We start from the raw sequence: 72,089 nt of genomic DNA, 5'->3' as shown, positions 1-72,089 counted from the left end.
ACTACCTACGGCTGGTGAAATAGTCATGGACCCCAGAGGAGAACCTACTCCTGCTTCCCTAAGCAATTATGATTCAAAACTGAATTCTAATACCCACCCTTATACCCCTAGGTAAGTGTATCTCTCACACTTCGTAAGCTTCTTTTGCAGCACATATATCATCACAGAAATCCACAACTTTCTGTAGGTTGCCCACCCATAACTGATACATCTATAACATCATCCTTACTCTGAAGGAACAGGAAACATCTCAATAGAGAAGGCAGAAAGATCGCAAGAACCAAAAAGCAGGACATAGGCTGAGTGACAGTGTCCTCTGTGTATTACAAGGAATATGTATTCATGAACTCCTAAAAATGTGGTCACCAAACAAGACCTGGACAATGCTAATGCTAATGTGGATTGGGGGATCTCACAATCTTCATCCCTAGATGAAGAGCTGTAGGCAATTAATGACTTATGAGACAGGGAGGATCAACCATTTCCAGGGATGAGGTCCCTGGGAGGGTATCCAATCTCAAGTGGTCATTCCTAAACACATATACGCATCAGCAACACTAAGTGGACTCCGCAGATTACATATATTTGTGCATCTTCATATATAAATATATTTATACATCTCATGGTAATAATTTTAAAAGAAGAGGTCATGAATTAGAGGAGGAATGGACACAAGAGGAATTGCAGAGGAAAGAAGAAAGGGTTTGGATTGCTGTAAATTCATTATTCATGTGTGATAGTCTCAAAAAATACCAAAACAACAACAAAAGCCCATTTATTTTCTTTGGGGATTATGATGATATTACCGACTGATCTATTGAGCATGTAGAAGCTCAGCCTAAGGATTGAGTAATAGATGTGACTTCTGGTTGCATGCTCCCTCTGTTCTTAAGTCATGGTTTTATAGTGAAAAATTCAGACTAATTGGGGGAGCATTGCACAGATCTTGGAATCAAATGTTTCTTCTTGTTCAAAGTCAAGTCATGAATATTAACATTGTCATTTACTTTCTATTACTGTAACAAAGGACCTGAGATGATTGACATAGAAAGGGAGAACTATCCTGGCCCACAGTTCTATATGTTCTAGTCCAAGATTGGGGGATCCCAATGTCCTGGCCCTCTAATGGGACAGCATGGCACGATAAGGATTTACAAGAGAGGAAACCATCAATAGGATAATCAAAAAGCGAAGAAAGAGAAAGAGAGTAAAGTCCTACCGTCCTTCTGGGGAATACCCTCAGCATAAGAACCTGCCTCTCAAGGGTTCTGTTATCTCTCAGGAATGCTAACACAGATACCCAGCCTTTAACACATGTATTTAGGGAGACATTACACCAAACCATAGCAAAGACTTCCTTTTACTGAAGTTACTGTATGGCAGGCACTTTCCTAAGAATTTACAATGTACACCTTACTAAATTATCATAGTTTAATAAAAAGCACCCTATGACACACAGAGAGAGGTGAAGAGGAGACAGAGAAAGAAGACAGACAGAGGGAATCAGAGGCAGAGAGACAGGAACAGAGAGAAACCAAACCTGGTGAAAGGCAAGTGAGAAGTTGTCACGTCTGTACAGGGTATTGACCAAACAAAATATAGAGGAAGTGATGGCAAGGATGTCTTGACCCGAAGAGACACCCTGCCTGGGAAGGTAGGCTAGAGCTGGGCTGTCAGTTACAGACCTGCTGAGTGTGACTCTCAGGATGTGTGGAGGAAGCCATCCACTTGACTTGCAGATGTGCAGTTATGAAGTTCTATTAAGAGATTTGTGAAGCTATGGAGGTTTAGGGGGTCAGCATTCTAACTCCTGGTGGGCGGAAGTGTGAGCCTCACCCCATTTCCATCAAGAGGTCCTGTGTATTGATGACTTTCATTGAACTCTCCTTTTGATAATGGTGGAAGCTCCACAGCTAACTCTTCCTCTTCTGGATTTTTGTCTCTAGGGAGCTGGTCTGTTCCTCTGACTAAGCCCCAGCAGGGTGAGGATTATGAAGGGATCCAAGGAGAGCTTATGAACTTCAGCATGAAAGGCCCAGGCAGAGCACAGTGAACCCAAAAGGACATGAACCAAGGAAGTCAAAGGAATCTTGAGACCTAGAAATGAAGGCAGAGAACCACTAGAAAAGGAGATGCAAACCTATGGGCACCATGACCAAGTGTTGGAGCCAAGTAAGATTATCCACATGAATACATATGAACTCCAGTAGACAGACATGGATAGATGTGAATTTCTCATCTAGAAAAAAATATGATATCAGACATAGGAAAGCTATGTACCAAGTAATAATATAGAAAGTAACAAGAATAGCTGACATTAATAGTATAATCTTAAAAATAAACTATTGATAATAGATCATGGCAGTCAAAGTGTTTGTGGTATTGAAATATTGTTAATTTGCTCTGTCTCTGTCAGAGTAGTAACTTGAATTTGTTCATTTTCAAAATTTTAATCAACTGTGCTGACACATTTGGGTATTTGCCTATTTGTATATGTACATTTGAAAGAAAGGCACTTTCTAGGCTGCTTCCAGACAATAAGGAAATTTGAAAGTATAATAGCAGCCAGAACTGTCCTTTTATAAAATCTAGTTAGAAAGTTTATTCTGCATCATTAACTCAATGTGGAGCAATGAGCAAACTCTGTCCACACAAAGATAGCATCAAAGGACCAAGCAGTGAACCTAGAAAATGTTCCAGAAGTTTCCTCATTACAGTCATAAAATTAATACCCTGGAGAAAAGGTTTGGTGCCAATATGGCATGGCAGCCCACAACTATCTGTAACTCCAGTTCCAGGGGATCCATCTCTCTCTTCTGGTCTCCATGAACACTACATGTTCAAAGTTAATATTCATACATGCAGGCAAAACACTCACATGCATGAAATAAATGTCCTAATTGATGTGGTATTCCCCTCTGTGTGCTGTGAATACCATTGGTTAATAAACTGTCTTAGGACCACACAGGGCAGAATAGAGGTAGGCAGGGAAAACTAAACTGAAAGCTGGGAGAAAGAAGGCAGAGTCAATGAGCAGCCATGGAGCTGCTGCCAGAGACAGACATGCTGAAACTTTGCCGATAAGCCTCAGTCATGTGGTGATATACAGATTAATAGAAATTGGTTAAATTAACATGCAAGGGCTAGCCGATAAGAAGCTAGAGCTAATAGACCAATCAGTGTTTTAATTAATATAGTTTCTGTGTGTCTGGGTGGCTGGGAAAAGAACAAGTGGGCTCCTACAATACCTAGTTAGTATTTCTATTGCTGTATTGAAACACCACGATAAAGCATCTTGAGGAGGAAAGGGTCTATTTGTCTTATGCTTCCAAATCACTGTTTGTCACTGAAGTAAGCCAGATGCAGGAACTCAAGCAGCGCAGGAGCCTGGAGGCAAGAACTGATACAAATGCCATGGAGGAGAGCTGCCAACTGGCTTGCTCTCCATGGCTTGCTCAGCCTGCTTTCTTATAGAACCCAGGAACACAAGCCTAGGGGTGGCTCCACTCACAGTGGTTTGAGACCTTTCAAGTCAATCTCTAGTTAAGAAATGCCTTACAGCCAGATTTTATGGATGGATTTTTCTCAATTGAGGTTCTCTCCTTTCAAATAACTCTAGCTTTTATGGAGTAGACATAAAAAATATCTGGCACAATAAAAATAAATAATGCTTTTTTAAAAAACATAAAAATAAAAACAAACCCATCATGGCATAAGAAGCATGAAGCAATATGTGATGGAATGTGTTTGTAATACACTTGTCCAACTAGGACTTACAACCAGAGCATTTTAAAATTCCCAAAACTCCAGAGAAAAGCAGAAAATAGGCCAAAGAAACTTCATCAAGGGCTACATTCAAATGACCCATAAGCTTATGGAAAGTATCTCAGTGTCATTATCTGATAAAAAGATGCAAATTGGAAACACAAATGAGATCCCATCTCATATCTATCAGGAAAGCTAAAATGAAAATAGCAAGTGCTGGCAGGGCTGTGGAGCAGTTGGAGTTCTCGCATGCTGCTGTTTCCACTGCTTAGGAGAACTCTTGGGTAATATATATTTAAAGTAAAAAGTGCATATGATACACTGTACTAAATATATATACTCAACAAAAAGCTTAACAATGTACACCAAAGGGTGCACAAGTGTATCCAAAATAGCACTAATCCCAGAAGACAGAAATGAGGATGAAAGCAAATGTGTGGCTCTTCTCAGGAGTAGAATGGATAAACACATCAGATGTATTCGTACAATGGATGGTATCCAGAAGGGAGAATGAAACAGCTCCTATCATACTCAGCATCGGGATGAGTTTCACAAACACAATATTGTATAAAACAAGCCAGACACAGAAGAATACACCATGTGCTTCTGTGTGTGTACAAAGTTCAAAACAGACAAAATTTAAAACTTTTAAGATTGAAGGCTTGGTTTAGGATAAGGGTAGTGACTGAGACAAGCTTAAGGATTCTTGGGGATGCCTAGTCCTGTTCTCCAACCTGAGTTGAGTACTGGGTTCGTGAGTGTTTGTTAGCTTGCACAAAATCAGGATCCTGCCCATTAGAGAACTGTGCCCTCGGCCTGGACAGTTAAGATCTTACTCTTACAGAGGACACAACTGTCTGTAACTCCAGCTTCTGGGGCTTCAACACCAGTGGCCTCCACAGACACACCCTCTCATGTTGCACATGCAGACATACTCACACACATAGTTAAAAATAATAAACATAAATCCTTTTAGAAATATCTACATCTTTTTCTGAGTACATATTTTGCCTTCTTAAAAAGAATTAAAACCAATGCCATGTGCTGACTCCAGAAAGGTGGAATCATGAGATCCCTGAATTGAGCTGGCTAATAAGACTGGTTGAGTTGGCAAGTTCTGGTTTTGATTCAGAGAAAAATGGAGGTTGGAAGGTAATTGAGAAAGTTTCTTGGCATGTATTTTATCTAAATGGATGCACACATGCATGTGATTGTACACATGAACACATATATACACATGATTGCATACCATATGCACAAACACATGAACAGGAGAAAAAATAAACAAAATAATTCGAGTGTGATGAGTGTTCTCAGAGGACAAGGGGTAAAAATCATAACAACAGGCAGCATGTACTTACTGAACAGAAAGGAAGATGCTCCAGGAAGTGTGAGGAGGGACCAGGACCTCAGGCTACCTTTACATTGTTTTCAGTCAGAGGGAACAGACCAGATCCACACATGCATACATAAATTCATTTATCAGTCTATCTATGCATGCATGCATTAATACATCTACATATCCATCCATATATCCATCTATCCATTCATCCTTGCATCCATTTATCCATCCACCATCCATCTATCCATCCATCCATCCATCCATCATCCATCCATTCCTGCACATCTACCCATCCATCCATCCATCAATCATTCATCCATTCTTGCATATCCATCCATCCATCCATCTATCCACCCATCCAGTCTTTTCACCCATTCACTCCATTTATTTGTCCAGGTAGTCATCCACCTACCTATTCATTATTTCAGTCATCTATCCATCCAGTGTTCATCCATCTATTAAACTGCAGATCACCAACTTAACCTGGAATTCATGGCAATCCTTTTGCCACAGTCAATGTTTGAAATTATAGGTGTGTGCCACCACCACCATATCCAGCTTGAGCTCTGCTTTTAAAAACATTTTTTCCATATTGTGCCATAAATTACTGCAAGTGCCTAATCAGTCTAAAAGAAGGCTGGTTTATTCACTGGGAGGCTGGTAAGCCTGCTGAGTTGATAGAAGTCCTTTTCATTCCTGTCTATGCACAACCTTAAACTTTTTGAAACCAGAAGTAAATGTCTAATCCTCTGTTTTAGACGTGGACTTTAAGATTCCCAAGTCCCTTATGGAACTCCAGTGCTTTTGTTCATCTGATATTCCAAGCTGTCTCATTTTGCTCTTTGCAGCATCCTCAAAATATGAAACATTAAGATTGCTGTCTGGAAGAAAATGTGCAGACCTCACAAAGCAAACTACACAGTGCAGAGCAACCCACTGTAGCCCTCTCTTTCCCCATATAAATCTCAATTTTGAGATGAAAGAGCATGCAGTTCTGCTTCATGAATACAAATATGGGATGATTACAACAGAAGCCCGTCCATCTATCCTCTTACCCAGTTATACTTATGCCTATTCATTTCAAAGGAAACACACGCTCCTGTGTTTTCCTAGCTCACTGATTATGTGATAGCTCCTTCCTAAGGTTTCGTTCCAGGGTGTTCTATAGCGTTAGCATTTGTGTGCGCAAATTAATGCTGAGCAGACACCTCCTGAGATCATAGGAAAATCCGAGGGCTCAATCCCATGGCCACCACTGTGCTGTTGAATCGCCATAAGTTATCCTATCTGCCTTGTTACGTTTCTGACATTATTTGTTCTGTTATATGACATGACAGGCCAGGTAATTTTGCCTCTGATTCTGCAGTTATACGCACACAAATATATGCATGCAAGCATAACAGCTTGCGAATGAGAGAGGAGGGATGAGCCCCGAAAGTCACAGAGATAAGTGACACAGAGAACACTCGATCTATCTTTGAGTTCAGTTGTTTTTGTTTTTCTGTATCTTAGAAATCTCTTGAGGTTATGGGTGATGCCCTCTGCCTTTTACAGATTTGCTTTTGTTTCCAGGAAGGAAGTTCAAGTACTGTCAAGTCATGTAAATTAATTGTGTACTGGTTGATTTAGAGGAAGGCCAAAGTCTTCCGTGTCCAGGTCACACTCCCTGCCAAGGTGAGGTCACCAGTGAAAGCCTGGACTCACTATAGACTTGGAACTTCAAATGATGTGAAGCCACTCAAAGACTTGCTTAAGGTTTCAGTCTTCTGGGTGCAGTTTCAAATTGACCAATACCTCAAACACAATGCCATATTCATATCTCTAGCTCCTATACTAGTCAAAGTCTGTCTTAGTTATTTTTCTATTGCTGTGATAAAACGTCGTGACCAAGGCAACCTATAAAAGAAAGCACTTAATTGGACTTATAGTTTCAGAGGGTTAGAGTGCCTTATGGCACAGCAAAAGCATGGCTATAGAAATGTTTGAGCTCTTGCATCTGGATATGCAAACAGGAGGCCGAGAGAAAGCTACACCAGAACTTGCTGAATATTTTGAAACCTCAAACCCTACACACAGTGACACATCCACTCCAACAAGACCATACCTCCTAATCCTTCTCAAATAATTCCACTAAATGGTGAGTAGATATTCAAACATATGAGCTTATGGGAACCATTCTCATCCAAACCACCACAGGGCCTTAGATGCTCTGGCAGCTTTAGTTTCTTTGATCTCTTTCTTTTCTTTTTTTCTTTCATTGTTTCATACTTCTACTATTATTGGTGGGCATCGTAATTTCACACAGAGTACTGCTAAGAGTTAAAGCCACATATAAACAGCTAAGAAATACTAGACGAGTAAATGAGTCAGAGCTAATACACTGGACACGGATTGCCAAAGGGATGAATCTTAACACCATTCTTTTAATTAGGCCATTGATCAGCGGCTGGCTCTCTGAAGCTGCTCCTCTCGCCATCAAACAGAGAAGTTAGAAAGAGGACTATCATGAGAATGAAACAGGAGCACGTAAGGTGAATGCTCACAAGCAGTGTGCTAGAAATTCTTCCTGCTCTGTAACCACTGGGACTCACTAGCAGAAATTACAGTGAATTGAATATCACTAGTTATTGTTATGATCCTATTAAAGAGCACATAATCATTTAAATATCATCCTATGCAAAATTCATTGCACTGTGAGACCTCTCCAGTAGAGAGACGTCATTCTGTCTACTTGCCCTCACTTTCAGTTCTCTTAGAGAAAAATCTGAGTAGATCATTGGCATTAAATCATTGGCATGACTTCATCACACAGTTCAAAGGCAGGGGTGCACACTCTGAGAGACGAGGGCCCCACACTGTGAGTTGATTTGGTAAAGTCATCCTCAGAATTCTTTCTTTGACTCAAACGATTCTAATCCTACTGTAGACGTTTTTGTTCATCTTTGTGTATTGTTACTCTAGATAGATCTCCTTCTACAGGTGAATTGGGTAAAAAAAAAAGAGAATGAGAAGAAAAAGAACAAGAAGAAGAAGAGGAGGAGGAGCTGGGCATGGAGTCAGAAGCCTTGAATGCCAGTACTCAGGAGGTAGAGGCAGGTGGAGCCCTGTGAGTTGAGGGCAGCCTTATATAGAACAAATTACACGTCAGCCAGGGCTACATAGAAAAACCCTGTCTCCACAATACAAACAAGAGATGTGGTACATGTCCACAGTGGGAATTAGTTCTACCATAAAGAAGAATAAAGTGAGGACATTTTCAGAGAAATGGGTGGAGCTGGAAGTCACTATGTAAGGTGAAGTCAACCTGTGTCAGAAAGACAACTCCTGAACTTCCTTACATACTGAGCCTCGGTTTTAATTTGTATATATGTGTGTTTGTGGGGGATGGAGAAAGGGGTATGAGACCATGAGAAGGATAAAGGGGGAGTTTAAAGACTGGAAAGGAGAGTAATAAAATGCATGTGCTGTGAAAGGGATAGGAGTAAAGGCGGAGGAAGTAGACCAGGAGGAAAAGGCGGTGTAGGCGGGGAGGTGAAAGGCTTAGCCAAAACAAAGTGTGAAAAGACCATCATGAAGCCCACTGCATTGTATGCTGATTTTTAAAAATGAGTATAGCCCTTCACAGAGCATTATCAATTTTAATATAGTTTTATGAATGGGCAGGCATTGACCACAGTGGTAAGTTTCCCAACATTCTCACTCAAGTGTGCCATGCACCTTGACAACACTCTCTCCTGGGCTCCCCGTGGTCTCCTCCCCAGTCCCACTCACACCCCCGTCAGTCCCACTTCTGCTTTCATATTAGACCAAGTCTTAGGGTTTTACTGCTGTGGAGAGATGCCACAATCATGACCATGGCAAGTCTTATAAACATTTATTAGGGCTGGCTTACAATTTCAGAGGTTTAGTCCATTACTGTCATGGCAAGAAGCATGGTAGCATGCAGGCAGACATGGTGCTGAAGAAGGAGCTGAGAGTTCTCTATCTGGATGCACAGGCAGTGGGAAAGGAACTGTGAAGCGCTGAGCCTATGCTTGGGCCTCTGGGACCTCAAAGCCTGCCCCACAGTGACACACTTCCTCCAACAAGGCCACACCTCCTAATAGTGCCACTCCCTAGGGGCCAAACACTCAAACACATGAGTCTTTAGGGACCACTGCTACTGGAAATACCACAGATCACACACACAAACTATGAAGGACAGAGCAGCAACTACAAGGCCCAGATTTCTGGTATTCGGAGAGTAGAGAGTAACTTCTATATTTAAAAAAATTGCCTAATGATAGCTGTAATATTTACCCCAAATATCATTAATCACAAAAAAACCATTCTTCCCCTTACAGAGAATAGTAGGTGCTGGAGAGGTGAGCCTGCTCCTGTTACTGCCCGATTATTATATTAGGCCACTTTAAGCATTTTATCATTCATTTAAAATCTTAAGGCAACATCATACGCCCAGCCAGGAGGCAGAGTGAAAACGGATACTCAGGACGTGATAGATTCAATTACTGGTTTATTGTGTGTGGTTTGGTCTATTATAAATCAATTCACATAACACGAACTTCTCAATAGTCTTAAAGTTGTTTTTTGTTGTTGCTATTTTTTTTTCAATTTGGTGGGGGAAGCAGTAACAATCCACGGACAAATCACAATGCCAGCCTTTATTAGAAAAACCCTCTGAAAATATTCTGCTCGGCACTCTCTCTGGGAACTTAGATGTTAACATAATATTTTAACCTATATTGAGCACGGCTTAATAACTTGTTAGGAAATTAGTCATTGAATGGTAGAGATCCTAAGGCAGGGGTTCTTTTCATACAGAATGGACCCAGTTCTCTCCTAGGCTGCAGCTCCTGGGAGGCTGCATGGAGGGGCCAGAAGCTTTCCGGTGGCATTCCAGAAGGCCCACATCCCTGGTGTGGCTGTGAGGAGCAGCAGGGGAGCTGGACAGCTGTGCTTCTCCCCTACAGCTATTGTCTGCATCTCCTCTTGGCTTAGTTAGCCAGTTGCAGAACAGCCAGATCACTCGGGACCTTTAAGAAGTTTGGACTCCACTGCATCATTGCTCTCCTCCTTCCAAGTCATTTCCTCCCTTCTGTCGCCCCCACCCAATTGGGCAAGTTTCTAAGCACAGGCATCAGTGGACTGCATCCTTTCTAAGAACTCAAGTTGAGAATCCTTTTTCTCCCAGGCAACGTATTTTTTTCACAATTTCAACTTCTGTATGAGACAAAACCAAGTTTGTATTGTGTGTGTGTGTATGCACGCGTGCACACACACGCATGCACACACACACACACACACACACACACACACACACACACACTTCTTTGGTTTAGTTTAGTTTTGTTTTAAACAGCCCAGGCTGTCTTTGAATTCATAATGCCAATGCCAATGCCATCTTGAGCTCTGACTTCCACTCCCTTTCTCTGGCTGTGACTTTGGTTCAGTCACCATGCTTTGCAAAGCCTGACTTAGATGTGTTCTGCCCTTCTAGAAGCTTCCCTCCATCTCTTACTTTTTGAGGCTCCCCCTTCAAGAATCTTAGTGTCATGTTTGCCACGTGCAGAGGGATTAGCCTGAATTGGCCTACTCGGCCCAAAGATGGAGATCCAGGGGATTCTTTCAAAACAACATTGGTGTTTCCAAGTGGAACCGGAGATCATACAGCCTAGTTCCAAAGACTGAACAATTGTTCTTGGTAGCAAAGGAAGGGATTTGGCCTGTATTAGGAATTAAGAACTCCTCCCACTCCCGACGCACACTCCATAACAATAACACTGAACACTCAGAGTAGCAAGAGCTAAGCAGTATATCTTGAGATCTTTCAAAGTTGGCTGCAGCCAACAGATAAAAATGGCAAGGTGTGCTGCCACAATACAAAAATATATGCTGCAGACCTGAGCACAGGTCCTCCTATTCCTTCCTTTGTGGCTGAGTAATCAGGGAATAAAATACCACCTGCCACCTGCCATTTTTGTTTGTCTGTTTTTAACAAAGACCCTGCATGGGGTCATCTCTGTATCCTTCGTTCGTGTGACACTATTTCTGGGAATATTGTGAGCAAATGCCTACCCACCCCAGATAAAGAATAAAAGCCCAAACTCCAATTTGGTGAACCAATGATTTATTGGAGTTACTCATAAGCATATAAATGAAGGCTTACTTACAGGAACAGAAATGGCTCAGAGACTGCTGCATCACTGAAGCCCCCCCAACACACACACACACACACACACACACACACACACACACACACACGTATCAGCTCATGATAACTGGAAATCTGGAGCACACTGCACAGCCTGCAGGCATCTGACAGGTTAGAAAGTGTCCTTTCCAGGCAATTCATGCAGTCCGAACCTCCTCCAGGCAGCTCAGCTGATAACTGACTCAGTAGGTGGCTCAGTTTGTCTGCAAGTGTCTCTTTGATGTCCTTATTGCTCATATACACTTGAGGGGTAATGGTCAGTTTCAGGGACTTCCTAAAGCTATCAAGCTATTTACTTCCTGAGTTTAAGGAACTACCCTGGAGGATGGAATCTTTTACCTTCTTTAGAATACTGTTGTCATAAGAGCAGCAGTGGGCTGTGTCCTGGCCACCCAGCTCCTGGCTAGCTTACGCCCGAAATAATCACATGGAGATCTGTATTAATTAAATTACTGCCTAGCTCATTAGCTCTAGCCTCTTTTTGGCTAACTCTCACATCTTGATTAACCCATTTCTAATAATCTGTATGTCACCACATGACTGTGGCTTACCGGGAGAGATTCAGCATGTCTGACCTGGCATCTGGCTCCATGGCAGCTCTCTCTTTCTCTGCCTTCTTTCTCCCAGCATTCTGTTCTGTCTACTCCACCTATCTAAGCTGCTGTCCTATCAAAAGGCCAAGGCAGTCTCTTTATTTAACCAATGAAAGCAACACATAGAAAGAAGATCCTCCTACACCAGAATACACTGTGAATTATTAAATCATCATAATTAACTATTATGACTTACAGATGTGAGTGGAGTGCTCAGGATAAGAAACCTCCTACAGGCTGTGATATTAATGATCTATGAAGAGAAGGGATGTAACCATTAGTGGCTGCACAGAACCCAGTGCCCAGATTTCTAGCTGCAGTCTCTTTCCATTGCCACACTGCCACACTGTCTTCCCTGAGAGCCTGCAAAGGTCAAAATCCTTCTACCTGAAGTACAGCCCAATCCTACGACATGAGCACTGCCATGTGTTCATTTCCGGAAAGAGTTTTAGAGCTGTTTGTACACGCCAAAGATGGTCAAAATGTACAGAATTCAGTAAGCCCTGCAGGCCTCCAAGGAAATGTCCAAAAAAGAAGACAATGACAGATCCTGGAAAAGTCAGAGACTTGTTTCTGACTCATTTCCCCCAGCACTGACTGAGACCTGCCCAAAGGAAGGTGTGGGTGGAATGGTTTGCAGAAATAATTGCTCTGGGCTTCAGTGCCTGGGCTCAGTGCTTCTGCAACTTGAGCTTCATTGGAAAAGTGTCCTTTCTGTCTCTTCCTGCTTAGTAGGGTTGAATTCTGCAGCCCTGGATTCATCCTAGCACAGCTAGAAAGGAGCACACAGAAGATCCAGGTCTTTGGGAGTAGAAGTTAACTTGATTCGGGAAATAACCAGGCTGGCTAAAAGATAAAATAATTATATTTTTATTTATTATAATGAGAAAACTCACATAACAGGAACGAGAAATCCAAGCTCAGCTGTGCCCCGAGGGAACCACAGAGAGAGGGGACCTGGGTCGAGAGCCAGTTTTCTCCGGGTCCCAGAAGACCACACCCTAACTTGGTCCCACCTCTTAAAGATAATTGGCTAATGAGGCTTTCCCATCACTTGGATGCTGTGGAGGAGCAGGGAGGTGCCAGCTCAGGGAAAAGGGCAAATCCATCTGTCCTCCCATCAGAACAGCAGTGTTCTTTATAGTTGCTTTATTGCTTATATTAAAAAAATATAAGCCATCTTGTTAAGACTCCTTGAAAATATCTTGCCTGAGGCAAAGGAGTGCTGTAGAAAAGCTGTGAGATTTTTATTGTTGTTGTTATTTGTTTTGGTACTAAATAAACAAGCAAAATTCTGTTTTAACCTTCATGGTCCCCAAACACGTCACTTCTATGTATATAGGTAATCAATTATTCCATCTACATATGTAATTTCTCTCTTGATTAAATTATGCATTATAGGGAATTCTGAAGAATAAAGCAAAGGATACGATGCCGGCAAAATTTGTACTGTGGAATGTATCAAGTCGTTAATGTTGAAACATGCACACAGAGACAAATATCACACACACACACACACACACACACACACACACATTCAGCGTAAAATCTTCTTCCTCTTATCATGTTCTTCCTTTCAAGACTTTACCTGGAAACAATGGAAGAAATAACTAGAAATGTTTAGCCAGTGGTGGAATTGCAGACACACTCTGACTGCCTCAGCAGCTATTGAGGAAAACGCAACAATCCCGGATGAGAACGCACTACAGGTATGCTCTTCAGATGATACAGAAGAAATAAAGAAGTATAGATAATATCCTTTTGCCTGAGGCCAACTTTAGTGTGGTGGCCTCATGACAAACAGAAGGTCCACAGTGGTGAAATTCCAATATCTACTTAGCGAGCCTCGGTTTTTATATCTGCCAAATTGGTTTAACCATCTCTCTTCACAAATTAGTAATCAAGTGTTGCCACCTGTCAAGCCTGACGTACCAAATGCCAAGGACTGGGAACCTGACAGTGCAGAATATGGAGGAATATTCTGAAAAAATATACAGGGTGAAAGTCAGAATCAATTAAGATAAACGACATTGCCAAAGAAGTTCTGAGGAGGCTGGGGAAATGCTTCAGTGGATAAAGACTTTGCTACTCAACCTCTTGACCTGTGTGCAGACCCCAAAACCCACATAAAGGCAGATGCATTGGAACAGCCTGTGTTCCCAGAGTACCTCTACTGGACAATGGGGAGAAGACAGGAGAAGCCCCTGGAGCAAGGCAACAATGAACAACAAATAAGAGGCCTTGCCCCAAAGAAGGTTGAAAGAGAAAATGGACACTCAAGCTTGTCCTCTGACTTCCACATGAGCCATGGCGCATGTGTGCCCACACTCACGCATGCCAATACACACAGAATCATCCATGCACCCAAAAATTAATAAATGGAAAAGGTCTGAAAAGACTTCTCAAGACTAGATGTGTGTTTACTATGCTAACAAGACTGTTCTTCTACGTGAGAAATGGACTATCATGGACACGAAACTACATATCACCAGAACTCAGCTGTGCATGTTTTTCTTCTTGACTAACTCTGCAATTCAAAGGAGATCGTCTGGGATGACAAGCTGAATGCCAGCAGTATTGTTAGCACAACTTCATGGGAACATTTTCTTTTCACTCCAAGATAAGCCAGATGCCACAGCTATTTGGTGCATTCAAAATAAAAAGCTAAGATACAAAGCAAACTGACAATATCAGTCAGAGAATCTGGGAGTAGGGAGTGAGCTCTGTGTTTACAGGTAAGAGTCCACTCTGCTGACTGACTGTACTGCCAAACAGCCAGGACACCCAGGCCAGAAGTGCTTCCTCACTCATTTTCTATCTTGTTTTAAGATGGGAGATAATTAGCTCTCCCCTTAGTAACTTTATCTAGTATAGGGAGCAAAGAGAAAGGACCTTATAGATGGGAATGGGCTGCACAGATATGCTAGGATGTGAACGGAGCACTTCTTAAAGTCCCAACTTTATAAATACCCAGCAACGACTGCCCTGGCCTTGCCTTCCTTGGATAAAGTTCACTGAGTTTAGCTACCCACATACACAAATGCATATACAAAAAGGCATGTACACATGCATACACAAGCACACACAGAAGCATGTACACATATATGCACACACAGGGGCATGCACACACAAAAAAGCATGCAAACATACACACATAGATGCATAGACATGCACAATCACACACAGGAACATTTACCTATAGGTACATATACAGAAAGACAAAATGAAGTACACACACACAAACACACACACACACTAAGGCATGCACACACAGAAGCATGCAAACATGCACACATAGATTCACAGACATGCACATTCACACACACATACACACACACACACACATGCATATATGCACATGCATTTTAGTTTGGCTATAAAATCATACCAGTCCTCAAACAAAACCAGAGAATAAAGTAAACAGGGGATGGAGTGAATTGGTCCACAGTTATTCAAAGTCCATGGAAATTCTGTCATTCTTTCAGTTAATGCTCCCTTGTAAGAGGAGTTGGCATGGGGTGCTGGTCCCCTGAATGACATCAGCCTGGCTAGATGACTGCAAGCCTTGAAGCCCCTGCAGGGAAAGAACCTGAAGTAGCATGGAGGCACTTCAGAGGCACCACTTCTCCCTCTGTTGCCTCTTTCTTCCCATTATTAATAACAGGCTCTCCTCAGCTGACATCTTTCAGTAGGAGGAAAGCAAGTGACATCCAAAGGCTCCCAGCCAAGTGTCTGATGAGAACAGTGGTACCAAGTATGTTTCCTCTGAGCTGCCAGGCCTAGATCACCCACTCCCCACCCTGTTGGCGTATGGGCATGACAGCAGAAACCAACTTGCCATGCTGGCTCCTTCTTCATTATCCATCTCATGCCAATATTCAAGACTATATTCATCCCAAGTATATCAATAATACAAAATGTCAGTAAAATATCCCCAAGTTTAATAAGATTTTACTTATTTTGATTACTCTGACTGGTATGAGACAATGAAGAATAATCCAGAATATAGAATATAAGGACATGCAATACACACACACACACACACACACACACACACACACACACACACACACACACTTAGGGCCTAATTTCCTAATGTAACTTTAAATTGCAGTATTAAAATAAAGGAGAGGCGGGGAAGGTGTTTTAGCAGTTAAGGTCATATACTGCCCTTGCAAAGGGACTGAGTTCAGTTCCCAGCACCCACATCTATGGCTCACAAATGACTGTAACTCCAGCTCCAGAAGATCCAATGCCCTCTTTTGGCCTTGATGGGGACTACACTTAGAAACACAAAAATAAATCTTTTTAAAATGTAGGAGGAAAAGAAGCTTTCCATATTTCACTACTATTTAACATGCAATAAATACCACTTTTTTCAAAAAGTAAGTAAGAATATTATCTATAAAATGAATATCAGAATCTGATGCAAAACAGATATAATTGGATAATTGAAATTAGAATCAGATAGCAGAAGAATCATCAGGTCAGTTTTTGTAATAGTATGCCCTGTGACCAATTAGTGTAAAAAGAGATTCCAACTTCATTACTAATTAGCATTTTATAAATAATTAGTAATAAGATAAGGTTGAAAACAGCAAAAAGCAAAGCAGAATAGTTAAAGAGAGGTCTTACCCTCTTCTCAGACACATACAGAAAATGCCCATGTAAAATAAATTATGATCTATTAAACTAGCCTGGTCTAGCTTTCCTTGAATCTTCATTAAAGCTTGTTTCACGCAAGTACTTATCTATAGACAGCTTCTCTGTGGTTTAACTATCAAAACTGTGTTCCTTTTTATTGCTTTGTGTTCCATGACAAACAGAAAGCATTTAGTTTCCTAGTTTGTTTGGCTTATGGATGACTGGGAAGTGAATATCAGCTGTCATCTAAAACCTAGTCTCAGAGCAGAAGCCTACGGTGACAAGTGTTTTCTGTTCTCTTCATGAAAAGACCAGTGTTTTGTGAACCAATGGATGGCCTTCCGCAGGACTGGGTAGATAATATGTTTATTTGATTTAGATACCCATCTATGTGACCCTTTTTCTTATCTCATCTCATGTCTGAATGAATGTATGATTGTTAGTTACTATGGGTTAAGAACTTCTTCCTTCTACCTGAAGCCAATTAGTTTCATCATCAAGGCAGGGAGTCAGCACCGTGGACAGCACCCACTTGGGCAACAGTGACAACCAAGAAGGTCAAGATAAGTTCTCAAAGAGCTTACAAAATTATTTCAGAAGCCATATGGTGAACAAAAAGTGCATTGACTATGTGACTAATCTATAATTATGACTACAGAATAAAAAGAAAGGCTGGGAGATGGCTGAGCATGTAAAGGCACTTGCCAACAGGACTGATGACCTGACTTTAATATCCAAGAACTTCATGTCCACCATGAAGTGAAAAGGACCCTGGAAGTTGTCCTTTGACTTCTACACATGTGTTGTAGCATGTGCTCCACCCAAATAAATATATTACCAGACCTCCTCCCAAGACTCAGTAATTACTAGGGAAGATGAGGAAGAAAGATTTTAAGCAACAGAGGCTGGGTGACGACGTGGGAAGAGTGTCTTCCAGAAACAATAGGGCAACTGCATATGTGAGCTCACAACAGCTGTGATATCACACACAAGACCTGTGCAAGCTCAAATCAGGCAAAACCTATCACGGATAAAGAAGGTGATCATGAAGTCCCACCCCTAGTTGAGGAGCTACTAGCAATTGAAAGCTTCTAGGAGAGGGAGAGTTGGTTCTTGTTAAGAATTGAAACCACTGGTGGGTCCAGCATGCTCCAGTGCATTGCCAACATCCAAGAATATGTGGGAATCCAGACTGGAGTTGGTAGATTAAGAAAGGAAGACATTGGGTTGGTGGGCAGGGAAAGGGGTGGATATGAAAGGAGTTGAGTGAGGGATGGGTATGATCAAGATGCATTACAAAAATTATCAATGAGCTGATAAATTAAGTGATGGTGCTGGGAATTGTGGTGCACACCTTTAATTCCAGCACTCAGGAGGAAGAGGCAGGTGGATCTCTCTGAGCTCGGGGCCAGTCTGGTCTACAAGGTGAGTTCCAAGACAGCTAGGGCTGTGGCACAGAGAAAACCAAAAATACATAAAAATAAATAAAATAAAATAAGTTGCCATGGAAAAAGTAATGGTTAGTGTTCATGGGAATAATTTTTAAAAGCTAGTATTCAGGCAGGAAGGGATAAAGGAAGATGAGATTTAAAAAAACAAGTGAGTTTTGTTGGGGGCCAGCTTCAACAAATATACCACTTACCAAGGTATGGGCATGAGAATTAGAAAAAATGTTAAGTAGGAGTAAAAGATAATAAAGAATCACTAAGACACAGGATAGCAACAGGAGGGCAACTTAGCAAATACTGAATGCTGAATTTACCCACATTTATTTTCCATACACTTTTATACCCCAATACACAAAGGGGAAGAAGACGACAGACTGCTTTAACATGATCCAAAGGACAACTAGAACAGTTACTTGCTTCAGTACTTTGAGACATCAAGTCATTAGCATTCTGTTATTTAGGCAGTGAATCCACCTAGACCAAGTATCCTGAAGGCAGCCACTCCCAAGGTCAAACCTCCTATCTGAAAAGAAAAAGCTGAGGTAAGTTTGAATTTCCTGACCACCAGTCGGGGAGAGTGCATATACCTGTATGGGCCACCTTAATGTCAAAAGGACCAAGTAACCACACCCTAGGTCAGGAAGTATAACTCTAACTGTTGTCAACAATTTTGAGCAACCTCAAAGTCTCTGATATTCAGACAAAATGGAAATAGGCTCATTTTGGGGCCTCCATTAGTTTTTAGAAAACCATAAATCTGACATGAATTCTTTTATAGGTATTGACCAAAATATTCAAGAAATCACAGGCTATCAATATCATGGTAACTATGGTATCTTATTTAGTAACCGAGAATAGGAACAGTCTCATAATACACAGAATACTGTAAAAGGAACGACACAATGTTTGCAGTGGGCTATGGCACTGCAATCACATCCATAGTTTCTTTGATTTCAAAAAATGTGACAGTAAAGCTCACTGGACCTGTTTGTTCAGGTTTGGTCCAGGTACATGCAAGACTACTGTCTTAGTTAGGGTTTCTATTGCTGTGATAAATCACCATGACCAAAACTAACTTTGAGAAAGAAAGGGTTTATTTCAGCTTATAGTTCTTATATCACACAGTCCATCACTGAGAGAAATAAGGGCAGGAATTCAAATATGTGAGTCAAAAATTGATGTGGAGTCTGTGGAGAAATGCTGCTGGCTGGTTTGCTTCCCCTTGTTTGCTCAGCCTGGTTTCTTATACCATCTAGTACAACCCGCTCACGGTTGGCAGCCTACTTCTGGGGATGAACCCACCCACATCAATCATTAATCAAGAAAGTTCCCCCACAGGCTTGTTCATGGTCCAATTGCAAAGAACTCTAGCCTGTGTCGAGTTGACATAAAAATTAGCCAACATAACTACTGTATGCCCTTTTGTAGCCAGGGTCTCACTCAAGTTGATATTTGATTGGCAGTGTGAGAGAAGTCACTCCTTGATAATTATTTACAGTGAAAATGAATGATTAACATCAAGATTTCCACAGCACTTCTGTCTTAACAGTAAGATAGAAAAGACAGATCTACTGATCTTTACCTTAGTTTTAGGGCAGGATCTGACCTGGTGTCCAAGAGGAATAATGGCCATAGAATAGTAGAATAAGAAAGCGGGAGTGGGACTCAAACAGCCATCGCTGAGGTGAGAGAAGGAACGGCTAGAAGAGACTCTTCTGTAATCAAAAAGAATAAAGAAGATATAATAAAGATGTTTAAGTAAAATAACATAGGGGGCTGGAAAGAGGCCTCAGTAGTTAAGAGCCTAGACTGATCTTGCAGAGGACCCAAGTTGGGAACAGTTCCCATGTTGGGGAGCTCACAGCTGCCTGTGGCCCTACCCCCAGGATAGATCATGCCTCCTTTTGGCCTCTGAAGTCAACTGCACTCTCATGCTCATGAACACACATTCCAGCCCGGGTTCCATTATGACCTCTGAACAACATTAGGAGAATCACTTGCCTTCTTTCAGTTTCCTTTGTTTCCTTGCTGCACGTGGCAGGTTGGTTATACAACTCAGCTCCACAGCTTGGCACTTTGTGCATACAGTTTTCAAGACTTGGGTTTTGACAAGAAAGATACCATAGTCACACAGGTCAACTCTCAATTCATTACTCAAATATCATCACATAAATCAGCCATGCTTTTTCACCTCCCTTGTTGAGTCCTTCTATTAATGAAATACCACTTTAAAAAGAAAAAACAATGTTATATGACTCTTGCGAGCATGAAGTAAAATGCACACCCACAGTGTTTGACTCAACACCAGACCCTCAATGCTATCATGGTTACTAGTGGTTGCTACAGACTGAACTCTAGGCTGTTTCCCCAGTGTGCAGTCAAGATGAAGTCTTTAGAGGCCTCTTGACTTCTTCTCTGACTACACACAAAAAACAAACTCAACAGCCTGTTGGAACGTGGTGAACGCTCCGAGTAACGGTAAGATGTGGAGACTAGCAGCCAGCACATTCCGTTTATGCTTGTTGCCTGAATCCAAACAATGAGAACAGATTTAAAGTCACAGAACCTCCAAGTGAGGAATCACAAAGAATCTGCCACCTAATCTCTGCTCTTGTACATTCCCTGACTTTGGTGAGCAATGCGGCTGGAATAGAAGAGATGCTAAATGCCACAGAGCTAAGGGAGATGGATAAGAGCAAATTCTCTTTCTCCTCCGCAGAGATCCCTTCTGGCAGGAATGTGAGATGACTTCAGTGTTTGTCCTCTGGAAATACAGACCCATTTTAACTATGCTGAATATTTCATAAATTTGTCCCAGAGTAAAACAAATTGAATTTTTAATCTATTTATTATGTACCTAACACAATTCAGGCTTAGTGTTTGGGGTATTGGGAGGAGATTAAAAGATAAAGAAGATGTTTTTTTATTCTCCCTCCCTTTGCCATCTCCTAATTACACACACACACACACACACACACACACACACACACACACGCAGGAGAAAGGGGGATGATTGAAAGGCAACAGAAGTGTGGTGTTTCTCTTAGTTTGTTTCCCTGGTCATCAGTTTCTCTTAAGACTATGACAGAGATGCAATTCTGTAAGTTCTCAGGCTCCACTGAGACCTCCAGAGAGTCACAATGAAACAATATAAAACAAATTTTAAAGGCTAGTCTGGAAGTTTCGATACAGGATAAACTTTGAGAATTCTTCTCTTTCCAAACTGAAAGATAGCTCACACCTTGGCGAGTATGGAACCCATTTCTGGTTTCTGCGACATGGTGAAAAGATCCCTTTGTGTTTCTCTAGCAGGATCTGGAACATATGTGGACTTGGGACAGTCATGAAAATACTCTGTGCTGACAGCCTGAAGTCAGAAGCCTCACAACTCCCATCAGCATGTCCTAGCTTATGCACCTCGGGACTCAGCTGCACATTTGTGTAGAGACTTTGGCCTTTCTGACGGTTAGCCAATGGTCACATCACACCAGAAGCTAAGACACAGCTGTCCTGGGGGATACAGACTGCTGAGACACTTCTGAGATTATTTGGTGATTTTGCTGAACTGTCTACAGACAAGTAGTTTTAAATGGCCCATTGGAACCTTTCCAAGTCTCTTTCTGTAGGACTCATTGCCATATATCTACAGTCCAACTCCCTCCTTACTTCTTTTTTCATGGACATTTTTTTCCAAATAAAATTTTTCTTGTGCAATCTGTGCTCCATCTTGGTGTTGACTACCCTAAGGATTCAGATTAAGATACCTGTCTTAGCCAGTAACCTATTTAAGATAATAATTTTCAAAAGACACTCCATATAACTTATAAAATTTAACTGAAAATAGCATTTTCTACTTATTAATTGCAGGACATAATCTGATCTTATTATATTTACTAGAAAAGGACATATTTACAGGAAGAATACTGTATAATTGTTGATTTGTTTATCTTATAACTGTATTATTTTTAACATTTTAATAAGCATTCATTAATTGGACAGGATAACAGGTTTCATCTTAATGTTCTCATACACATATGTCATATGTTTTGATCATGTCCACCCCTGTGACCCTCTCATCACAGCCCCTTCTCCTCCCAATCAGTTATCACCTCCCTTACAGTTCCCTCTCAGCTCCCACATCATTTTCGTCTTGACTCTACATCTCAGAGTATAAAAATACAGCCCTTGTCTTCCCAGGTTTCTTATATTGCCTAACTCAGTGATTTCCAATCCCTCCCTTGTCTGCCAATGCTGTTCTTCTTCATTGATCCCCTGAGCATGGGCATGTTTACATTGTCATTCACAGGTGGTTCAGTAACATGGCTATTCTAAAGAGCACCCTGATCAGCATGGGCGTGTAGCTGCCTCTGCTGTGTGCTGAGCTTCATCCCTCTGGATCTGTATCCAGGTGTGGCCTAGCTTGGAAGTGGAGCTACATGATATTCGAAAGCTTCTACACAGCAAGCAAACAAGCAGAATAAATGGGCGATGAATAAGAATATGCAAACAAATAAGAAGGGAATGGGCAGCCTAGAGCATGGGAGAGGGTTTCTGCTATTCTGTCAGAGGATTGATACCCAGATACATAAAAACTAAAAAACATAAAGGTAATTCAGTCAGTTTCTAAACTGTTTTTTTATTTCTATGACGAAACACTACAACCTAGACAACTAATAAAAGAAAGCACGTAATTTAGCATCTGGTTTCAGAGGGTTAGAGTACGTGATGGCAGAACAAGGCCATGAAGGCAGGAAGAGTCGAGAGCTCACATCTTGATCCACAAGCAGGAGGCAGAGTGAGAACACAGGGGATGGCACCTACAGCTTCAGAAAGTTTGAACCTTTCCCCCACTGATATACTTCCTCCAGCAAGGCCACACTTCCCCAAACAACCATCAGGCGCTTACCCAGTATTCAACTACGAGTCTAGGAAGGCCATTTTCATTCTAACTACCACAGTCACTTTATGGGAAAACAGACTAAATAGTTATTTTTGAAAAGAAGAAGTACCAATAGCCAACAAGCACAATTTTAGCCACCAGAGAAATGCAAGTCAAAGCTACACTGAGATTTCATCTCAGTGCAGGCAGAACAGCCAATATCTTAGCTACTTTTCCACTACTGTGCTAGAATGCTCTGAACACAGTTACTCAAATAGTGGAGTGTTATTCTCCTTTATGGTCCTTTGTGTGGGGGAAGTCAGGGTGGCAGGCGGTCACATGGCATCTGAAATCAGGAAGAGAGTGCAGAGGATGCTGGTTTTCAGCATGAAGACTCCATTCATCCAATCCAGAGCCAGTGAGTGGACAGTAATACAGGTTCAGAGTGGGGTTTGCCATCCTCATGAACTCAGTCAAGGTGGTCTTCCACAGCTTTGTCCAGAGGCCCACCTCCAGGTGAGTCTAGATTTTGCCACATTGACCATTAACATTAAGAATTGTAGCTGGCGTCAAGTAAACAAGCAATAACAAACACTGGCAGAGATGCTGGGGAATGGGTACACCATTAGTGGGAAGATAAATTAGTTTAGCAACAAAACCAGAAAAAGAACTACTGTGTGACCGGCTATACCCTTTCTACGTGTGTACGTGAAGGAATCAAAGTAGGTTCACAACAGAAAGCCGCCACACCACCATGTTCATCAGAGTGCTATTTACGACAGCCACGTGAGTGGCTGAAGCATTCTGAGTGCCCATAAATGCATAACTAAGTTAAGAGAACATCATGGACACACGTGGAAGTGTTATCCAGCCAAGAAGAACATCAAAGCCTCGTCATCTGCAGAAAATTAGATGGAATTAAGTTGATTGTCTTCAGTGAAACAAGCCAGATGTGGAAACACTGGTCAGATATTTTCTCTTATAGGTAATAATTGTATGGAAAATGCTTTCCTGGATGTAGAATAGCCATTACTAGAGACTCACCAAATAACACTATTAGCCCATGAACAAGTTACTCTATCTTGAAATGGGATCAATTTTATAAGCTCTGAACTGCTTTGAGGGAATAGATACTCAACACTGACCCAGCCACTCCTTTTTCTGTTGACCACTCTGCTCTAACCCCAAGACAGGAAACTCTCCCATCTCACAGGAATGTGAGGGGCAGAGGGAGTATGTGCAGGGTGAACAAGGGTGGCAATGGGTAGCTGGCCACAAGCAGCACACATTTGCCTGTATATGGAGATATCAGAGGGAAACCCACCAAATGCACAATCCACGTGTGTTAATGAAAACAGTAAAAAAAATGAAACACTTTTATTTCTGCTTCATTTAGCGTTTATGAGAGTCAGGCTTCCTGCACCTTCTGCATCTGGTACCTACAGCTTCGCACAGCTGTGACCTGATAGCTCCTGCAATTTCTCCTTCTTTCTTTGACCTGAACTGGGGAGCCCGCTGAGAGTGTTCCTTCATGCTCACTTAACTGCCTGAATACACAAACCATTCTCCTTTTGCCAAGATTCGTTACGCTGGGAGACTCCTGTGGAACAATGTTGAAGGAAGGAAGACATGACTCACATACCTTGAAGTCCTGTGACCTCACAAGCGAAGTCTATTGGGTAAGAAAGGACTCTGTCCTGGCCTCCAATGCCGAAGCTGAGCAGCAGTCGCGGTGTGTTAAGTGCTGGGGCAGATGCTGACCACCCTAACGCTGTTCTGTGAGGGACAAGGGAGTTGAGTCCATGACGTGTGTCAGTGTAAAGAGCCCCTTGTCCCCCTCTGTTCAGTGGACAAACATTGTCTTACGAAGAATTCTCTGAGGGCATGTGGGATGGGGCTAGAGTTGATGGCTCCTGAGCCTGCTGACCTTTGTTCAGTCTCTGGGACCCACAGGAAGATAGGAGAGAACCAATCATTCACAAGTTGTCTCTGACTTCCACGTGTGTGCCCAAGGGGTATGCACCACCAGGAAATAAATGTAAAGAGAAATTTTAAAAAAAAGATTTCTCTGGAAACAAATGATCAAAATGACTAGAGCTAAGCTGCTAAACTTTTATACAAAATATTTCACAGTCAAGTCCAATGCTGGCGGCTTGACCACTGCTCAACTGCAGTATCTTGGGTTTCTCGAACTGTGCCCAGGCACTTTGTGCTGTTTATGTTTTCAAAGAGGTGGCAGTCAGCCTTCCCGTTCCTGGATACAGAGAAGCTGCACAAAATGCTTTCAGAATGGGGGCAAAAAATAATGTTTCCATAACTAGTGAGTATACTGAATGAGAATAGATAAAAAAGCTCCCAAGGAAAGGAGAGATTTGCATACTCTCTCTCCAAAGGCATCTGGTGGTATTTGAGGAGGCTGTAAGGAGACTAGAAGAAACACAGACAACAAACAAATGGATCATTTTTATGTAATAAGACTCCTTTAAAGTCAAGGAAAAGAGACACTCAAAGCAACCAAATCCAATAGAATATTTTTCATTTCTCTTATAAAAATGTTAACAGATCTGGAATCCTACTCTGACACTGTAGATTTGGACTGCCTTTTGTTTTAAACAGTTTCTGTGTGAAATAAAGGTTCAATGTAGGGTTGCACCCCCTGTGCTTTAGAGGGTGTTAGTGGATCTACATACATGCAAAGAGCACGATTGATAGGGAACACGAGTGCAAAACCAGCCCAGAGATATAGAGTCGGCCGACCTTCAGTGCCACGGAGCCTCTGAATGTGCGCTGTAGCTGCTCAGTGAGATCCTCATTGAGAAGACGTCATCACCACGGACCGCCACGCAGAGAGCAGGCTTGATCCGTCAGAGCCAGAGCCTGAATAGATTATACTCTTGACTTACTTCGGCTTTGCCAGTGTAGAAGGGCAATCACATGGCTCCAGTCAGTTCAGGAAAGCATCGCATTACACAGGCAACACAAAGGAAGAAAGAGGGCATTGTGAAGAAATGAAATGAAGCCCCCAAAGATTAGTGTACTTTCGTGCTTGTAGTAGGGTTCACAAGAGTCCTCTGCACCTCAGTCCTCAGGCCTTTGTGGGAGCTAAGTCAACCTTGAGAAATGAACAGACGCCAGCAGTTATCATGAGAGACCAGAAGCAAAGAGGAGGCAGGACAGAAGTTTAGCAAGGGGCAGCCGTGTCAGTCAAAGTACAGGGAAAGCTTCCATTTTCTCTTTAGCACATTAGGGTAGTTATCGGTTAAAAATTATCTATCATATATTTTAAAATGGTGAAAGAGCATAACTTCCCCCAAACATAAAAGGATTTGTTACTGATTAAACAAAAAGGCTTGTTATCCTGATTTGAGCATTACACTTTGTATGCATACATTAAATTTCCATAATGTGCTCCACAAAGAGGCACAGGAATTATCTGAAGAATAAGTAAATACATTTTAAAAGGAGAGGCTATAACCCAACAAATGAAGGCATCGTAAAGATATGTGTTAATCTTGGCCTTGCTATTCTGTTCCTATTGTGGAGGAAACCGTTGTGGGCACTTGAGCGCATATCTCCTTGGTAAGGAGCCAGCAGGGTTGGGCTGATCTGCTCCCATCACTTGCCGATCGCTCTAGCTGTGTCGTTCCCAGACATCAACCTCAGTCCTCTGGAAAGAACCGTTTGGGTCGATGCTTTCTGAGCCCCCTTTCCACTGACATGTTACCCACAGATGTCATGTTACCCACAGATGTCAAGCTGAGTTGTCCCAGAGGTACGAATGGCATACTGATAAAGTAGCAAATTGGGGTTTGGTGATGCTCCCTAGATAGGTTGCTTGGGCACCTATATGGATGAAGGTGATGTGTGTACATCTAAACACTTTCCAAATTACCAGGACAGTCTAAAGAAGTTGTCGTTATTACTTACTTTTCCGCTGTTGTGATAAGATAACGTGCGGAGAAAAGTTTGGGAAGAGAGGGTTTAATTTGACTTACAGTTCCCAGAGATACACTCCATCACGGTGAGAAAGGCAGGTACGAAAGCAAGAACATGAAGCCAGTCTGTCCATCAGAAAGCAACGAGATTACATTTTACTGTACACAGGAAGTAAAGAGAGAGAACAGGAAGTAGATTTGGGCTCTAAAGCCTCAAACTCCACCCCCCTACAACGTACGTCCCCCAGCAAGGTACCACATAATTGAAAGTTCCGTACCCTCCCCAAACAGCACCAACAACTAGGGAACAAGGATTCAAACACATGAGTCTGTGAGAAATTTCTCATTTAAATCACAATGTAATCCTTAGCGTGGGGGTCGTGTTGGGGGTGTGCACCTAGGAGTGTGCACACGTGTACAGATGCCAGTGCAGTCCTGAGGTCAATGTTGTATCTTTCTCAAAGGCTCTCCACCATGGTTTTAGAGTTCGGGTCTCTACCTAAAGCTGGATCTCCCTGGGTCGCATAGGCTGACTGATCAGTGAGCGTTAGGGAGCTTCCCATCTCTGCCTCCTCCAAGTCCTGGAGTTATAATGTGTGCTTCCATGCCCAGCCTTTAACATGGATGTTGGTGGTCTGAGCTCAGTGCTCCTGCTTGTGCAGAAGTTCTTTGCCAGCTTCCATATTCAGTCTCTATTTGCTTTTCCTGTTGTGCTCATTTCTATTTTACAAGGCTCTTTCTGAAAAAAAAAAATGAAGAAAAGAAAATACATTGGCCTTTCAACAAAATACATTATCATTGAAAACACTCAATGACTTTGTCAAGAAAAAGGCCTCCTCAGATCCTTTCTCTTGCAGATGCAGAGGCACTTAAAAAGCTGAGGCGAAAAAAAAAATAAAAGCATATAAAGAAAGAAAATTGGTATCATTTTGTATTTGTTTTTTCAATGAGAAAAATAATTATTCCTATTCAGTCGCTCACAGAAATGCCATCATTCTTAATTTCTCATTGTTTCTTCTTCTGACATAACTCAGCCAAATGACTTCATTCTATTTTCCTCTCCCCGCCTGACAATTTCCTAAGCTTGAGCTGTCTCAAGGATAATGACTCAGGCTAGGCTGGTGCTTGCTGGAGCCTTCCTCCCCGAATGCGATGTGGTTCCAGGATCATCTCAGCCTGTGTCTTCCAGACAAAGGAGCAACGTTCATAATAGCACAGAAATAACCACGACTCTCCACATCTTTTTTTTCAGAATCGAGGTCTCATGTCTCATCCTGTTTTAATTAAGCAATAAGTTCACTGTCAAGAGCAATTAGAGTTTTGAAGGTCAACATTTGCTTAATTAAAAACTTGAAAGGGGCTCATCTTGTTCACCTGTTCTGAAAGCACTCAGGGACCCTTAACAGGTGAATAGGGACTCAAAGGAAACCAAGGCGTGTCACATTGGGCCATCAACAGACACGGGAATTCACACTCCTGCCCCCTCTTTGGCAGCATTGGCCTCCTCAGAAGCCCAAGGTTGGATCCATAAATTGAATGTGTGGCATCATGACCCCAGACAGTCAGCAGATAATGGCTTCAAAGTGATGTAAAATGGCAAAGAATTTCATCAGTTGTCGGGTTTAAGCAGGCAGGAAACAAAGGGTTCACAACATTAGACTATCACATGAGGTTCAGCTGTGAGGTCTCATGCGACTTGATAATCAAGCCGATTCATTGAGGTCATACGGTCTAAGCAAAGTTTCAGTGGTCTAGGGGTGGGGTTACACATTACCCACTAAAGTAATCACACGAAGTCAAGATCCTGGTCATTCTTTGGAGGCAACGAAGCCACTAGGGGTGGATTTCCAAGTGTCAGGCCCATAAAAGCCTGAGCTTTCTAGGAGTGTGCTTAGAAGCACAAGGCCCAGAGGGGCTGCTGGGACCTCTGAAGTCAAACCCTAGCCTCCCCTGACCTTTAACCATTGGAACTAAAGTCCCCATGTCTCACAGAGGGTATTAATCTCTAGGGCTGTCGAGGCTAGAAACTTGATCTTGCATAGTTTCTCCTGGTTCCAGCAGTGCATACACGCATGAGTGTGTGTGTGCATACACACACACACACACACACACACACACACACACACTTCACTAAAATGAATACTTTAAAAAGATACATAAAAATTATTATATTCTTTTTCAGAGTAGATAGACTGTTACTCATGGGAAAGGCAGAGGTTGAGAGGGAAGCAAGCTCTGGAGACCTGTGATACTCAATTGTTCCTGGGCTACTTCAGGGAAGTATCTGGCATTGCCTGTTCAGTTTCCTAAGCTTAAGATCACTGTGCATGCTCCCATATGGTTAATATGATAGTTAATGCTGACTACCACATTGACAGGAGATGAGTCTCTGACAAAGCTTTTGAGAGATTATCTAGATTACGTTAAATGAGGAGGAAGGACCTACCCTTAAATGTAGGTGGTGCGATCTCATGGCTGGCCGCATGACCTGCACACACAGGAGAAAACAAGTTGAGAACTTGCCTTCACCTCTCTGTTTCCTGACTGTGAATACGATGTGACCAGCTGCCTCACAACCCTTCCACCACCCCGCCTTCCCAGGATGGAGTGTGCTCTCAAACTCTGCACCAGACCAGACTCTTCCTCCCTTAGATGGCTTGTCAGGTGACAAATCACAGCAACAAGACAGCTCATACAGCCAAGAAGACTGCAGGCACCCACAGCAGCCTTGAAAGAGCATTAAAGCCACTCTTAGGCCTTGCTGTGGCTCATGCCTTCTCCAAGTGCAGAAATGTGTCCTAAGTGATCTGTCTTCCTAGCAGCACCTGCTGTGGCAGATCTGTTCATCCCAACAGATTTGGCAGAGATCAGTGGGATCCCATCATGCCTTTCATTTTGATTTCAAAGACTACACTGAAGTTGATTGGGCCTTACCACACTTAGGCTGGTCACTGAGTTGTCCTGTTTGTTCAAGGTCCTTGCCATTTTCTGTTGGGTTTTGTATTCTTATGCTACGTATAGATAAGATCACCTCTGTCTCTTGGTATGTCCTTCATCAATGCATAAGCTTAGAAGAACCTCTACATGCTACGAGTCGATTTTTCCTCCTCTCATCTGATGCGCAGTCTTGAATGCTTGTGTAATCACATTTCAGGTCTTTTCTTTGGAATAGTATGTACTGCTGGCTTTTTTTAATAAAAAAATGTAGCAAAGACAAAAATATGAATACATTTCTCTCCATAGCTTATAAAAGTTCTATTGAATTGACTCTGACATTTAGAAACAATCCATCTGAAAATGTCATTGATGTATGGCTAGAAATAGAGATAGATGGAGCTGGGCACCGTGGCTCACGTCTGCAATCCCATGGCTTGAAAGGCAGAGACGAGAGGATCAAGAGTTTAACTCTATTCTCAGCTATATAGTGGGTTCAAGGAAATATAGCCTAGACTACAAAATAGAACACCAGTGTGTGTGTGTGTGTGTGTGTGTGTGTGTGTGTGTGTGTGTGTGTGTGTGAGAGAGAGAGAGAGAGAGAGAGAGAGAGAGAATGTAAGAAAGACTGAGTTCAGTTTTTCTTAAGATCTTTTCAAGTAGTTAAAACTGTGTCAGCAACATTTACTGAAAACATCACCCCTTTCTCCACCATGAGTTAGGCAGCCATACCTGCCTCTGTCTCACCTTAAACAGAGGCTGGGAGAAATACAGACAGTGGAGACCTAGCAGAGAAGACAATCCCAGGATCAAGAAAAAGGCCTTTCAGGTAATATTCTTGCACAGAACCTGGCTGCATTCTTCCCGAGTCCTGAGAACACAAAGGAGAGTAGATTTAAAGGTAAGGAACTAATGCATTCGGCATGGAAAACTCCAAAGCAGGATAGCACTCCAGATGAAGAACGGTCCCTGCTCTCCTCTTATTCAGGTATGTGGTGAGATAGAACAAATCAAACCAGAGGGTGTTCAGTTTCTCAAGGAGACGAGCTTGAGCAAGCTTGCAATTGCTGCATTGGTGCATGCTGAGGAAGGCTGCAGCTGCTGTAAAGAAGTTCTTCTTGCACTGGATGGGGACAACAGGAAAGGAGTTTAGGGCAAGATATCACCCACTGATGGCTCCATCTTGTGAAAATGTAGGTGCTTAAAAAAAAAAAAAAATGTAGGTGCTTTTGAAAGAAGAGAGCCCTCACTAGGACAGCAACTCAAGAAGTCTCCAGCTCTGCAAAACAACAAAGGGAAGTGTTCCTCCAGAGTCAGCATGAAAAAGTTGTTGTAGCTGTGGTCCAGAGAGACCAGGCTCCTCCCACGCTAGGTGTAGAACTTGGCGGCATTGCCCACGTGTTACCACGTTACTGTTATTGAGGGCGTGAAGGATGCAAGTTGTGGGGAGTCATAGAGTCTTACACTATGGATCTTAAGACCTGAGGAGGCCAGGCAGAGGATGAGATTTGGATTCCTCACAGGGAGAGGTGAAACTACTATGTAACACTGGGAAGGTGAAGCTTAAGTTGCAAGAGAGACCCCAGGATGTTGAAGATACCAAAATGGTGGGGTGTCTGTCCAGGAAAGGTGTAGACACAGGGTGTTGGTGGCTTCGGAGAGGTGCTGCAAGGAGTGAGCTGAAGGGTGGCGTCATATAAGACCTTCTCGGCTCATATGATTTCCTCACAAGCCCTAGATATGAAACTGCAGAGTTTGGTATTCACCCTTTTGGCTTTCAGTTTTGCTTTGGCTGATATTTCCTTGCTACGCCCTATTTCTCCCTTTGGGACTGAAAATGCTTGCCCTGTACCACTGTAGGGCAAAGTAGGCAGCTACTATTTTGATTCTTCAGGTATTGGCAGCTAAGAGATCCCCCAGTCTCAGTTGGATTTATGAACAGTTTAGGAATTTTGACTGTTAAAGATTACGGGAACTTTGGAAGTTAGCACAAATGCATTGTACATCAAGAAGTGGCCACAAGCCAACAGGCAGTATAACAGGCAAGTGTTGTGGTTTGAATGAAAAGTGTCCCACATGGGCCCATCCATTTTAATTTCCAGATTGGGGCACTATTTGGAAAAGTTTGGGAAATATTAGGAATTGGAGCCTGCCTAGAAGAAGTGACCGTAATAATGGACCCTGTGTTTTTCTATCTCTCACTTCCCGCTCACTCTCCACCATCTGACCGTGACTACAGTGTACCAGATGCCCCTGCCTCTTCAACCACACCTCTCTGACCACAGTGAACTACAGCATCCCCTAGGATAAGAGAAACAACCCTTCTTCTGTTGCTTTTGTTGGGCATTTTAGAGTGGCAAAGAGAAAAATCATGTACATTCGTCTTATTAATACTAGGCTTTGCCTTCTATTATTTGCGTTTATAACTACAAATTTCCCTCTGCTCTTGCCTTCAGCTGTCTGCTGCAGTTTTTCATATATGCTTTCCTTTCGTACCAGGTTAAAATATGCTCAAGTGATCATTATGATCTCTTCTATGTTCCATTTTGAAATAAACCTCTTAATATCCTAATATATGAGACATTGGTCCATAAACAATTTGATTGGTGGCCGCAGAAAATACTTTATATATTTTAATACATTTAGAATTCATGTAATATCGGTATATCCAATAATTTTTAACATTTTAAATAAATATTCTACAAGTGCTAGAAAATAATCCTTTTCCGCAGTTATTGGAGACTTGGTGCCTAATTATGCCCACTATATGGTCTTGCTCATATTTTCTAGAAACAATAAATTTCTACAAAATTAGAAGTTTGAACACATCTGTCTTCCTGGTGAAAGAAACCTCTTAGTGTTATGAGATGATTTTCTTTGTCTCTAGTAATGCTTTGTGCCTTCTGGGCTAGCATTTTTTATGTAAACCCATCAGCGTGCCTTTGAAGAATGCTTTTCTGTAATCTCTTCCTACCCTGTTGTTTTTGGCGTTATTATTCTTACACGTGTTTAGACTGTTTCTTGTGCTTTTGAAGAATTCCAAACTGTGTGAGTTTTGTTGTTGTTTTGTTTTGTTTTTTGTTCATTCCAATATATTTTCTCCATCTGAAGAAATCACTTTCACTAAATTTAATATAGTAGTATGTGTCTGCATGCCTTACATTTTTATTTCTCATTCAGCATGCATTTCACTTTCTTTTATTTATTTTTCTCTTGGATGTTTTTAGGAATGTTTTTATATTTAAGTTTTTCTGCTACAGGCTTGAATTTATTTTATTTATTTATTTATTTTTGAGACAGGGTTTCTCTGTGTAGCTCTGACTATCCTAAAACTAGCTCTTAGCTTTGGCTGTCCTAAAACTAGCTCTATAGAGCAGGTTAGCCTCTGCCTGCCAAGGGCTGGGATTAAAGACATGCACCACCACTGACTGCAAGGGCTTGAAATTTATGCATTTTGCTTTGTTGCTGTTGTTGTGTTGTTTTGCTCTAGATAGGGTCTCTAAATCACCTCAAAGCCGTGATCCTCCTGCCTCAGTCCACCTAGTGCTGGGCTTACAGAGACGCCATATAGTTGGACATATCCTTGTTTTCTGTTTACATGTACTTATTCCAGAATAGCCTTGGTTTTCATTTCCTAATAGATAAAATTATTTTTGCTTACTTCGATACTTTTCATCTCTGTGGTGCTTTGAAGGAGAAGCGTCCTTCTGAGTCCAGGCATTTGACTAGTTAGTTCCCAGCTAATGGTACTACCTATGTGGGCCTCCTGAAGACGTCTGTCACTGAGGGTGTGCTTGAGCATTTAAAGACACGCATTTCTCCTTGCCTCTCTCTGCTTCCTGCTTCGAGGGTCAAATGGAAGTCCTCAGATGTTTCTCCCACCACTCTACCTCCATTCTACCATTATGGACTCTGATTACCTGGAACTGTAAGTCTGAATATACTGTTACCTGAACTGTAAGTCTGAATATACTGTTTTTTTCTACAAGTTGGCTTGATCATGGTGTTTTTTCACAGCAGTGAAAAAGTAACCAATACAATCTCTTTCATGAATGCTAATGCTACTCAATATTCTGCCTCTTTGTTTTATTTTGTTTTTAGTTTTATTATATTTATTTATATTTGTGTGTGTGTGTGTAAAACATTCAGGATTTGGTTCTCTTCTTCCCTTATCTCAGGGATTGAACCAGGTCCTCAGGCTTGGTGGCAAGAGCCTTAAACAACTGAGCCACTAAAAGGCAGTAAAAATAGAGGCAATGTGTCTGCATAGAAAAGTTCCTTCAGGATAACACTTGTTATAATCAAAGACCATCAAGACCATGGGCAGGCCCCCGGTAGGAGGGAGAACTTTTCAAAAACAATACATGGTGGAGAGCTAAGCCTGGTTGGACCCCAAATGGAGAGAGAGGGTTCACTTGAACACCTGGAAGGGAATTTCATTAACAGTGAGAACAAGAGAGGGGAGATAGGAAGAGAGAGATGGCCTCCATGAAAGGCATGGCAGGGGGAGGCCTGACAAGCCTCTTCAGAGAGCAGCATTCTCCTCCAGACCAAAGCCCCGAGCAGTCTCCCTGAGGAGTCTCAGAACAAAGGAAGATCATGTGATTCAGTTGAGCCTAGCACATTGACGTGGAGCAAGAAGGCGCCAGCTATTAGCAAGTCGTGGCACAGACAGATTAACTCTCTGTCTCAGGGCTGCATGAGCTGTGGCCTAATTTAAACTGCAGGATCTGGCCTACAGGTACAGCTCTTCTACTCAACCAGTAAATTATGCCTGTGTATTTGTTTTATACCTCTGTGATATTGCAGTTGCTCATATCTGTATTCCTACAGGTTCACTGGCGCGGATGGCAGCTCTCACCACAAGCAATGGTTTAGACTTCTAAGTCAACTTAGCTTGCTGAAAAACCTTGTACTAGTTACCGCTTACAGTGAGATTCAGGTGACTCCCATCACCTTGGGCACTGACGTCTCATCACAGACATGTGTGACCATTCATTTACATGACATAAATAAAGGCTATAAACTCCACGTTAATGGAGGTCAGGTTTTCACTGGGCACATGAAGGCTTTGCTCCATGAGAAAGTTTCAGACTTTGGAATTGGGAATAGATGTTGCAAGGCAATGAGGTCTGAATGATGGTTTTGCTGGCTCGATTTGTGAGAGAGCAGGTTTTGGGGGTACATTTTCTCTCCGTGGATAGTAGGATTTTTTTTTTTTTTAAAAAAAGCTTTTCCCCGTCCATTTCTGTCTCAATGACAAATCTTCCTGAAGCCACTGTGTGCGTGGTGGGAAAGACCTGAACAATAAGATTAGAGAGTTGAGTACCATCACACAAATGAAAGCACAGGGGACATCTGAACTCACAATCTCAGTCCGTGTGCGTGGCTTCCTTTCAACACATCCTGCCTCCAGAGTACGGAGAAAATATCCCAACCAGATGAAAAGATTCAAAGCAGACACGCAGGGGAAAGGGCAGCCTCAGAAGTAGCAGAAGTGGGTGAGGTCTTCCAGAGACTGCTGAAGAGGTCAAAGCGTATTCCTGCCTCTTCTGATTGGAGATGTAGAGTCTCCGCTGGAAGGCTGTGTGCTCTCAGGGATTTTACTCGGGAGTAAATTATTTCCAATATGAACTCAGCATTTATCACGCTAATTACCCCATTATTCACATCCCTGCTCTAGAATGAGCCAACACGCGTGCATTTTTAAAATACAGATTTACAGAACTTCATCTCATAAATCTCCTTGTGAAAAGCCCACCAGGTGTTTTAGTAGGAGAGCCTCCAGCTCTTAGTGATTTCCAGTTCCCGGGCACTAAAAAGAAATCAGCTGAAGAGTTAAATCTCTCCTTGACGAGCTGCTAATGGTCAAAACATCACACAGTCCAGAAGTTGAAAACCAGCACCACCTGTAAGACAGTCTGAAGGAGACCCCAACAAGCTGGTTAGGACCTGAAGTGTGGGTCCAGTTTTTAACAGCATGGGAGTTACTTCAGCTATTAGTAGCTATAGAAACACAGAGATTGATTTTTTTTTAAATGAGTTTTGAAGTGACAACATCAAAGAATAAGATCGCCAAATGTTTTGGATGACACAGGAGACAACCGCCTGCAACAAAAAAAAATCACGGTGGGGGCATGGATCACTTTAATCTTTTAGGAAGTTAATTTAGTAATGTTAGTACAATTAAAACTTCAATTTATGATAACAACACTACTTTTGAGAAATCTATCCCATTAAAATCAAAACCAGCATGCATAAACGCCTGTGCATAGAGGACCAGTGCTTGCTCAGTCCCTGTTTGATGCTGTCAATAGGCTAAGACCTTGCTCTCATGGCATGGACCTTCTAATAGAGGAACGTGGACAATAAATATATACAAAGAAAGTCAGGTGAGGTAAACACTATGTCAGTAATGCAATTGTGTCATTAGGACAAGGTAGGACAAGAAAAGGCCTCGCTCGTGTTGGAGAGATGGTGCAATAACCACTACGCTATCAGAGGACTGGGGTTTGCATGCCAGTACCCACATCAGGAAACCCATAAATACTTGCAACTCTAGCTCCAGGGCAAACCAAGGCCTCCTTTGGCCTTGATGGCCAATTACACACTACACACACGCACACACGCACGCACGCACACACGCACGCATGCACGCACACATGCATGCATACACACACCCTTTTTAAAGATGGGTCCCTCCAGCCAAGTATAGTGTCTCACACCTGTCATCTCAGCACTTGAGAGACTGAGGTCAGAGGACAGTGTAAGTCTAAGGCTAGCCTGAGCCACACTGTGAGATCTGATCTCAAAACCAAATAAATGATGGTCCTCCAGGTACCAATTGGCTTTCAGCCTGAGAGTCCCAATAAAAATCCCACCTTGCAAGCATTTCAAGATTGTCAATACATGTACAAGTCTGAGGACAAGCTGATTTTCACCAGCAAAGGGATATTTATATTAATCATGTGTGGTCAGAGAAGCACCTCACCTTCCACCTTCCTTGACATGGGATATCTTCCTTAGCACATAGGTATGCCAAACTAGCTAGGTCTTGAGCTTTCTGTGAGGCTCATCTCTGTCTTCTACCTGTCCATGTGAACACTGCAATCACAGGTATTCTCCTGTGTCTGGCTTTGTGTGGTTGTTGGATATTTGAACTAGGTCCTCCCCGTTGAACTGCACCCTCTGAACCTTCTCCCCGACGCCCAAGATTTAACAACTCCTGGTGTTTTAAGTCTTTCTTGTCTGAGTTTATGGAAGACTTAACCTTTTTGTTTTTGATGTTAAAGGCCCCAATACCTTCTTGGATTTACACTTTCTCTCCCACATTATATCTTGCCACCAAACCTGAGGACATAATTTCCAGAGACTTTTGAAAGTATCTGGAATTTCATCACTGCTCTTAACACTCACTTCCGTCTCCCTACTGCATCTTCTCCCTTTGGGGCTTTCCCAGGGCCTTCGGTCTGGGATGCTCGTTTCAACCCTCAGTCCGCTCTCAGACAGAAAGATCTTGGTAGATGTCATTAAGGCTGTGTGACACTGTAGATGAATGCACAGTCTCGGTCTCTGAGCTGGCTCAGGGGTTAAGAGTCTGCGCCGCTTTTCCAGCCCACCTGACCTCAGTTCTCAGCACTCATAGTATGAGGGTCACGATTGATGGCTGCTTCAGCTCCAGGGAATTCAGTTCCTTCTTCTGGCCTCTGTGAGCATGTACACACACACACGGGGAGAGAGAGAGAGAGAGAGAGAGAGAGAGAGAGAGAGAGAGACTACAAAAATAAAGCTGGTCACATCACATCCACAGTGAAGAGCAGAGACAAATGATTGTGTGCACACTTAGCGCTCAGCTAGCTTTCTCCCCTCTGACACAGTCCAGGACCCCAAACCCAGAAAACAGGCCACACACACTTTCAGTCTGGGTCTGCCCACGTCAATGAAGGCCATCAAAACAGTCTCCTGTAGATGTACCTTCCTGATCTAGACAGTCCCTCATTGAGACTCTCTTGCCAGGACATTCTGGATTGTCTCAAGTTGACAAGTAAAACACATAATCACAAGCGCCCATCAAACCAAACGATCGGTTTTTCTTGATGTTTTCAACTGCATTCTGAATCCTAGGATGGGTTCCTGACTTGCAGCAGGCACTCTGCAGTTACTTGCCAAATCCATGAGTAAACATTTTAGTTCAATTTGGAATGTGTGTGTGTGTGTGTGTGTGTGTGTGTGTGTGTGTGTGTGTGTGCATGCGATCATGTGCAATTGGACACTTACGCATGTGTATCTGTCTGTCTGTGTAAATACACACATGTAAGCAGAGATGAGGGATACCGTCAGATTACCTCAATGGATTGCTCCAAGAAAATAGAGCCAGAGTCACTGAGGCATCTAGTCAGATTTCTTTTAGTGTTTCTGAATTGATGGGATTCTTATTCTCTGACTTACATTTATGACTTTTTGCAAAAACATTATAACTCAATTTTATATTTATTATTAATGTTAACAAGAAAATGTACTTAAAGTGTTCAGAGCCAAAGATTAATTTATTTCCCCTTCTTATCATTACTGTCAGCATTTTAGTGGGAAACACATAAATACTCAGGAGGTCGAAGCTGTTTATACCAGGAAAAATAATTTAGAAATTTCCATGGGTTCTGAGCTTGCCAAACCCAGAAGCTAGCCAGACTTCCCGGGTCTGAGCATAGCTGCAGACGATACACGGAGCTTGGGGTGCGGTGTGCCTCATCCAGAGATGCTGGACTCTGTTGTGATAGAATACTACAAACAGAAGGAGGCCAACAGCGGGAGTGGAGTAAGAAGGAGCAATGGAGGATGAATATGACCACAGTGCATTCTATACATGTACGGAATTGTCAAAAACTAACTTGAAGAAAAATGTTACAACTCAGAGGGTAAATACGCCTCCATTTATAGATTAAAAATGAATAAAATAGAATAGAAGAACCAGTCAACAAGCTGGGACTCCCCAGCCCTTTCTACAAATGAAAGTGGATGCAGAGATAGAAGACTCGAGCCCAGCACAGTGCCCTGAGCCTTCCCCCAAAGGAGTTTCTGAGAGCTAAGGGGAAATTGCTGGGACTCCCAGAATGAGTGCATCTGTGAGCCTATGTGTGGGCAGGCTGGAGAGCAGAGCCATTTGTTAATGTTTGAATAAAGTTAAAGGAATGTTTGAAAGAAATGAGACAAGGTAACTGTCTTAAATTATTTCAAAGGAGCAAGCTGACTTTTTCTGATGTTTAGGCAGACAATTTGAGTTTAGTAAAACAGAATATCTGAAAGTATGCTTGTCCAATGGTGAGACTGACTGCCAAGCGTAACGACAAAGGAAGAGTTCACAACAGAGGAAGTACATGGAAACCAGTCATAAACAATCCCTACATGTATACACAAGTGTACAAGGAGGTCAGCCCAGTCCTGCATGCCAGGACAAAGATTATATCTATAAGAACCCCCATAATTCACAAGCCAAAAAGTTAGTGTACTGGGGTGTGGGTTGCAAGCAACAGAAACTTTGTTTTGCCTATGTTTATGCAACAGAAAGACCAAATTTAGATCCTAGCTCCAAGTGGTTGTGACCCGATTCATGAGTTTGTATTTCCACTCTCTTGAAGCATCTTCCTCCTTCTCTTCTTTCTCCTCCTCCCCCTCCTTTTTTTCTTCCTTCTCCTCCTTTCTTTTCTTCCTCCTCCTCCTTCTCTTCCTCCTTCTCCTCTTTTTCATTCTCCTCCCCTCCTCTTCTTCCTTCTATTCTTCCTTCTCCTCTTTCTTCTCCTCCTTCTCTTCTTCCTCCTTCTTTTGTTCCTCCTCCTCCCCCTTACTTCTCCTTCTTTTCCTTCTCCTCCTTCTTCCCTCATTAAGTTGTGAGGCAGAAGCAGTCCCCATGCCAGCAAAGGCTCCCAGCATCTCAGCAGTCCTAGACAATAGCACATTCCTGTCTTCATGCATTTAAATGGAAAGGTCCTCTTTCTCAAAGACTCAAGTAAAAGTTCACAAGGAAATGCCTGGTCATTCATCCACGCCTGACATAACACACAGTTGAGACACAATAATGGACCATCCTGGGTCATGACCTATGCCTGTCAGGTTCAAGGCATAAGGCTGTGAGTGACCACCCTACCAGGTGAGGATAGGGAGAGCCTTTCCCTAAAGGAAAATTAGAGGAAACACGGAAAAGATACAGACAGGCGCTGGACTTCTGAGACAGGCACACAGAACAAAGAGATGGACTGCTGCATTGAGCTCAGCTGGGGTCAGGAGGGCCAAAAGTAACAGTTGTCTCTTTCCAGCTGACATCAAGAAGTCACCAAGTACGCTGCATGCTTTGGCTTAGAGACTGCTTCCCGGAATTCCAGAAGGAGATCGTGCCGTTCCTCCACCACTTGACAACAGGATGGTATGAAGATTAGATGTACGCTGTCACTGAGTCTCTAACAGATGGGAATTGCTTCTTCTTGAAATAGCTACTGATGTGGGGCTGTTAAGATTAGCAAGGGCAATGGGTTTCCATTTGTAGGAATGTGTATTATGCTAATCAGCCAAGCAGAAGGGACCGTTAGTCATCCTTTCCTTGTTTAGGAGAGGCAGAGTTTTGCAGATGAAAGGGAGCCGTGTATGGGCTGGACGTGGTGTGTGTGTGTGTGTGTGTGTGTGTGTGTGTGTGTGTGTAGGATATCTGTGTTTGTGTGCACATACACACATAAAATGTGTGTATGTGTGTGTCCATATGTGCATGTGTGTGTGTGCACATGCAGGATGTGTATGTGTTTTCATATTCTTATGCACATCCTTCTCGAGTACATGCGAGCTTTAGATTAAATATAAATGTACAAATGCGGTATTTCTGAAAAAAGGCGGCAGGATGTATAATGTTTACCAGGAAAGTTTGGGAACCACGTAGCCTCAGTTCAAAGTTCGGCCCCATGCTTGTCTATAACTCTACATAAAGTAGTGCTTAGCAACAGCAGATGCTCATGGCAGAGCCAAATAAGTTAACACTAGTGAATGGATGAAACACACACAGACAGTGTGTGTGGAAAATCCCAGTTCTTTTGTGGTTTTGTGGAAATCACTCACCCATCCTGGACATAAGTTTTCCCTCCTCACGAAGTGTGACATCTTCACAGAAGTGAAGACACTATAGACCCTAGAATGACAAAACAGACTCTGTAAAGGTTCAGCCCTTGTTTTTCTGCTGTGCTCCTGTTAGAAGGAAGCCAAAACAACATGCTGGGTCTTAGAATAACAAGAAAAAAATAACACACAATATGTTAACAAACAAGCAAGTCAAACAGGGAATGAATCAGTCAAATTAAAAATCCTAAATATTCAATGGCTTTAAAAAGACGAGGGAATAAAAATCTAACCATGAAGTTACCACTTAATTACTTGAAATGAATTCTGTCCTTATCAAGTAATGCTTGGGACAGAGATGGTTAAAAATATACAAAGTGAGAGATGGGAAGAAAAGGCAAATGAATTGTATAATGTTGCTTACTAAGGTAAGTACATCATTCATTAGTGATTGAGTTGAAGGAAGTGAGATGCCCCCATTCTCAGCCCAGAGAAATCATTAGAAACGGAGGATGAGAGTCCTAGAAGTTGGATTTCTGTATATGTGACTGAATGTGTGTCAAATTTGCTTCCCATAAAGATGCCTTGCAGGATGTGAATGGAAGCATCCCTTTGGAACCCCCATCTGTCACTGTATAAATTGGTTTCAGAGGAAGTAACGTGGAGGCTGCAAATGGGATTGAAATGACACAGGTGGGCTACATGGTGGAAGAAAAAGACTTGGAAACTGAAGCTCAGGTTGAAAAAATAAACCAGTCTTTTAAAGGGAGGAACTGGGTGAGAAACTTAGCCGAAATACTCATCCACAGCCAAATTATCCTTCAATAAAATGTGTTTCAGAGATTTCCAGGAGGTGTTGGTTATTTCAGTGGCTGTTGATGCTCCATCGCTCTCCTACTGGTACTTAATATAGTTTAACTGTGAGAGTCAAGAAATGGGGGAGCAGAGAGAAGAACGAAAGAACCAATGATGGGTGTGGACCACACAGAGATATCCTGGTGCGCTGGCAGACTGAGTGATGGGAATCCTTACTCCACTAAGGTAGCTTGCCTCCATGTGAACTTAGAGAAACCAGAAAAATAAAGGAGGAAGGACATTTAGGAGATATGAATTCAGTCCAGAGTCTGTCACATGATCCTCCATTATGACATTTCCCGTAGCAGCTTTTCATCTTGATTAGAATATGCTGAACACAGCTTCACAGACCAGCTCATCGCAACATGATTCAGTGTGCACTGAGAAATTTTTAAATTACTATTATTTGAACTTTCTGATTATTGTTTTGCTTGTTTTATTTATTTATTTGTTTACTTACTTAATGTGTGTGTGTCTGTGAGTGTGTGTGTGTGTGTGTGTGTGTGTGTGCGAGTGTACACACTTGTGCCTGCACAAATTATATTGGTTCAGTCCAGAAGGGGGCATCAGATTCCCTGGAGCAAAAGTTATAGTCACTTGCAAACTGTTTGATGTGGATGCCGGGAACCAAACTGGGGTACTTGTTCTTAAACTTCTGGGCAATCTCTTGCCAGCATCTTCCTTTGGACTTTTTGAGACAAAGTCTCACACTTTGATGACCCAGGATGACCTCAAGCATGTGGCATGTTTTCTGAGTGTTGGGGTTCCATGCATGAACTTGGAGTTCCATTTCTAGCTTAGAATATTCATTTTTAAACAGAATATAAATTTATCTCTTGATAGCTTCTACAGGCTGATCGCTTTAGGATTCTTTTCTGTGCTTTCTAAAATATATGTATTCAATTATTCAAAACTATTTATTGAACTTCTTTCACAGTACAAGACCCTTCTCTGAAGTCCGTAAGAGGAGTTGGTCTAGTGGGTCTGTAATGCCAGCTTCCCTGAGGCAGAGGAAGGAGGTCTGCAAGAGTTCAAGGCAGCCTGGGCACCTGAGTGTGATCCTGTCTCAATGCAAAGCAGGGAAGTGCTGGGGCTGACACTCAGTGGTGGAGGACCACCCACCTACCCTGCACTAGGACTGCAAAAACAAAGAAGCCCTGGGGGGAGCAAAGCTGTGAAAAACAAACAAGGCTTGAAGTTCCTCTTCAAGCCTTTTCCTGAGACAAAGGTGATGGCTGCAGTTAGCTCACACATGGGGCTGTGTGAAGGTGTAGACCACAAGGAGAATGCAAGCAAGGTTCCACTCTCTCAGTAGGGAAAGGAGTTCCTGCTTTCCTGGGATTATTTCAGGCAGCATGGGAAATGCTGATGCAGGGAAACTCCACACCCACAGGGGAGAGAAGCTGCAAACTCTGCTGCCTCCTGCACTCCTAGCTTCTGAAGGACCAGGGAGGACTCGGGAGATATTCTGTCACTGCCTGCTTTCGGCTTTGACAGTGAGCATCTTGTGGGTTCTAACATGGTGAGCTGGTGACAGATAGACTGAAGAATGTGGCGACTTTCCTGTATGTAGGTAGACAATAGATGGTCACTGGAAAAGGAATTAGTTTTTTTTCTATAGGTGAAATGTTCTCTGTCTCTCTAAATCTGTCTCTCTACCTCTCTCTGGTCTCTCCATCTCTCTCTCTCTCTCTCTCTCTCTCTCTCTCTCTCACACACACACACACACACACACACACACACACACACACACACAGAGTACATGGTGGTACATAGTGTGAGGCAATGTTTTTAGCACAACTCAGCGACTCTCATCTTGCCTATCTGAACCACAGCCACATCTGGAAGAAAAGCAAGTGGGGCACCGTCAGATGGACAGAGCTTTTTAGCAGGGGTCTTTCAACCTTGACTTATTGGCTGAGTAATTGGCCTAAGACAGATTCTGATCCCAGAAGCTCGGTGGTGGTTTCCTCCAGAGGGGAAGCTGGCAGGCTGCAGGATGGGGGCTGGGAGCACACATGTGCTCTGGATGCAGCAAGCAGGCAGCCAGCCCATTAAAGGGCTGTAATCTTGTGTTTTAAACATGACAACCACTATGTCTTCTATATTTTCGGTAATTATTACCTTTTTGCTCTCTGAGTATTAAGGTTCTTTTGAAAATGTCATCCTGTCTCAGCTGAACAGAGAAAAACAAGAGAGCTTGTTCCTATTCATGCATTCGAAGATTTTTCAAGGGGGTAAAGGCATTGGCTTTATAGGGTCCTGAGGAGTGGGGGTCAGCAGAGCCTGCTGGGAAAGGAGGCCCCTGGGAGAAAGAACAGCCCCTTTACGGGCCACCGCTCTCTGCATGACAGCTTTCTATATTCTGTTCTTTCCGGCTGAAAAAAATCTCTGCATTTTCAAAATGGTTTCAAAATCAAACCTTTTATTATACAAAAAGTTCTACCCACCACAGGAAAGGAGAAAACACACCTAAGTGCAAAATAGAGGGTCCGAACCAGTCATAGTAGTCATAGCACTGGCACCCAAACTGGCTCCATTCTGGTGTTTTCTTCCTCATTTCATGACTTTATAAATGCATATGAGAGAGAGAGAGAGAGAGAGAGAGAGAGAGAGAGAGAGAGAGAGAGAGGCACAACAGCAGAGTTAAGCTAATTTTGGTAATCCGAACTCTTTCTCTACTGTTTGCATGTTTCATTTCTGCGGTAGACATTTTGAGTCGTGGCACAGCCTTCCACGGTGCGGTTAGTCACCTCTCGACCGCTGAGCACTTAACTCGGTTCCATTTTTATACATCTAATGACATTATGAGAACCGTGTTTTATCTTCATTAGAGAGAAGGGAGAGCAGGGAGGGGCCGCTCCAGAACCCGAATCCTTTCTATTCATATGAGTTTTCTGTTCCTGCTTTGAGTCTTCAATGTCCCAGGACAAGCTTTTCTTATAGTCATTGCAGGACTGAGGGAGTGATCGTGGGCATGAAGCTCCTGTTACACAAGCACAAGGACCTGAGTTTCATATCCAGATGGGCAAAGCAATGCACACCTGAAAACCCGAACATGACGAAGTGGAGACAGGAGGATGCCTGGGACTCAGTGGCCAACCAGGCGAGGCCAGGTTCAGTGAGAGACGCTAACTCAGACCCTCGTGATTGGATGGCAAGTTCATTGCATACTGAGCCATTTCACTGATTTTTAATTTTCCCAGGCAAGCTGTGAGTTGACACACCCAGCTAAGGAGCCAGGCTTTGCACACCGATTGTATGGCAAGTTCATCACACATTGAGTCGTCTCCGTGATTGTTAGTTTTCCCAGACAGGCTGTGGGTCGACACACCCAGCTAAGGAGTCAGGCTTTGCCAACCCTGCTCTCTTAGCTGACTTCTTTTTCCATTGACTACTTACTGCACATCAGTGATCTTCTGGACTTGAGCACACAAGGGCATCAGATAAGGTTCTCTCCAGTCTGATTGACCATTCTGTAACACGTATCTGGGAGTAAAGTTCAAATAGGAGCATAGGAACATAGACAAGTATTACCTGGGCATCTCCATCAAGACCACAGAAACACGGGGCTAGACAGATAGAGGTTAAGAGCTAGTCCATATTGCCTGAGCTCAGTCCTATGTCAGGAGACTCAGAACCACTTGAAGCTTCAGCCCAAGGGTACCTGAGTCCATCTTCTGAATTCCATCAGCACTGTGCTCACCTACACATATTCCTGCCACACACACACACACACACACACACACACACACACACACAATTAAAACATAAAAATTAATAGAAACCACAATTGAAACACCCAATAACACTTCCTACTATCTTGGCCATACAAACTGGAAGACACTGAACACTTTCAACAACATTATAAAAATTAAGAATAATAGAAGTCACAGACCACAGTGCATATTTTCAGTCTCATGTGTTATCATGGGCAGTGCTAGAGATCACACACGAGACATCTGGCTCGGTACGTGGATTAGACATGCTATACGTGACACTGATTCTGTTTATATTTCTTTTCCTTTGACAGTTGCACACAGGTATGCAATGCACTTTAGCCATGTTCAACCCCATTACTCCCCTCTCCCGCTGACTTCTTCCCAACAACCCTCTCCCCAGTCCTGCCTTTGTGTATATGTGTCTGTCCCTCTTGGTTTAATTGACTCTGCTTTCCTGAGCATGAATAGAAGTCTACTTACTAGATTTCGGGAAGTTATCAGTGACTACACCACTGAAGAAAGTGAAACCTCTTCCCCTGCTGGCATTAAGGGCCAATATTTCCTCGTGGAGGAATGGGCGCTCACGAGTCCCTCCCTCTTCTAGGATGGTATGCTGATGGACCCACTTTCAGGCAGGTACAGCTTCCAAGAGCTCATGGAAGCAACAGCCACACCATTCTGGGAATTCATCTTCTTGAAACACTTCGCCCCATCCTTAGGCTCTTTTATCCTTTCAGCTGCCTTTCCCAAAATTATCCCTGACCCTTGAGGGTGTGATGGTGTAAGAATGAGCCCTCCATTGGTCCTTATCCTTAGGACTCTCTTTATTAGCTACTTCCCACTATAATAAGAAGTTCTGACACAGGCTGGGAGCAGACCTCATTTGTCCTCATTCTTTTCCCCTGACACAGTGTTTATCTTTATCGGCAAGGTGTGTTTCTTAGAGGCAAGCTTTATTCTTGTTGAAGGGAGAGAAGGTTTCTTTGAAAGTAGGCAGCACTCACTGAATGGTTCATGGAGCACTTTCTAACCACCTCACTAGGGAGGAGCACTTGTCATTGGGGCAGCAAAGAAAAGAAGGGACATAGAATGTGACAGGGAAGTCTAGAAACCTCAAGTCACTTGTAGCAATTCCTTGCCTTGTTTTTTACACATTTGTGGTGGTTTGGTCAAGAATGACCCCCATAGTCTCTTAGACTTGAGTGCTTGGTCACCAAGTCGCCAGGGAGTGGCACTTTAAAATAGAGGGCTTGTTGGAGGAAGTGTGTCACCACAGGTTGGCTTTGAGGTTTCAAGTGTCCACACTGGTCCCAGGGTCTTTCTCTTCCTGCTGCCTGCAGGTCCAGATAGAGAACTCTCTCAGCTACTTCTCAGCACCATGTCTCTCCACATGCTGCCCTGCTTCCTGCCATGAGAGCAATGGGTTCAGTGTCTGAATCTGTAAACCAGTCCCAGTTAGATGCTTTCCTTTGTAAGAATTGCTGTGGTCATGGTGTCTCTTCACAGCAAGAAAACACTGAAGAAGATAACAATCAAAGGTCGCTTTTGCACAACGTACTAGACACAGTTTACACATTCTATTGACCCTATTCCTGCCAGCCTACTGGAATTCAGTCTTCATAGACACTGTGCAGTGAATGGCTTTGCTCCCACAGAGCCTGCCAGAATTGACAGAAGGGAGGCACAGCCTAGAACCATGATGAAGTTCATGGTCTAAGAGAGCTGCCCTTTGTCAGCGAGAGACAGAAAGCCAATAGGGAGGCAACAGATACATTTCGTGTGCTTGCTCCATATCTCAGATTGTTCTGAGTCTCTGGGCCACGTTTTGACCTTGCACTATGTTTGAAAGACGGATATTCCTCATAATCTCAGGCACTTGAATATTTGCCCCCCTTCCCCAGTTGGAGGGTCTCCTTGGAAAGGCCAAACAGGAAGATTTGTTGGCCAAATGGGAGAGGGACGTCACTGGAGACAGGCTTTGAACCCGATCATTTAAAGACTAGTGTCATATTTAGTTCCCTTTTTCTGACCACATCCTCGTGGTTCAAGATGTGAGCCCTTAGCTTGCTTTTTCCAGACGCCATGTTTGTCTCTGTGCCTGCTGTTTCTCTATGGTGGGCTCTCCCCTGACCCATGAGCTTAAGGGCAGTCTGCTGTCCCTGCTTCCATCCTCCCATGAGTATAAAAGCATTACTGATGCTTACTGTTGTATCCAGAGTTATGTAAGTGCTGATGATCCAAACCCAGGGCTTCACACTTGCATCTCACTGGCAACCAAGATACTTCATCTTAATAGCCGGAGATAGAGTCTCACTCTTGGACGTAAAACTGTTATACAAGGGGGCACCACTAGACCCCACCAATGACCTCCCTGAAGGTCTAACAAATCAGCTTTTAAATATGATGGCCTGCCCAAGTCTTCAGCATTGGAGAGGAAGCTCATAGGCTCCGTACTCATTCTTATTTCATGTCAGGAAAGGGCTCAGAGCTTCAGTCTGCTCAATTAAAAAAAATAAAGAAAAAGAACAACTTGGGGCTGGAAGCCTGTGAGGTCTCTTCTGAGTTCACTTCGCCATCTGTCCCAGACGCTCCCTGTTCTCTGTTCTTGGTCCTTACATACCACTCCATTGCCACTCAGAAAGTCTCCATCTGGGACTGGAGAAAGGGGGAATTCATTCTGAGGTCAAACTGCTGTAGGATTGGAAAACAATGAGAGAACTCTGAATTTCACAAGTAAAATGCTGTCGGAGTTCAAACACCAATATTGGAAGCCCCTGGTAAGATACACAAGGAGGACTTGCGGCAAAAGGATGAAATAGCCCAGCTACCTAAATTGGACGAAAGATGGGGTTCTTGGTCAAACAACAAAGCCAGTCTCTTCGCAGGCCCTGGTCCACTCCCACAGAACACGCCCTCCCCAGGGAGAACATACAAAGACCCTTGCCCTTTCCCCTAGTGATGCTTGCTGTGGGAATAAAGGGCTAATGAGCTGGAGCTACTGCTGGTCATGGGGAAGCTAAGCTGAGATGGCCAGTACAGGGGACGTACCGAGCTCTCTCTTCCACCCAGCCCCTCCTTTCTGCCCTAAGGCCCTTGGGACCTTTCTTGCTCCATGCCCCTCCCCTGATCCCAATGTCTATGGATATTCTGTCCGGCACTTTCCTACCTTGGGTGGCTTCATTATCTGCATTCACTTCCCGGGGCAGCAGCGTCAATTAGCAGCTGTGGGGGAAAGCAGTTAAACCACTGCCAATCAGTGCCTTGTGGTGTTGCCATGGTGTTAAAATGCCCTTAATGGATTCCCAAGCTTTCCCCACATGCTTCCTCCGGGATATACACCCAAGCATGTGGCTTATCATCACATACCAAGAAGAAAAGTGAGAGAAGAAATGTCTCTCTCTGGCTAACAATTAGAGACCTCTCCCACGAACTTGGAAGGAAACGGACGCATTGCTCCTATGACTTGGCTTCCCAGTGACATCTTAAATGGTCACAATTACGACAATAGTAAGGTTTCCATGCCCTGCTGAGAGACAATCCTGCCTTTGAGAGCTCACACCTGCCTTCCCTCCCACCAGCCTTGAGGAACTGTTCTCAACAAACAAATTCTCCTCCAGGAAGCCAGAGTGCACACAGGCTGTGCAGCGAGAAAGTGAGGAATCATCTCCCAGGTGGGGAAACTCAGAGGCAGAGGCCCTGCACCTGGTCCTCTCTATCACATGAGTCACCAGGACACAGGAGACTGTCACCCAGCACAAGGCCACACAGTGGCAGCACCCTGGAGACAGAATGCACCATCTCTACTGCTTCTTACCTCCCCCTTCCCCAACTCTTGTCGACGGGGCAGAACTCATTGTTCAGGACTGTGGGGAGTGACTGTCCCCAGTTTCTCATTCGGGTTGATGTTCCTTCGCCTTAGGTTTCCATGGATCTTATGCTCACGAAAAAGCAGCTGTACCTTTCTCCCAAGTTGAGTTCCCCTCATCCTTCCCTCCCTGCGTATTTTAAGCACCATCAGTTCTCTAATCTGTATGTTTCATCAGCTGTGTAGTTTCCTCCGTCTGTCCTAGGCAGAAGCACCGTGACGTCAAACACGTCTTACCTGGAAAAGTCTGTACTGTGGATTGTTTAGGTGACTTTGCGGCCTAACACAGAGCTGTACTCTGTGATTCATTTCACTCCAAAGTGTGCTACAAGGCTGTCAGTAAATGAAGAAGGCAGAGGTGGCAGGTTAGAATCGTGGGTATGGACACATATGCATGGGTGCCCAAAGGGACCAGAAGAGGGTAGCGGGTCCCCTGGAGCAGGAGCCTAGACCTGGGTAAACCGTCCTCTATGTATATGCTAGAAACTGAATTCAGATAATCTAGAGGGGCAGCAAATGCTCTTAACTGCTGAGCCATCTCTCCAGCTCTGTAGAGTGGGTTCTTTATACTAAAACAATAATCAAATTATTGACATAATCTAGCACAAAACATCAGTAATCCACACGCATGCACACTAGGTTTTAGATATATGTGTTTTGGTTACCCGTGATATTATTCTACATAAATAATTCCTGTCTAAATTTGTAATCTACTAAGTTTAATTATCCTATCTTTTATTCACTTATTTAATTAATTCTTCCAGTTATCATTTATTGAACAGTGTAGATGGTGATCCTTAACCACATTAGCTTACTTCCAAAAGTGTTCACATCTTTAGTTAGACAAGGGAAGCAATAATTCTTTAAAAAATGTCTGAATAGAGGCTGGGGGATGGCTCAGTTGGTAAAACACGTGTCTTAAGATCATGAGTCGCAGAGCCCATGTTTCTAATTAAAAACCAGGCTTGGTGGTAGGGTGACATGTGGCTACAATGTCACCACTGAGAAGATGGAGAGAATGGAGCGCCTGAGCTTTGTTGGCTAACTAGTCTAGTCTACTTGATGAACTCCCACCAAGCTAATAAGACATCTTACCTAACAAACAAGGCATTAGGTTAGGGAGCTGACTCAGTGGGTAAAGGGTCCTCAGAGCAAGAATGAGGTCAGGTCCTCATCATCTGTATACAAATGGTGAGCATGGCAGTGCATTTCTGTAATCCCAGGTCTGGGAGGTGGAGATGGGGTGATGCAGAGAAAGCTGAAGAAACCTAGCCAGCCAGTCTAGCAGAGAAGGTTGAGCCAGGCTAGCGGAGGAGGTGAGCCAGGCTAGCGGAGGAGGTGAGCCAGGCTAGCGGAGGAGGTGAGCCAGGCTAGCAGAGGAGGTGAGCCAGGCTAGTGGAGGAGGTGAGCTTCAGATTCAGGGAAAAGACCTGTCTCTAATAATAATGAGGAGGAGGAGGACAAGCTGGGGGGATAGAAGTAGACACCTAAATATTGACCTCTGGCCTCTGCAGATGAACTCAAAGGTACACACACCTGCCAATATGCTTGAGCACATGTATACACACACACACACACACACACACACACATGCACATACACAGTGTGGCTGTTACATAAGTGACAACAGCCGAGGGTGTTCTCTGACCTCCACATGTGTGCATGTACACACATACACACAAAAACAATTTAAAGTCACTAGGGAAGAAAAAAATTAATCAGATAGACATCTGGTTTTCACGTTAATTTTTCATATATGAATAAGCCAGCATAGAAGACTCAGTAAAGTGCTTGACCCACACGCATGAGAACTTGAGAAAAGCCCACCCATAAAGCTTGATGGAACACTTCTGACAAAGCAGACCCCCGAGGACCCCAGATGGTCACTAGCCAGGTAACCCGACAGAAGTACCAAACTCCAGGTTCAATGAGAGTTCCTGTTTGATAAAACAAAGCCGACAGCGACACAGGAAAATGCCAAACATCCGCCTCTGGCCTCCACACAAATGGGTGCAGGCACCCCAACACATGCACATGTGCACACAAACACTCAAACAGAACTAAGTCAACATAAATCAACCAAACAGTCCAGGCTGTCTGGCCACTGAGGTCAGGGACAGGCCCATTTCTGCCTCCCTAACATTGGGATTCCAGACAGGAACCACCACACCTGGCTTTACTCTTCACTTTAGTTCTGGGGGATCAAACTTATATCCCTCTGCTTGCAAGGCAAGCACTTTATCGGTGAAGATTGTAATCAATGTTTATCAACATTGTTACTTACAAAATTAACCCCAAACTATATATAATATATATATATTGTGAATCAGAATCAAGGGACACGTAAAACAAAACCATTTAAATCAAGCTAGCAGAAAGTGCACAATTCCCCGGGGTTTCTCTGTGGATAATCAAACAGATGGAATGATTGCTCACCAGGCTTGTATATGGATTAGTTGTTCTTAAGAAACTTGAGGTCTCTGATGACTTTAGGAAGCTAATAAAATACGTTGATCCTTTCTCTTTTTTAAAAAAAAAATGGCTGTAGCGTTTGGAGTAAAAGATATGATAAGCACAACTTTGTTATCTGAAAACTCCACTCCCTACGCCTACATTAAGCACATCTACATGGAGAAGATGCCTGGGTTTGGTAAAAGGCTGAAATACTTGACCCCTTAGGTGCCTGTGAGTGTAAGGGTCTATTTTCACTGGGACCCACTTCCTCTAAGATGTGTCTCAATTTCCTCCACATCCCAATTAACGCTACTAGAATTCAGATGTGTTTACCAGTCAATACGGACATTGAAAGCGGCGCGTATTTTGTTTGCTTTCTGAAGAGCTTTTATTCAATCAATAGTGATCCTCTTGCAGTCAATAGCATGTGGGAAGTAAAATACAGAACAGCAGGCACCGGATGTCTGTGGTGGTGCTAAAATTAAAAGCATAAGCAAGATGTCTACCTTCAAAGACTGGGGTCTTCACCAAGATTTATGCAAGAGGCTAGTTCCTAACCACGCAGGAGCAGGAAGCAGTCCTATGCACGTCCCAGACCTGTGAAGGAATCCCTCAGAAGACAGCGAGACAGGGAAAAAGAAGAAAGTCGATCGAGCGGCTAGGGGTGCAAGTCTAGAATGTTCTGAAATATTGAATTGGTGTGGTTTTGGGATTGAGGCAGATTGGGATTTCAGTCTTCCAGGGGCTTACGTTAGGTGTTATAGGCGAGATCAAAGCACCAAAGATTAAAATGGTTGCATGGTGGAGGGTGGCAAGAGACAGTTCTGCCTTCTTAGCACAGCTAAAGTTTGCTCTCCATAAAGGCCATCCCTTGCATCTTTGCTGGCTTATTTCTTTAAGATGGGACTTTACTATGTATCCCTGACTGACTTAGAAATTACCATGTAGACTAGACTAGCCTCCAGTCAGAGGTTTGCCTGCCTCTGCTTCCTTGCCTGTTGGGATTAAAGGCATGCACCACTACACCTAGCTCCTGTTGTTTTAAAATATTTTTTTTGACATTTACTTATTTTGTGTTTCCTGAACACCTAGGGACTATATATGTCATAACATGGGAACGGAGCCCCGAGGACAACACGTGGGAATCGGGTCTCTCACTCTCTCGTGCAAGTCCCAGGATCGAATTCAGGTCCTCAGGCGTGGCAACAAGTGCCTTTGCCTGCCGAGCCATCTCACCAGCTACGCCCCTGGTTTTGAACTTTGGCGAATCGTTTAGTCATAGGCATGTGAAGCAGTGTGGGCTTGCTGGGTGCAGGAAAACAAGGCCATATTCTAAGGATCCTAAATATGGAAATCGTGGTCCTTTGTTGGGGCACACCTGCCTCCCTGGGATGTTATCTTTTGACTAAGGACCACATTCGCAACTTCTCGACTCTCAGTCAAATCCTCATCCTGAACAAACAAACAGCAACAACGATAACAAAAATAACAGGAAGAAAAACCAGGGACAACCAAATTGAAAATTAGGAACCAAGTTTGGCCTCTACTCATTGCTGCCACTAAGGACACCTACATGGCTCCAATAATCCAATAATTAGATTTTTAATAGTATCCATCGCTTCTCTGTGGTATATATATATATATATATATATATATATATATATATATATATTCATGTGGGTGTAGGTGAAAATGGCATGTGTGTGCACATGCATGTATGCATTAGTGTGGAGACCAGAAATCAGCAATAGGATGCCTTCCTCAGTTTTCTCAACCTTATTTCTTTGGAGACAGGGCCTCTCACTGGGCCAGAAGATCATCAAATCTGCTCTACTAACTGACTAGTAACTTCTAAAGGTTCTCCTGCCTCCATCCTTGGGTTACAAACCAACTATTGGGCCTGGCTCTTACACAGGTGTTGGGCATTTGAACTCTGGTCCTTGTGATTGTGCAGCAGGCACATTGTTAACTAAGCTGTCTCCATAGTCCCACTTCTTCCTCATCTCTGTACCATAATCCCCCAGCTCTAACACCCATACTACCATCTTACACGACCTCTCACAACTTGACATCCTGTGTCCTTGGAAACCACGGCGTCTGTTAAGCAAAGATGTCTTTAGACATTAGAAGACTCAGACCTAACCATGCGGCTCTGCAGTGAGCTGGATAAGCAGGAAAATTCTCAAAAGAGCCCAGAGATGCCCTGGGAAGGCAGGCTCACCTGATATTAGTAACACTGTCAAAGAAAATATGATTCTTTAAGGACCTCTAAGCCTGAAAGCAGGAAGTATGTGTGTACTTTGGTTTATAGCTTGGCCCATAGTGTCTCCTCCATGTGTTCTACAATCCCCAAAGAACTATGAACCATTGAACCAAATGTAGAAAAATGAAATGGCCAAGTGAAAAAGGAGAGGTGGACACACAGAGAGAAGAGATGCTCTCTAAACACACATCTCAAAAGACTAAGGCAAATAGCTTGGAATGTGAGCCTCATGTTTGATAACACATCAGATGTAATGGGTCTTGGAGACCTACTATATTATGCTCCTTGAATATCACTGGCCTTTGGTTCCACTTGCTCTCAGCAAGTCAACAGATAATGCAGCTGCCCCAGGGAGCTTAGTCTGTGAGGGACTTTGCAAAGCTCCCGGCACCTGGCTAATTAATCGCTATTTATCATTTTAGACTTCTACCATGTTAAGACATGTCAGGCATTGGAAGTGAAACTATTCCTAAGGAAACACATACATAACACACATAAACACAACATACATACATACATACACACATACACATATATATACACATACATACATATATACATATGTATACCCGCATACACATACATAACTTAAAATAAAATAAATCTTCAGTAGATATACATAAATTAAACCAAGCAAATATTTTAAAATGAAAAAAATAAGCTGCAATAATTTATAAGTTGAAGTAAACTGTGACAAAAATTATGAACTCTAGCAACCTAATCTAGATACATTTACTACCTAAAATATTATGATCCTCTCCCTCCCCCAATCTGGCTCCCTGGTGTCTGACTGCTGTCTCAAACTCTAATGTGTGACATCTCGAGCTGTTAACTGTGACATCATGCATCTTTGTGTGAGTTAACTCTAACTTTCTAACAGTCTCTGCGGCAGAGCAGGGTACTACAGACAGGAGCAGGCCAGAGAGGCCTGGAAATCATTTTTGTGCCCAGATCTGGCTGGCTTCCTGTCCATCAGTCTCCATTAGCTGCCATAGTAGTAGAATGTACCCATTGCCAGTGTTCTTATGAGTTACGGTGTAGGTGCAAAGGAACATCTGGATCCCCCAACTAAAACCGAGGAGAGGGGAGAAATCCTAACTTCCACTTGACTTCCATGACCTATGACATAAGGAACATGAGCTCCTTCCAGCCAGGATCAATGTGAGCTCGTTACTGTCCTGTTGATTGCTGGTTGCATCTGTAACACATAATTACTGATAGCATTTGTCACCTAAATTGGGACACTTCTGAAGGAGGAAAGGGATGCCGTTTATAAGTATATGGATCAAAAACATGAGAGAGTAAAATTTCAGATTAAGTAGGATATAAGGTTAGCCATCAACAAATGACCAGTCATTGGTGAAACACATAAAACCATAAATGGGGAGCTAGGGAGATGACTCAGTAAAGGCGTTGCTTACAAGCATGAGGGCCTGAGCTTGGTTGCTAGGCACCTTGCAAACATCTGGAGCATGGGCACCCATCTGTAATCCCAACACCGAGGAAGCAGAGACAGATGAATCCCTGGAACTCACTGGCCAGTGGCCCATGCTGAATCAGAAACCAGGCCCCAGTGAGAAACTGTCTCAAAAGACAAGGTTGTTGGCCCAGAGGAATGGTACCTAAGGTTGACTTCTGGCATACGTGTGCACACACACAAGCCAATAAGCACACACACATACCTATGTTCACAAAGAGAATTTAATAGCAGACGAAGCAATAGGTAAATGTTTTACTTCAAAATTCCAATATGTCCTTTGTGTCTTCCTGCTCTGTGACTTTTCTATGTCCCGAATCCTTTCTCATTCCTTAAATGTTCTTCTGGGGGAAATCTAGGCTAGAACTTCTTAGTTTCCCAAATACCTTCAAATTCAGAATGTCTACACAAAGAGTGTGATCTTCCACTGGTCACACACTTTCCCTTGTCTCTCCTGCTCTTGAAGATACAACCAGCATTTCTCTGTCCCCAGAGAACAAGGCTTTAAGGATGTTGTGTGAAAACCCCCTACTTTTTATCAGTGACTCCCAAGCAGTCCGTTTTCTTTCACTGTGTTGCTTCTGTCTTTTCCATTTTCTCACATATGACTTCAGTGCCTGACCTCTGCCAGTTCTAATACTCTCCTCACCACCAAAGCCTCCAAGCTGGTCTCATGCTTCTAACCTCTGGCTTCTTGTAACTCTGGCTGTGACTCTAGCCCCATGATTCTCAAATTATGATGGAGATGGAATCATAAAGCAATATTTTTAATGAGCATTGTGATGGATAATTTTGGTTGTCCATGTTATTGGCTCTAAAATCTTCATGTAAGCAAACCTCTGGGCATGTATGAGAGAGTTGACCTCTAGGCTTTATTAACTGAGGTAGGGAGACCAATCCAGGTATGGGTGGCACGAACCCATTGGCCGGGGCCTCCAACTGAGTCAAAGGAAAAGGCCAGCTGAACACAGCGTTCATCTCCATCTGTTTCCTAACTGAGGCACAATGTGACCAGCTGCCTCGTGCCCCTGATGCTGCGACTTCCCTGCTGCTATAGACTGAGCCTGCAAGCCATGAGCCCCAAGTCCTTTCTCTCATAAGTAGCTTTGAGCAGGTATTTGTCACAGCATTGAGAAAAGTAACCAAGACAGGACAGGACTTCAAAATGAAACCAAGCCTCCTCAGCTGTGGATCTTGCTGGTTTCACACACCAACAAAGTGGCTTTTCTATCACTACGAGGAGACGCCACAACCAAGGCAACCTATAGAAGAAAGAGATTATTTGGGGCTTACAGATTCTAAGGGTGAATCCATTATTCTTATTGCTATGAGCATGACATCAGGCAGACAGACATGAAGCTGGAGCTCATATCCATATCCAGAAGAATGAAGCAGGGAGGAGGGGGCTGAGAGAGAGAGAGAGAGAGAGAGAGAGAGAGAGAGAGAGAGAGAGAGAGAGGAGAGAGAGAGAGAGATCGCTAACTGGCAATCTGGGAACGGCATGGCTCCTGAAACCTTACCCCCAGTGACATACCTCCTCCAGTAAGGCTACACATTCTGATCCTTCTCAAATGGTTCCAAGTGGAGGCCAAACTTTCAAATATATAAACCAATGGGGACCATTCTCATCCATACCACTACATTCATTTCCATTTCTTTTCCAGGTATCTTGAGTTACCAAACTTATTCAATGGCTATTCAAATGTCTATGTATTTTCAAATGCAAGGGATTCAATTCCTATTCCCTCCCCACCTTTATTTGCTTGTAGTGCTTACCAATGTCCATGGTGTAAATCATGTCACTATTGGCCAGTTTCATGCTACCAAATGGACATCCCTGGATACAAGGTTGGGTAGACAGACAGGTGTCAGCTCCAACACATCAATGTTCCACCTGTCCACTTCCAGAAACTCCAGTCATCTTGTAAGAGCCAGATTCAGTGGCTCCCTCTTCCTAACGTCCTCTGGTCACTACCTTTCACCCTAACGGCGGCCCATTTGGGATGACTCACATCTCACTGCTCTCAGTGCACCTGTGCATAGCACACACTTTCTCCTGCCTCAGCATCTACACAGCACATTAGTGAACGCTAAATCCCCCCTAAAAAGGTGAAGGATTTCCTTCACGATTCCTGATGGGCTGGGTTTTTCAGATCAGTTTTTTTCACACACGAGAGTTCTGCTTAAGGAGATTCCATGTTTACTGTGGTTTGCCTTGATCACTTTTGGGAAAAATCTACAACCACAATGTATGTGTCTGTGTTTCCTCTTCTCTGCGTGAGAGGCAAGGAACCAGGAGCTACCAAGAAGCCAGAGGAATCGAGCTTTCTGAATCTTTAAATCCTGCTGCATCTGCGACTCAGGGTCACTGGAACAGACAAAATATTATCTTAAATATTATCTTAAATATTCTTAAAGGAATATTTCTGTAGCTTGGTGTACTTACTGACCTCTTGGAGCATGTTATTTCACCCCAAGAGCCTATGTATGAAGTTAGAGAGACTGAAAAATTACTAACCCTACCTCATTCTAGCTGGGTGTTACCCAACAAGTATATACTCACTGCCTCAGTTTCTACCCAAGTAAAATGCAATCAATCATAGATAAGCTCTAGAATGTAGGTCCTAATTCCACAGAATTATAGTTATGAGTCTGTGGTAAGGTAACTGAACCCCTTGACAGTGACGGCAGTAGACACTGCTTTTCCCTATCCAGATTTCGTAGCTACGATTTCAATAAGATGAGAGTTAATCACTTTGCGTTGAGGCCTTGACCTTCTGGTTCCCTCTTGGTAGCAGGACACATCCACGAAGCAGGCTTGTGCATCCATCTTGCTGCTGGAATTCTTGGATGTGGTGCATGTACACAAGGCATCTGAAACTTCTATCTTTAGATATTTCCTTTTACCTTCTGGGTGCTCTGGTTGTCTAAAGATAAGTGTTAGATCACTTTGCCCTCATGGTTCTCTCTTTTTCTCCTTTCACTGAGGAAGTATGAACCCTCTTAACACTGTTCCTTAAAACCTCAGTGGAGGGACTTGGAAGGTGGCAGAGGATAAAGGATTTGCTCTGCAAATGTGATGACTGGAATTTGAATCCCCAGAACCTGTGAAAATGCTAATCAGGCATGATGGCATAGCTTCACTTCCAGAAATTCTGAGGGAAAGACAGGGGCATCCTTAGAGCAAGCTGGATAATTAAACTACCTTAGTCTGCAAATTCCAGCCTTATCAAGGGACCTGTCTCTATGAGTATGATGGAGGACAGCCAAGAAGGATATGAGATATCAACCTCTAAGCGCCACATACATCTGCACAAAACATGTGCGCCCACAACGCAAGCATACATGTAGGCAAGTACATATCTGTCTCTCTCTCTCTCTCTCTCTCTCTCTCTGTCACACACACACACACACACACACACACACACACACACACACATCTTTAAAATAACCTAAAACAAGATAAACAAACGTCAATGGAGATATTGGAGCCAATACTTTTGTCTCTTCTCCTCCCCTCTTCAGTCTATGCAGTAAAATCACCTTAATCCCAACAAGAGAGTTTGGACAGATAGGGAAATACTTTGTTGGATTAGATAATAGTTGGGACAAAACAGGGGTCTGTTCTTCGACATTGGCGTGTTCCTGCCTCTGTAGGACTCCTAGATAAGCCACTCACAGGTTCTCCCGCTACAGTGACGAAACCAAAGGGCCCTCTGATATTATTTCTGATGAGGGTTTATTATCATTAGCCAGAAGTGTCCTCAATCTACCACCAGCCATGCTATTGAACTGTTGTTAAAAGTAAAGAGCTCAAACCACAGTGGCTTTGAAGCCAGCCTGACTTTTGGCAGACACTAAGCTGGGTCAGTGCCAACAGCTCTATAAGCAGAATGGCTCATTTGACTATTCCAAAACATTTCCCAACTAGCTTATCTCAGAGAGGTCACCAGGGTGTCACAGACCCAAAAGTGGTTGCTGTTAAAGTATGCTACAGAGGTCTTTTTAAATGATCGGGTCAGTTGATGGGAAATGCCTTCTAAGACAGTCCTCTAGGCCAGTGACTCTCAGTGATGACCTCATGTTAGATTTACCAAAAGAACTTTTGGAAAATTCCATTTTCCAAGCTGTATCGCACATGAGAATCTTGGGGCATAAGACCCAGACCCAGAAGTCAACCTTTGCTAAAACTACCTCCTGAGTCCAGTACATATTTAATCAAGGCTGATAGTTAGGTCTGGCCTAAGATGATCATAGCTTCGGGTTTTGGAAATTGTCCTCAGACATCCGTCATTCATTCATAGTTTGTAGCAAGGACAGTATGTTGTTCTTTGTGCGTGTGCGTGTGTGCGTGTGTGTGTGTGTGTGTGTGTGTGTGTGTGTGTGTGTATCCACTACATGAGTGCAGTGCCTGAAGAGGCGAGAAGAGGGCCCTGGATCTGCTGGAGCTGGAGTTGCAGGCTGCTATGAGCTGCCTGATGTGGATGATGGGAACTGACTGTAGCACCCACATGAGCAGCAAATGTTCTTAACTGCTGAGCCATCTCTCTGGCCCCTCTTTTATTCTATTAGCAAATAAGTTTATAAATAACAGGGGGTAGCCTCTTGGGTACAATCTGGACTCTGGAATGTAGAGCCCACCATTTGCCTACCTTTTAATGAGCAGATATGGTAGACACGAGATAGGACTTCACAGACTAAGTCACAATAGTGTCTTCCATCCTGGGTTCTCTCTCTTGTTGCCCATTGATCAAATTCATTGGATATTTCACTATGCCATTGAACAAACCACCTGAGTGACCTCAGAAGTGAGTCTGCTGAGATTTCTTGATCTGAAAACAGATTCAAATCAAAGCAAGCCAAAAAGTTCCAACCAACTCAACCTCAAACTCCTGAGCATTTCCAAGGCAGGGCCTCTCAGCAAAGATCTCCCTGACCCCACTCACAGCTGTGAGATCACAAGGAGTAAAAAATGATGAAAAGAGAGAGAGGAAAGTGTGATGAGTAGCAAAACTCAAACAGGAAGAAAGGACACTGCATATGCCCACCACGCTCCAGAGACAGTAGCTCATTTATCACAGAACTGGACGGAAAACAAATGCTTAGCAAGGATCATTATCATAATCTCTCTAGCTGCTCTCTTGCCCCTGGGTATTTTCTGCCCATTCTTGCTCCTGACGCAATATATCCAACTGTGTATCCCCTGGGTTTGACACCGGTCTGTCTTTGCTCTTTGATTTTTTTTTTAAAGCAATAAAAGCAATTCCAAATTGGTGGATGCCTCCCATAAGGAGAAATTTCCAATTTTGCTGGAACATGCCATTTAATTTCTGAAGTCACCTTTCTATAACTTATTAATTTACTTGGTTTATTTTTGAGTATTTTTAATTAGCTCAGTGAGATCTTTTCATGTGTGTATGCTATGATATTCTGTTCTTATCTGCTCACCACAACCTCCTGGGTCCCTTCCCCCACATCTGCTTTTGTCTTCCATACATTCCATTACCTTTTCTTCCACTGCCTTACCTCTTATAGTGCCACTTCCACTCTCATTTCCTGCACACACACACACACACACACACACACACACACACACACACGTGCATGCGCACTTCAATCCAGATTCTCTAGATGAGAGAAAAGATGTAAAATGTGTCTTTGGGTCTGGCTTATTTTGCTTAACATAATGATCTCCAGTTCTATCCACTTCCCTGCTAATGTAAAGATCTCACTCTCTTTACAGATGAGCAACATTCCCGGTGTGTTTGGACCATTCCCCTTATCCATCCATCTGTGGAAGGACATCTGGTTGGCTCTTTTCCTCTGATATCTCTCGGGCTCATCACCACTGTCTCCCATGTTCCTACCAGGACGGCCCCTAAAGGCTGTTGTAAAATGGCAGGAGAGCTACCTTGGCAGGCCAAGGGGCCACACAGTGGGGGAGAGCCCAGGGCGGTGAGGGACAGACACACCATACAAGCAAAGCTTACATGGAAGGTTTATTGAGGTAAGGGGAGTAGGGGGAGGGAAGAGAGAAAGAAAGAGATACAGAGAAAAGAGGCAGAGGAAGAAGAGGTAAGGATCAGTCTGCCTCTTCAGAAAAGCAACAGGAAAAGAGAAATCAGGATTTGGCGGAGCTTGTCTCTTAAAGGGACCTTTTGCACCTGTGTACAGACTATGTAGTGACATACTAGCTATAGGACCAAGGGTTGGCCAGGGTACTGCCTGCGTGCATCCTGCCAGGGGAGAAGGGATAACATAATGAATCCTAACAAAGGTGCCTTAAGGTGTTCAATCTCTTTTCTAGTTTAAAGAAACTGTTCCATAGCCTTCCAAACAGAAGCATGGTCCAGCCTATCACAACAATACCCCATCCCTGGTACCAACTTCCATCTTAGTTAGAATTTCTGTTTCTGTGAAGAGACAGTATGGCCACAGCAACTCTTATAAATGAAAACCTTTAATTGGAAGCTGGCTGACAGTTCAGGCATTCAATCCATTGTCATCACAGTGAGAAGTATGACTCCATGCAGACAGACGTGGTGGCATGACATGGCGCTGGAGAAGTGACTGAAAGTTCTGCATCCCTCTGCCAAGTCTGAAGGAAGAGAGAGTGATGCTGAGCCTGGCTTGAGCATCTGCAACCTCAAAGCCCTCCATGACTGATACACTTCCTTCAACAAGGCCACACCTACTCCAACAAGGCCACTCCCTGTGAGCCTATGGAGGTCACTTTCATTCAAACCACCACAATATATGGACAGATAATAGGTGACAGATCAATAGACAGATGATAAATGATTGATAAATTGATTCATAGATAAATGATGTATAGATGTTAGACAGATAGTAGGTTGATTTACTGATAATAGATAGATTGATAGATTATATATACAATAGATAAAAGATGACTGTTAGATTATAGGTAGATGCAGATAAATAGATAACTGTATGACAGGCAGATAGATGATTGATCAACTGATACATGAATGAGAGATGACATCAGTCACCTTGGTAATTTCAGCAATGACAGAAGTGGTGAAAACTAAAGGGGATCTCTTATGACACAGTGAAGGGGCAGGGGGACACCGTGAAGAGCTCTGTAAGGAGGGGACAGCAGGCCACATCCTGAGCAATGGAGTAGTCAATCTCAGAGAGACCTGGAAAGGGGGGAACCGAGCAGATTTTACAGCCCTACTCAGGGAGTGTGAAGAGAGTGTGAGGACCAGTTCCTGACCGGTTATTTCTAGAGGCAGGCCACTGGTTCTCTGGCCCTCAGTGTTCTCATTCCAGGAAAGACAGTAACACTTTCAAACCTTGGCATACGATTAACACTTAGTAAAAGTTATTTAAATAAATGACTTTAATTTCGTTCTTTATTCACTTTCCTGTTGTTCAAATTGTGTCTGAATGGGTTATCCTGACAATTTTGTACTCTGAGGGTTCTCCATCTCTCTTACAAATTGAAACAGCAAATTCAAGGGCTGGGATTTGGATCAGTAACTAGAGTACTCAATATGCAAGAACAAGGACCTGAGTTGGATCCCTGGAATCCAAGTTTAAAAGCTCAATGTGGTGTTACACACTTGCAGTCCTACACACACACACACACACACACACACACACACACACACACACACACATGCATGCACAATGTCCTTCAGGGTCTCAACCAAAGCAAACCCCCAGGTGCACAGCCATGCTAGGCCAAGGAATGTAGGTTTGTCTCTACTGTTCCACAGAGCCTGGATTTGTTCTCTGGGTATGTGCTGTCTTAAGCTATCTCTTAGAGGGAGGACCCTAATTGTGAATTGACTGCCCCCACTTTCCCAAGAGAGACAGTCATTTGCAGAGCTACGATGGAAGGACTGGGTGACAGATGGTGGTTCTCTTCAGAACCTCCAGTTTTGTTCTCAAAGCAAGCACTAAAAGTTAGCAAGGCTGATACTACATTATATAGGGCCTCCAGGTAGCATGTGCCATGGGCTAAGTGGAGTGCTGGAATCCCACTTGTGTTTCCATGGTAATAAAGGCAGCCTGCACAAGTGGTTCACTTACTCAGCTATCTCAGCTTAGAACCCTGTCAACAGATCCCTTTCCACCATACGTGTCCGATAGATACTTCCTAAGGACCTACTGTGTGCCGTGCAAGTTTCTGAGGTTGGACAAATAAGATGATAAGGCCCTACTTTAATAAGGTTTTCATTTGACATAAGGAACAACATTCATGAAAACCAGATAATGTACCCCAATGTCACATGGTAAGATCTTAGAAGACGGAGGCAGAGTGGCTGGAGGCACAGATGACCATAGAGGAGCTCCACCCATGAAATAACCCGGACTGTAACCAAGGTGAGAGAGCAAGACAGGCCATGTCTTCTCTCCCAACAGGAAGAGGACTCCAGACACAGGAGGGAGAATCCTGGCCTCTGTCGCATAGGAGGTTACCGCCACTGACCCTCGTCTCCTCCTCTTGTATCTGGAATGCATCCCTGCTCTGTTACACGCTGACAATTTTCAGCTTATCCAGGTCATGCTTTTAGGTACCTCCCTATATGTAGGATTCTCAAGAGAATCTCCAGTGCCTGACCACTCTATTCCAGCTGTGACCACAAAGGACTCTTTTTCAACTCTTTCTAGCCCTTTGTGCATTGCTGGCATTTCTTGCAGCTGATCTGAGCTCTAGATTAGGAGATCTTGCCAGCTGTGCTATAGATTCCTAATACCAGGAATCTTCACTGCATACACACACACACACACACACACACACACACACACACACACACACACACACTTTTTTGCTGTATAATGATACTTGCATACCTTTAGGATGATAATTAATATCAGGTGTCAAGATAGGCAGTGATCCGTAAGGAGGTGAGAATAAAAACTCAATTGAGATTGACTTTGTCAGCCTGGATCAAAACTTCTAGAGAGTCCAATGCCAGGCAGTTTATTCCTAACAAACTTAAACACATGTATTTTGAGGAAAGAAAAAAATGCTTCCCAATGCATAAGGAAGCATAGTTACATCAAAACTCAACTTAGAGTACATGTCATTTCTTTTAAGAAAATGGCATCTGGAGGTGGACTACCTGCACTAGCTGAAGGGCCTAGGGAAGGACTGGTCTGGTCTTGGTCATACAGGTAGCATAGCAGCCATTTGGACTATTAGTCACTTCTGTCTGGTCCTGATTGTGGGAGCTTGGGGGAATCCCCTAGCTGTAAGGGTCATTTAGGTGATTAGCCACCTCTGATCTTGGTCGTAGAAGCCTGTTACGGCCTTGTCCAATATGTAACACAGATCACCAGGCAATTATTCACTCCCAATTCTCAGTTTTCTGGATGTCCATTCCTTTGAAGGGATAATCCTGAATGCTTAATATTCCTGGTTTTTCCTGGAGATCTGTGAGCACAAAGGTTTTCATGTTCCCAACAAATATATATTTATTGTACAATATAATGGCTCACAATATGACATTTTTCTACATGTACTGCTGTGGGAGCACATTCTGCTCCTTCAGCCAATAATCTTTACAATACCAGCCCACTTGGGCGTGGTCTCTTATAATTTCAAAAGCAGCTAGAACCATGTGCCTGCTCTCTTGTTTCCAGCTCCCATTCTGGCTGCTGAACTCTGTTTCCTGTTTGTGCTCAGAGGACTATTGTTTAGGATGGTGATCTGTAAGTTTTTCCCCTTAAATAAACGCCCCTTTTTATAATCAATAACTCTGGGCTAGACTGCTACTCGTTATGTAGCCCAGTCTCACCCCCAAATTTACAACCTTACCCCAGCCTCACCGTGTAGCTCAGTCTACCCTAAAGCTCTCAATCTTCCACAGCGGTATTCTGAACGCTGGGATGACTGTCACCCTGACCTGACTATATTGGTTTTACGGTTTTTGAATTTTTAATGATTACTTGATAATCAAATATATATATATATATATATATATATATATATATATATATATATGTATATATAGTGTTCTAACTTGCATGTGAAGGATAATTTGCACATAAATAATGAGACTTGAATTTGTGTGCAAACCTCCCATAGCTCTGCTGACAAAAATTACTTCTAATTTTGAATCTGCTTCTTTTGTTTGTTTGTTTGGTTTTTGTTTTGTAGATTCCCCACCATAAGCACAACACACATCTCATAAATCCTAGCTCCACCTCTGGGCATTCATCAGAACAGTGTTCACAGGGCCCACAGCACACAGCACAGATGTGAGCACACTTAGCATCAACATTTCACTAATCTTTGCCTTTGTCCTGGTTTGCGTTACTGAGCCTTTAAAGCCTGGCTCACAGCTCGTGGAATTGCCTTAATTTTCCCTTCTGGCGACAGTGGGAAGGGACCAGGGAAAGCTGCTTGTTCTCTACTACAGTGTCTTTTATAAGGGGAACGATTTACCTTACTCATCTTTATATCAAACACATTGGCCTATGAAAGGCACTTAATAGTTCATGTTTACTAAAATGTAAGACTCGAGTAGCTAAAACCATCAGTCACTAGAAAGCGTTTTTTACGGAGTGTGGTCTCTGCCCAGAAATGGCGGCAGTGACATTGGAGAACTAGATAGAAACGCAAACCATCAGGTCAGACCCTGGACCTACAAAACCAGAAAGCCTGAATGGGTGGGGCCACGATATTCTCATTTTCATGAAAGTTTGAGGGCATTGAAGTTTGGGAACAATTTTAGGAGCTAAAACAAGGTCTGTACATACGCAGTCCCCTAAGTCTCTAAGACAGATGCTATCATACCCACTGCATGGTATGATAGCATGGGGACTATCCTCAGGCATGGGGACTGAGACAAAGAGTGTCCTCCCACTCCAGGTCGACAGTAAGCAGACAAGCCAGAATCTGAGTGCTACTGCATCTGGCTTCAAATCGCATCTGCCGTGTCTCACAGACCTCCTTTCTAGTAGGAAAGTCAAAACAATTTATGACAAATTCTTTTGTAAAAGAAGACTGTGTTAGCAAACTTCCTATGATTACTGCTGAATAGTCAAGAAAAAGCTTGTGGTTTGGGAGGGTTTCATTCATTGGTCATCTTGCTTTGGACCTGTGTTGTGGCAGGATATGATGGCAGGAATGTGAGGTGCAGTCCAGCGGTTCACCTTATGGTGTCAGAGAGGAGAGAGAGAGAGAGAAAGAGGGGGGGAAGGAGGGAGGGAGGGGTGAAGTCTTTATATTCCCTTTAACAACATCAGTGCCCTAACTTTTCCCCAGTGGGCCTCACCTCCCAAAGGCTGTAGGACCTTTCAACAATAGCACAGGCTGGCCACAAAGGATGTGAGGTTTTTCTGAAATATTTATGTTCCAAATCACAGCAAAGTCAAAGGAGTGTGAGGTTGGGGAAAGATATCGGCGGAATAGCACAAGGAAATACTTTGGGACACAATCCTGTGCCCTGTGTATCTCTGCTCCTGATGAGAGGGTCTATAAGGGTTAATCTACCTCCCAGAAGCTTCCGTCTTCTTCCCAGTGAGCCACTGGAGCACAGGAGTGACCAGCTTGTGGGTGTAATAACACACAGTGCAGAAGGCATTCACACACGTGCACATCCCACTGGGAGTGAAGTCAGAATAGAAATAGAAACCAGACCCCTCTTCTTAGTGCCTGCCTCTCCCTGTCACTTGCCATACAGCTTAGAAAGCAAGACTACTGTGAAGAAAAAAAAAATGAGCATCTCCCAGTCGAGTGCATGTGGCTTTGGGGGAACTCTGGCCTTCTGTATAGAAGCACAATGCCTGTGGAGCCTCGGTGTTCTGCGTGGACATGAGCGTCATCCACCGGGGTCTATGGCTGGACAAAGACTAGAGCGACAGAGAGGCAGAAAGAGGAAGGTGGCTGGTTATTTATATCCCCTCTGTCGGAAGTGGTGACAGGTATAATTACTGCGCAGAAATTACAGGGCTGACTCCAGTGGCGCTCCTCCCGCTGTTTTCGCGAAGATAAAAGGTTGAAAGTGTTTCTGACATCTCTTCAAAGAGCGGCTGCTCGGGCACACGCCTCCATTTATTTCCAAATTGATTAAAGGCAACTTCCTGTTGTTTTCAGTTAAAACCGGGGGTCACTCCGGATCCTCTGGACCCTGCGGCACCTCTTGGAGGAGGACTGCTCCGGAAGTCCCTTTCTCTTCCATTTGACTCCTCCCCCAGGTTTTGTGTGAAGTGTCTTTCCAGCCAAAAGAAAAACAAGCTATTCAGTTTGTTCAGATGATGCTGTTATTGATTTAATAGGCTGCAATCTCAGGGGTATTTACAAAGAAAACAGGAACAGAACGCATGATAAAAATCTATGGCTCTGAAGCCACAAGGAGCGGTTTAAAGATCCATCAGACGCAGTCATTCATGAACAGCCAATTATTAGAATTGTGAGGTTCATTCAGGCACCCCCCCCAAATGACCTACTTGGGTCCTGTGAGTCAGCTTCTCCAGGTGTCAGATGTAGGAATTTTTCATTTTATGAGTTATGTGGGTCATTTTGGGGATTAAATCTGTTTAGGAATGGCCATAGTTCACAGATGGAGGAAACGGATGTAGCAAGACAGAGGCTGTGGTGACTTGAATATAAAAGCCTCCACAGGTGCACCAGCTTGCACACTTGATCCCCAACCCACGTTTGGAAGGTGGAACCTTGAGTAGGTCCGTTGGGGGCGAGACTTGAGACTTTATAGCTTGACCTGACCTCCTGGTCACTATCTGCATCGTGACCCCTGATACCATGTGACCCAGACACCAGAAACTCAAGCCCCCATGACTTCCCTACCATGATGGAATACAAGCCATCAAGTGTATGCAAAAATGAACTGTGCTTTCAATGAGATTATTCTTACTAGATAGTTGATCAGAGTAACCACCAATGTAAATAAGGCAATTCAGGGTACAGGAAAAATGACACTCCAGACTGGAGTGAAAATAGCGAGAACACAAAAATAAAGTCTCAGCCATGTTCCAACGCTGTAACTTAACATCAAAGCACAAAGGATGGAAGGTCAGTTACAGGTGAGGCATATTAGTACCATTACCACTGACCATACTTTTCCTCATGGGACCCAGGAGAGCTCAGCCCAGCACTGTTGTCAACTGCTTGGTAAAATATTGCTTTTAAATATATACACTTTGATTCCTATGTATCTTGGGGTGCATCATAATTGCTTTTACTGAAGGGAAATATTTACCACTCTCTTGACTATTTATTTGGGCTACTATTGAAACTGGATGTCGATGGGTATAGGTACAATCCAGAGAAGTGTTTGATTTGAAGTAGAGAGATGTGCTGGAAAGACGGCTCAGCCATTAAGCAGTTGCTGTTCTCGCAGAAGACCCAAGTTTGGTTCCTAGCGCTTGAAGCAGGTAGCTCACAACTGCCTGTAACTCCAACTCCACCGGGAGCCAACACCTTTGGCACCTGCACTCATGCATGCATATCCACGTACATGCGTGCAATTAAAAGAAATTGTTAAAAATAAAGTACAGAGATTTTACGTATTGTTTAATTCATTTGTGTGTTTATCCCTCTGAAGGTTCATATGTGTGCACACGCATGTGGAAGCCAAAGGTCAACCTCAACTCTCATTCCTTGGGTGTCATCTAACTTGATTTTTAAGACAGCCTCTCTCATTGGCCTATAGCTTGGCAACAAGGTATGACTTGATGAATTGCTGGTGTATGGACCCAGCCTACCTCAGTCTCCCAGGTCCTGGAACCACAAATCTGTACCACCATTCCACCACATCCAGGTTTTTGGTTTTTTTTATTTATTGTTAATGTGAACTATGTAGAATCAAACTTCATGCTTGCAAGGCAAGTGCTTTGCCAACTGAGTCACCTCCCCGGTTTGAGACTTAACATTAAAAAGTTATACCTCGTCACGAAAAAAATATGAAAATTTGCTTGCAATATCTCCACGATGACGACAGGTGGCTAGGACAGGTGTTCCTCTCCTCGATCTATCCTAACTTTTCCCTGTAGATGTTTAGCTTTTTAGATCTCCGATAAATCAGAAGTTGACCCAGGGGATTCATGGTAAAACAGTTCTTAACCTAATGATGCAAGAGACACTGATAGTTAAACCTTGACTTCACGGTGACAGCAAGACAAGGCCTGTCTGAGACAGGGTGCGAGCCCTTGCCCTTCTTTACCTTTATTTTTTTTTAACATTTATTTATTTGTTGGATAGTGACAATTGTGCCACAACACCAATGTAAAAGTCAGAATACAATTTGTGCCGGTTGGTTCTCTCCACCACATGGGTCTGCGGATTTGAACTCGGGTCCTCGGGCTTGGCAGCAGGTGTTTTCCCCCATGAATGACCTACCTGTCCTTATTTCTGCTTTTAAGATCCTTGGCTTTACCCTCCTTAACCAACACCTCAAGTGGGAAAACTAAGAACAATGTAGCTGCTTAGCCGTCTGCTGTATTCAGATTGCTTTCCCAGTTAAAGCTACAGTTGCTATCTTCCATATCAGTGTCTCCATCCATATAGAGCCTTTTCCCGAGTCCTGGGTCCTTGTCTTTATGTTGTGTTTCTGCTATACAAAGCTTATGTACATCGTACAACAGAGTTGGGGTTACTGCTCTCTGAAAGCTTTGCTCTTCTCTTTGGGGACCAACCAACTGTATAGCCTCACACAAGGGATGAGGCTATCTGCATTTCCCAACAAACTCTGCTGCCAGTTTCTCTCCAAGTCTGCACATTAGAATATTTATGAGCCACGGAATAATATAAGTGTCATGTAGGCACGACTATGGCATAATCCATACAGTTAGAAGCAAACAAATGCTATCCTACGTGGATCCTGGGAACCGAATGCTCCCGGTCTGGTGAAAGAAGAACAAACGCTCTGACTGCTGTGCCGGGTCTCCAACCACAACACTTACATTTTAAAACACAGGATGATGACAGGGCATTCAATAGTAACGTATCTATTTCGGATAGTAGTTCTAACAACTGGAAAATAACTCATGTGCTCCACCCTCCATGCATATCTTCATCCTACCAGCTTCTCACTGGGCACACAGAAAGCTTCGAAATGTCTATAACAACCACAGTACTAAACGCAAACATCACGATGCACAGGGAAAACCCCCCAGCGGGCAATAGTCTATTCTTTAAATTCACCAATCAGGAAGTGTAAACTCAAGCAATAAAGCTGCAATGGTGTCCTCCAGTTCTCCCCCAGGCCACGTAGGGGTCCATGGAGAGGGAACTCTGCTGGAGTCCCACTCCTCACCATGGAGGACTGGAGTCTGGAGATTTTCGGGGCTTGTGGGATGTAAGGACCACTGACAGTCGTCATTTCATTCCTCACTGACTCAATGTACAGTGGCCAACGGGTATACCGTGACTCATGCATGGCAAACGTCCTGGAAAGAGGGGGAAATGCCTTGATTCAGATGTTTCAATTCTGAAGTTTATTCTAAAGAGTTAGTGGGAAAATGCACAGAGCTTTCAGCACAAGATGCCCAGGCCCAGCTGTGCACAAAGTAATATGGAGCCAATAAAAGATTATGTAGATACGTGATTGTTGACAGGGAAAGATGACAGTCACAAAGCTGAAGTATCATGGGACATATAAAAATAGTTTCATGTGCATAAATTTGCAGCGAGAAAAGTGGTAAGGATACATATTAACTCTCTTAGCAGTGATTTCTAGTGATTTAATGGTCATTTTGTATACTCATATTTTCTCTTTCCCACAGTGGAGGTATATTATTTGAGCAAATAAATGGATAAAAAAGGAAGGAGTTGTGACATTACCACACTCAGTACTTATTTACCTGACTTGGAAAGAATTTTCTGGGGAGGATGCAAATATACACTCTTACACATTCAGAAATGGCGTGTCAATCAGTCTCCTAAATGGCCACAGTGCAAAATTAAGTAAGACAGGTAAGAAGCCTCACTTCATGAAACCTCCTTCCCAGTGTAGAAGGAAGATAATTATCGAACGACAAATGCATAATCAATAATATAACAGCCAGCGATAAATCCTTTGAATAAAATATGTTAAACAGCTGAGCTGAAGATGGTGTGAAATAAATGGGGAATGAGAGACCTCTGTAAATGAAGGGATAGATCTTTCACGGTGGTAAAACTGATGTAGAAAGACAGCCGAAGACAGACTTAGAAAGGTCTGGGAGGAGAGAACGTTCCAGACACCAGGAAAGCCGATGGAAGACCTTGAGATAGGAAGGAACTTGGATATTTGCTATAAACAAGAAAGGTGCTTGTGTTTGGGATACAGTGAAGGAGAGAGCAACATCAAGAGACACTACAACAGACCAGAGCCAAGTTATTCATGTCTGCAAACCATCAGAAGTTATTTGAATATTATCCTGAGTGTGCAGTAGATGGACATTTTGCTTATTATGTCAAATAATCTCAAATAGGTGACCCTTGAGAGGTACAAAGAAGGTGTAACCATCTGTTGATGGAAAGCCCCATGCTATAAGGGTATATTTTCCTACTCCTTATATTTGAGTTTGGCAATGTGATTTCCTTGGGCCAGTAGCCTACTCTCAACATGATTCAGACAGGTGTTTGAAGGGTGATTTTACAATTAGCTTTGCTCTTGGGCCTCTTCCATG

The 72,089-nt window shown here is 43.2% G+C and overlaps 1 long non-coding RNA gene across 1 annotated transcript; it reads left to right on the top strand.

The window, feature by feature from the left end:
• Positions 1-33,475: 33,475 nt before the first annotated feature.
• LOC146892928 (uncharacterized) lies at positions 33,476-62,860 on the top strand. Its single transcript, XR_015003414.2, has 3 exons — positions 33,476-33,679; positions 40,062-40,168; positions 61,225-62,860. It is a non-coding gene; the product is annotated as an uncharacterized LOC146892928 (long non-coding RNA).
• Positions 62,861-72,089: the final 9,229 nt, after the last annotated feature.

Source organism: Myodes glareolus, chromosome 9 (assembly GCF_982192425.1).
Source record: "Myodes glareolus chromosome 9, mMyoGla1.1, whole genome shotgun sequence".
NCBI lineage: Eukaryota > Metazoa > Chordata > Mammalia > Rodentia > Cricetidae > Myodes > Myodes glareolus.
The sequence above is the reverse complement of the archived record's forward strand: the minus strand, read 5'-3'. Positions and strand labels throughout refer to the sequence as shown.